The sequence below is a fragment of the Apium graveolens genome, chromosome 3 (genome assembly GCF_009905375.1).
Source record: "Apium graveolens cultivar Ventura chromosome 3, ASM990537v1, whole genome shotgun sequence".
Classification (NCBI taxonomy): Eukaryota; Viridiplantae; Streptophyta; class Magnoliopsida; order Apiales; family Apiaceae; genus Apium; species Apium graveolens.
Window position 1 is genome coordinate 7,117,077 of NC_133649.1, and position 72,089 is coordinate 7,189,165.

Below are 72,089 nucleotides of genomic sequence, written 5' to 3' on the forward strand. Positions count from 1 at the left end.
CACATAAGTCGCTCGAGTACCCTCGGCTCCACCATTTTTATAAAACTAAGCGTTTAACTTTTTAAGGAGACTCTTTCGCGAATACTCTACCAACTGACCAATTAATCTTACATAAATGTTTCATACTCCAATTAGTCATTAAAGGATCTTAATCAAGGTTTCAAAGTTAGGCGAGGGGTAAAGGTTCGTTCGCGAAACACTGTAACTTAAAACGGTCGTTTCTCCTAAACCGTAAATCAGATCTAAGCGAATGACATATCAAAACGAAGCTTGAAACATAACCTATCTAATATTGGAAGTGGTTAATTCATAGCAGTGGGTTCGGGTCCAACAGTTAATCACAAAACAGTTTAAAGAAAATCGAGCATTACGACGGCTATAACCTAACGATTTCCAAAGTTTAAACTACACCAAATCATCACCAATTCAACAACAATCCAACATCCATAAACATCAAACTAAACCCATTCATCTAAGCACCAATATCATCCAAACAAACCAAACTTAAAACTAAGGGTTCAAGAGTTTATACATTCCTTGGAGAGTGGGTAGTCACTAACAAGCCTCTAGGAACCTTGATCTTTTCTTAATCAACCTTAAGCTTTCATGAAAATCAAGAAAATCAAAGTAAGTTACTATTCACTACTATTCATCATCATCTTTGATGAGTACAAAGTAAACCTTGTAAATTTCCATGGCCTAGAGCTTGAGTTTTGAAAATCTATTTCTTCATTTATTGAAAAGGTCGAATGGAAGAAGAAAGAAATGGGGGAGAGCTTTCTCTTACTGGTCTTGCCTTGATATTTATGCAAAGAATGCATGGTTGTGGTTAATTATTGGCTAAATATCTTGTTTTCACTTGCTTATGACATTACTTGCATCACTACTTTGCCACATGTCTCATTCTTGTGGTGTGATGATGTCATCTTGCTACTAACCACATGTTTTAGCTTATTTTAGAAGCTTCCTTATCATGCTACTTGCATGTCCTTGCCCCTCTGACGTTTATTTGTTTTACGGTTCGTTTAACTCTCGTTCTCGTTAATCGTTTAACTCTCGTTCTCGTTAATCGTTTGAGGGATCATATCCGGGATCTTATTACTTGGGTTTCTCTAACACTCTCTTCATATTTTATAGTCCTTTAATGATCCTTACTTATAATCCTTGAATTTAAATCCTTTTAATCATGTTACCTTATACTCAATTCTTTCGGTATCTGGTGGATTTTCGGGAAAAATCAAAGTGTTCGAATTTGGACTCTGACGACCTTTACATACACTCATTTACTTTATAGAATACCAATACGATCTTAAAATTTCCATAACAGTACTCCTATATAGCGTGGTCTGATAATTTTCCTTAATCAGCATCATCAGCAAAAGTTACTCTTCATCAGTGTTTCAAAAATTCCAAAAATTGGGGTTATTATAGTCTCCCCTCCTTAAAAGGATTCCATCCCGGAATCAGATTGAAAACAGTTGGGGATACTTTTCTAGCATTGCGATTTCTAACTCTCAAGTCAATTCTTCTCACATTATGGTTTTACCATAAAACTATGACCAGTTTGATAACCATGTTCCTAAGCACTTGCTTCTTTCAATCCATAACCCTTACTGGTTGCTCCATATAGGTCAAGTCTGGTTGCATGTCTATGCGCTCACATTATCCTATATGTCCCATATTCGGATTAAACTTCGTTAACATTGATACGTAGAACACGATATGAACTTGCTACAGGTTCGGGGTAGGGCTAGTTCATTTGATAACTTCCCAATACGTCTTAATATATCCAAGGGTCCGACAAATCGTGGGCTTAGCTTTTCTTTCTTTCCGAACCTCATCCATCATTCCCAAGGAAATACCTGTAACAACACTAGGTCCCCTACTTCATACTCTTTGTCCTTTCGTGTCAAATCAGCATACTTCTTATGTCCATCTTGGGCTACCACCAGTCGTCCTCTGATTAGATCTATTATATCCTTGGTCCTTTGGACCACTGCTGGTCCGAGCATCATGCGCTCTAATTTAGAGGATCTCCTATGCCTAACCTATAAATCAGAACAAAAAAGTTTTTCAATTGTGCTGGAGAGAACAAAATAGCAAATTCTTAAGCCTCCATTGAATAAGTTTATGACAACATTCATTAGCACTAAAAATTTTCTGGTTTTAAAATTTACAATGTAGCCGCCTCCTAAGCTTTTGCCAAAATTTGAAATATCTGGCCAGATACTTAATTTGGTGATCAGACCCCCAACTCATTCGAAAATATTTTTAAACACTGCAAGTGTGGACAAGTAATTAAATAATTCACATAAACTATGAGATGAACAAGTCTTCCTAAGACTTTTTTTATTTAAATAATTCATATATATTATGAGAAGAACAAGCCTTCGTAAGGCTTCATTTTTTTATTGGCAGTATTTTCAAAAGATAGATATTAAAATGAAAAACAAGCTCCCACTATACGACACTTGGATTCTTCATTTTGTTGCATTTACCTCATCAAAAGTAAACTCCAATTTGGCAAGGGTCTGGCACCGGCAAACAACCTATATATAAACTAGAAAAATCATCTATAAACTTAATCTTACACCCAAAAATATCAATTTGTTTCTTCACAGCTTGCAAAATATTTTTCTTGAACCTTCCACATCAAAATTTGGATAAATAGGCATATAAATAGCCTTAATATTCTTATTTTTTGACTCTCAGTTAATAAAATAAATTAGACAATGTATTTTTCTGAAAGCAGAGTTTTTATTAAACTATATAAGAGCATCTTCAACGCTGTGCACCTGTTAGGTATAATATATACGTGTCACTATATTATACCTAACATATAAAAAATGGAACACTCCAACGGGTTGGCCAATTAGGTATAAATTTAGATAACGAAAGATACGCACGCCACATCTCTTCTATATATAATAGCCCAACAAAGCTATAAAATTACTGAGACATTTTATTCTCAGAGGAATCGAACCTGAGTATTTTCACTAATCAATATATCTTTATACCACTACATCAAAAAATAATTTATGTTTTTCATCATAGATATAATATGTGAGTGTCGTTTAATTTTGAGACATTTTATTTAAATTTAAACATATTTTATCTGGATTATTTGTGGAGTTAGTTTATCAAATTGAATTTAAGTTTAAGTTCAAACATAATACATTAACAAATCATTACCTTATTTATTAATCATTTTTAAGTTTAAAAATAAGTTTTAAACCTTATATATATAAATTAAATTCTACAATTTCTTACATTTTTTAGAATTTACTAAAAATATAATCGCATGTATATATAGGCTATCACGTATTTATATAGGATTTTCATCAATTTCTTTGCTAATTAGAATAATAATTATATTTAAATATAATAAAATCTTTAACAATTAAAATTTGAAAAAATGATTTTAAATTTGATTCCATTGTGAAATAATTTTAAATAAGTGTGATTTTACTGTGATTCTAATACGGAACCACTTTACTATTTCATCAAATTTCGATAATTTTTTAAACAAAAAATTGTGCAACTTTGTTTATAATTTGGTAAGTAAAATTTGTAACTATATATAATGAAAAAATGAAATAAATGATATATTTATATTTTTTAAATAATGATTCTCTGCGGACCTCATTTATTTATTTTTTAAATAAATGATGTACCCAGTTGATTGCGATGTGATTCCTAACCTGTCTGATTAAAAAAAAACCCAGGGGTTGTAAAAAAATAAATATTTATAATTATTATATTAAAAAAGGTTGAAATCATTCATGAAATAATGTCAACAATGATTAAAATAACGCTATATTAATTCCTATATTTGAATACAATCCATATCTAACATATGTCAACCCGGCCAAATTATAGCATATTCAAAAATACATGTATCTAATTTGACATACCTATATTGTTAACTACCCGTCGTTACCATGAATATAACAAACTTGTACCTACAACGAGAGAATTCATATAATAACAATAAGTTTTCTGAATACTGGACTGGAAGGAAATTTGAGAAGGCGACACTTTAATACGAGATCACTGAAGTTGAATATATTGTCGATTCCAAATACAAAAAATTTCAATTACTTTACACCCATAAATATCGGACCTACACAAATTTTAATTAGTATGACATATTTTTAACTCAAAGATTACATATATCCAAAATATTTATTATAACCAGAATCATCAAATCCTAAAAAAAATTGTAAACTCTGCACAAAATTTCATAATTCAACGTTCTGAAACAATCATTGAGTATAAGCTGTTCCGAGTGATATTTTTCGTACACTTCAAATAAATTATGAAGGACTATATATTTTATTTTCTAACAAAACCCGCACAAATTGAAATTAAAAAATTATACTCTATACATTACGAAATATTTCTAGAAAATGGCTCGTGCATCGCACGTGCTATTATGCTAGTTTGTTGATTGTTCAGCCATCATCTATAATACCCCACGTCATCTCCTGCCTATATTAACCCTAATCTAGCCTAAAATTTATTCTAAATTTCATTATTTATATTTTTTTATAACATGTTCAAGGTTTAAATATATAATATTATAATATGAAAATGGTGTATATATCTTCTTAATTATTATATGTATAGATGTGCTGCTTGTATTTTTATTTATAAAAAAATGTTATGTAATATTAAGTGTGATAAAGTTATTTTATTGTTAACTAAATTTATAAAAAAATCTAATATATTAATGTTGGGCTTGCTAAGTAGGCCTAACTCCACATTAATATGATATTGTCCACTTTGGGCTGAGCCCATATGGGTTTATTTTTGGGTCACTCCCAAAAGGCCTCATACTAATAGAGTTATCTGGTTGCTTATATTCTAGTCATCTACCCCTCCCACAAACGATTTGGGACAACTCCTAACAATTCCCTACTTCACACATCGGGCTCGACACCTGTCAAATCTATCACCTGATTGTGTGATCTGCCTCCTAGGTCTATTTTGGAAGCCCAACTAAGATTGTTCTGGACTGTTATAACCTGAAGCTCTAATACCACTTGTTGGGTATACTAAGTAGGCCTAACTCCACATTAGTATGATATTGTCCGCTTTGGGCTGAGCCCGCACGGGTTTATTTTTGGGTCACTCCCAAAAGACCTCATACTAATGGAGTTATCTGGTTGTTTATATTTTAGTTATCTGCCCCTCCCACAAATGATGTGGGACAACTCCTAGCAATTAATATATGTTTTAGTCATTTATTTTATTTTATTTTATATGTAAGTAATGTTTATAATAATTACTCATTTTTATTTTATAATGTTTACTTTAAAATATTGATATAAATACAAAAATTGTTAGATATATTTGATAATGTCATGGCTAATATGTTTTATGTTTAGATTTCAGATCTTATTTGAACAGGACAAATCAGTACTTAACTGATCAGTACTTATACTGGACGTCAAGACTTAAGGGATATCAGTACTTATGTTATCAGGAGATAAACATCAGGAGATAGATATCAGAACTTAAGTGCTGAAGGACGATCAGATAAGGACAGCAGCTGATTAAAGTTAAGAAGATCAAGATAAACATAAGAAGAGATATGCATGAAGAAGGAATTCCATAAAGAATGGAATACTTGGAATAAAAGATATCTGATTGATATATATTAGGAAGCAGAATTATATTCCATATCAATTAGCGATTATCTTGTAACTGTGTAATATATAAACACAGACATAGGGTTTACACTATAAGTGTTATCATAATCGAGAATATTATTTACTGTAACCCTAGCAGCTCTCGTGATATTTTGTTCATCACTGAGAGATAACAGTTCCAGATTGTAACAGAGTTTATTGTTTCAATAAAGTTTGTTTTCTGTTACTTAAGTTCTTGAAGTTCGATTTGATTGTAATAAACACTGTATTCACCCCCTCTACAGTGAAAGTGTGACCTAACAAGTGGTATCAGAGCCTTCTGTAAACACACATACAGTTAAAGATCCAAACACAATCATGTCTGACACAGAAACTCCAACTAAGCCTACCAAAACCGAGGAATCATCAAAGACATCAATTCAGAGTCGATATGAGACTATCAGAGTTCCCATATTGAGACCATCTGAATATCCCATATGGAAGGTAATGATGACCATGTTTCTGGAAGCAACAGATCCAGAATATCTTGATAGAATCAAGGAAGGGCCTCACAAACCTACCAAGCTCGCTGTTGTAGTTGCAGGTGAAGCAGCAATGACTGTACCAAAGGAAAAGAGTGATTACACTGCTGAAGATATAGCATCTATTGCTAAGGATGCCAAGGTACGACACTTACTGCATAGTGCCATTGATAATGTAATGTCAAACAGGGTAATCAACTGCAAGACTGCCAAGGAGATATGGGATACACTGGAGACAAGGTGTCAAGGAACTGAAACAGTTAAGAAGAACAGGAAGACAATACTCACTCAAGAGTATGAACATTTTGACTCAAAATCTAATGAGTCATTGAATGATTTATATGATAGATTTGTTAAACTTTTGAATGATTTGTCATTGGTTGATAAAGAGTATGATCTTGAAGATACCAACCTAAAATTCCTGTTAGCTCTTCCTGAATGCTGGGATTTGAAGGCAACAACAATAAGAGACAACTACAATCTTGATGAAACAACTCTTGATGAAATCTATGGAATGCTCAAGACTCATGAACTTGAGATGGAACAAAGAAGCAAGAGGAAAGGAGGAAAGTCAAGGACAGTTGCTCTCAAGGCTGAAGAGGAATCCCCCAAAGCACCTTCCTCAAAGAAAGACAAGGGTAAAGCTCTTTTCATAAAGTCTGATACTGAGTCATCAAGTTCTGAGAGTGATGATGACTCAGATTCTGAAAGCTTGCCTGAGACTGATGCTGATGAGGAGATGATGAAGCTGTGTGCTCTTATGGTGAAAGGAATCACAAAGATTGCATACAGGAAGTTCAGGAAGGGAAAGAAGTTTTCCAGGAAAGGCATAAGTTCTGATAAGAAGAATTTCAGAAGATCTGAAGGAAGAGGAGGAAAGTCTGACAGAGGAGATTACACCAATGTTAAATGTTATAATTGTGGTGAGAAAGGACACATATCTCCTGATTGCAAGAAGACCAAGAGTGACAAAGGCAAAGCTCTTGTCACAAAGCAGAAAAGCTGGACAGACACCTCAGACTCTGAAAGTGAGGAGAACTATGCATTGATGGCAAATGCTGATAAATCAAGTTCTGAGAGCAGTTCTGAAGCTGCTGAAACAAAGGTACCTCAGACTACTTATGCTTTTCATACTGATGATATTAATGAGCTGAGAAGATATCTTAAAACCATGTTTGTTAGTTATAGAGATCAAACTTTAACATGTGAAAGATTAACTTCTGAAAATCTTGCTTTTAGGAAAAGAAATGATTTCTTAGAAAAAGAGTTAGTCATGTTCCATCAAACTCAGAAGGATAGAGATGATGCTTTTTATGTTAGGGATGAAGTGCTAAAAATGAATGAATCTCTAAAAACTGAGTTAGAAAAGGAGAGAGAGATTATTAGGACTTGGACTAACTCTGGCAAAACAACTCAAAATTTGCTAAGCAGTGGAAACTGGAAAGAGGGCTTAGGTTATGGAGAAAATAAAAATGAAAAAGGAACTGTAGAAATTAAGCTTGTTGATAAGCAAAAGCCGAAGTTAAAACCTGTTAAGTTTGTAACTGAAAAATCTGAAAATGAGAAATCAGAAGTTAAAAAGGAATTAGCTTCTGACAAACTAAAACAGGAAAAGACAGCTGAAGTTAACATAGGCTTAATGACAAAGAAGCAGCTTAAGCATAAGCTGAAAGATGTTAAGAATGCAAACAAGGTAAAATCACCTAGGAAAAACAGGAATGGAAAGGAAGGTGTGAATAAAAGCAATAACTACAAATCTGTTTCTGACGCTCCTAGGAAAGCATGTCATAACTGTGGAAGTTCTAACCATCTGGCTTCTTTTTGCAGGAATAATAAGAATATTAACTCCTTATCTTCAAAATCAGGAGTTAAGAGTCAGTCTGTTAGATACAAACCACAAAATCCTTGTTTTCATTGTGGTAGTTTATGGCATTCCATTTATACTTGTAAGGAATATCATAGTTTGTACTATGATTATTATCAAATAAAACCTTCTTTAAAGAAAGTTTCTGTTGTTCCTTCTAGTGTAAGTTCTGATTCAAAGTCTGGTAGTATAAGTTCTGATAAGAAAACTGTTAACATAAAATCTGATGCTAAATCCGCTGCAAATGTTAACAAACCTAAAAAGGCCAAAGGATCCAAGCAAGTCTGGGTCCTTAAAACTAATAATTAGTGGTCTTTTTGATTGCAGGGCAACAGGAAAAATATTTTAGTTCTGGACAGTGGATGTTCAGGACATATGACTGGAAGTAAGGCCCTGCTATCAGACTTTGTGGAGAAAGCTGGCCCAAGTGTTTCTTATGGAGATGGCAACATTGGAAAAACTTTGGAATATGGCAATATCAATCTTGGGAATGTCATCATTAAAGATGTAGCTCTGGTCTCAGGACTTAAACACAACTTACTGAGTATAAGTCAAATCTGTGACAGAGGTTATCATGTTGATTTCTTTGCAGAACATTGTGAAATAGTTAGTAAATCTAAAGGAAAAGTTGTTCTAAAGGGATTCAGGCGTGGTAACATTTATGAAGCTAAGCTTTCAACAAGTTCTGATGGTTCTGCAATCTGTTTGATGAGTAGAGCCTCAATTGAAGAAAGCTGGAATTGGCACAAGAAACTCTCTCATTTAAACTTCAACAAGATAAATGAACTGGTCAAGAAAGATCTTGTGAGAGGACTGCCAAAATCAGTGTTTGCTCCTGATGGTCTTTGTGACTCATGTCAGAAGGCCAAACAAAGAAAATCTTCTTTCAAGAGCAAGACTGAATCATCAATTCTTGAGCCTTATTATCTACTTCATGTTGATCTATTTGGTCCAGTGAATGTCATGTCTATTGCAAAGAAGAAATATGCGTTGGTCATAGTAGATGAGTTCACCAGATACACATGGGTGTATTTCTTGCACATAAAAAATGAAACTGCATCTATCCTGATTGATCATGTCAAACATCTGGATAAATTGATCAAAGATTCTGTGAAAATTTTGAGGAGTGATAATGGCACTGAATTCAAGAATTTGATAATGGAAGAGTTCTGCAAAAATCATGGAATAAAGCAGGAATTTTCTGCTCCTGGAACTCCACAGCAAAATGGAGTTGTTGAAAGGAAGAATAGAACTCTCATTGAAGCTGCACGAACAATGCTTGAAGAAGCAAAGCTTCCAACCTATTTCTGGGCTGAAGCTGTGCAGACTGCTTGTTTTACTCAAAATGCAACACTCATTAACAAGCAGGGAAAAACACCATATGAGATGGTGAAGAACAAGAAGCCAAATCTGAAATACTTTCATGTATTTGGATGTAAGTGTTTTATTCTCAAGACTCATCCTGAACAGCTATCCAAGTTTGATCTAAAAGCTGATGAGGGAATCTTTGTTGGATATCCACTTTCCACAAAAGCCTTCAGAGTCTATAATTTGAGAACAAAAGTGGTCATGGAATCTATCAATGTCTCTTTTGATGACAAGAAGATCACTGGACTTGAAGATTGCATTGATCATGATCAGCTGAGATTTGAAAATGAAGATTCATATTCTGATACCTTAAGTCCTGACAGTCTAAGTCCTGATACTGTAAACTCTGATGGATTAAACTCTGATGTTATTGAAACTGTGGTGACTACGTCAAAGGAAGATGCACCAATGCAGGGGGAGCATACTCAAGATATTATCACATCTCAAGAAGCATCAGAACACACAACTGGCTCTTCAAGTTCTGATTCGTCAAGTTCTGATAAGCCAAGTACTGACAGTGCTGAAAATCTAAATGCTGAAGGATCCAACTCAGAGAGCATAGTTTCAGGGGGAACATCAGAAAATGAAAACGAAGACAGCATGAATCATGGGGGAGCATCCAGTTCTAGAGAAAACCTTCCATCTGCAAGGAAGTGGACAAAATCACATACACCTGATTTGATAATTGGAAATCCTGATGCAGGTGTCAGAACTAGAACAGGTACTTCTAATGAATGTCTTTACAATTCTTTTCTCTCTCAGTCTGAGCCAAAGAAAGTGGAAGAAGCTCTTCAAGATGCTGATTGGGTGCAAGCAATGCAGGAAGAGTTGAATGAATTTGAAAGAAACAAAATCCGGACCTTAGTGCCAAGACCTAAGAATAGATCTGTTGTTGGTACAAAATGGGTATTCAGAAATAAAACTGATAGTGATGGCATAATTACAAGGAACAAGGCAAGGCTGGTTGTAAAAGGATATTCTCAACAGGAAGGAATTGACTATGATGAAACATTTGCACCAGTTGCTAGGTTAGAAGCCATAAGGATATTCATGGCTTATGCTGCTCACAAAAAGTTTACTGTCTTTCAAATGGATGTGAAAAGTGCTTTTCTCAATGGAGAATTGGAGGAGGAAGTATATGTTGAACAACCTCCAGGCTTTGTAGATTTCAAACATTCAGATTATGTCTACAGGCTTGATAAAGCACTTTATGGACTTAAGCAAGCTCCTAGAACATGGTATGAGACTTTAGCTCAGTTTCTTCTGGAAAGTGGATTCAACAGAGGAACTATTGACAAAACACTGTTCTATCTCAACCATGGCAAGGACTTACTTTTGGTCCAGATTTATGTTGATGATATCATTTTTGGGTCTCCAAATGACAAACTTTGCAACAAGTTTGCCCAACTAATGCAGTCAAAATATCAGATGAGTATGATGGGAGAACTTAGTTATTTTCTGGGCCTTCAAGTCAAGCAGAGTGAAGAAGGCACTTTTATTTGTCAATCTAAGTACACCAGAAACTTGCTGAAGAAATTTGGAATGCAAGACTGTTCAAGTGCATCCACTCCCATGGCCACTGCAACAAAACTGGATAAGGATACTAGTAATTCAGTAGATATTACTGATTACAGAGGTATGATTGGCTCACTTCTCTATCTAACTACTAGTAGACCAGATATCATGTTTGCTACCTGTCTTTGTGCAAGATTTCAAGCAGATCCAAGAGAACCTCACTTAACAGCTGTAAAAAGAATCTTTAAGTATCTTAAAGGAACAGCTGATCTAGGATTATGGTATCCTAGAGAATCAGATTTTAAATTAATAGGTTACTCAGATGCAGATTTTGCAGGTTGCAAAATTGACAGGAAAAGCACAAGTGGAAGCTGCCAATTTCTTGGAGGCAGATTGGTTTCTTGGTATAGCAAGAAACAAAAGTCAATTTTCACATCAACTGCAGAAGCAGAGTATATTGCTGCAGGAAGCTGCTGTGCACAGATTCTTTGGATGAAGAATCAGTTACTGGATTATGGGTTAACATATTTCAAAATCCCTATTTACTGTGATAATCAAAGTGCTATTGCTATGACAGGTAATCCAGTTCAACACTCTATGACAAAGCACATCAGCATCAGGTACCATTTCATCAGGGAACATGTGGATGAAGGTACAGTGGAATTGCATTTTGTTCCCACAGATCAACAAGTAGCAGATATCTTCACAAAACCACTGTGTGAAGCTACCTTTACAAGATTGGTAAATGAACTTGGAATGATTTCAGGTTCTTTCTCTAAATCTGCTTAAACTTGTTCTATGTTATCAGACTTTATGATCAGTATTTACAGAATTAATCTCTTTGTGTATTCTGTGCTTAATTGATAAATGTTTTTAAGTACTGACTGTTGTCTGATATATATCTCTTAACTCTAATAAGTGATATATCTGTTTAAGTAATCATTCAATCCTATGAGGATAATTGTGCTAGATACTAACCTACTAGTCTTCAATAAACAAATGATCCCATGAAAGAAGTAATTATTTCTGTGGAAATCTAATGACACAAGCAAATTCTGATACTTGAGCTTAGTTTAGTTTACTTTATTCATCTTATTACTAAGTCCCAAATTAGAATAATGCTACTCATCTGTTTAAGTTCTGATTCTAGTAAAACTGCTGAATGTACTAAGTGCTGATAAACCTCACTTATCAAAAGAAGAAGAAAAAGGATCAAAGAATAATATCAGGTACTCCTTTGAGATCTAGAGTAAAAATGTGAATGGGACGACCCAAGTGCATAGCTGGTATTAAGTAAATATGCATTAGAAAAGCAAAATATTTTCTTGGTGACTTTTCACACTCTATGATTACTGGAGAAATACTCTGAAAATAGCATAAATTCTGATAAGCAGTCGTAACTCACTTACACTGAGAAGCCACTGTAAAATAGAATTTAAAAAGATGCATAAAATTAGCACAAAAACAGTTGAGGTGGACTCATGCATGAACTCATTTATCAGTAGGTTTCAGGATAATGACAGCTCTTTAGCAAAATTTTAATTATGACTTATTTCTAAGATGTACTGCAGTAAATCAGAATTTACTCTTTATTAGTTATTTAGCTTAATGCACATACAAATCACTCCATATGAATGATGAAATTTTTGTGGTGGTCTATGTTCTTTTAGACAAACAGTCACTGTATCACCTTGCACAAATTCTGAGGACACGTTCTAGTTATATGTTCTGATGATTAAGTTCTGAAGACTATAACTCAGAACTTGTATGAAAACTTACTAAGATAGATATTCCTTGTTCGAGTTAAGACATTATGTTCTGATGACTGTTAAGTTCTGGTATAGGTCTAAGTTCTGATTTTTCAGTCTAACCTTTTACTTGACTTATCTGTGAGTAAAATTTGGTAACAGTCTCAGATTAATTTAGAATATGATGAAGTGGAAGATTAATAGTCTATGGTTAGGACTAATGGCACTCGTCCTTGAACAGTTCACTCTTGTTACATGTGCACATTCCTTTTCCAATGACTGTTATTCTTTTTCAAGTCTAGGGAGACGAGGTAGACTTAACTCTATCTGTCAGCATTAAATATCTTCGCGTCTCCTGGCATTCTCTTGCCTATATAAACAGCCACTTCACATTACCCTTTCCATCCATTTTTCTCACAATCTTAACTTCATATTCTTTTTCAAAAACATCATGGTCCGATTCAACATGTTTTTGAATTACCAAAATTTTCATATGGAGCTAAGCTGTGCCGACTGGCAGCAGGAGTGGCATGTAACTGCCATTCCTGAAGAGATATGGGGCTCTGTCCCACAGGCGGTGCTGAACCGACTTCTGTTCTTCGAGATGGACTACCAGCTTCATCTTGATCGATTGGAGGAGGAAAGGCGGGAAGCTATCCGTCAGCAAGAGCGAATCATTCGACTCGCTATCTTGTTTGTCGAAGATAGGAAGAGGAAGATGACTTAATCTCGTCTTCTTCCTGTTCTTCTTCATCCTCAGCTTTGTCAGGCTTCGTAGCTAGGACTAAGGCTGTTGATGTTAGATTTAGAAGCTTAGGACAAGATTGTAAAAGTTCTGATGTAATTTCAATTTCATCAATGTATTATTTTGATATATTAATGGAATTTGTTTTTGTCTTATGATCTTGTCTCTGAGAAGTTTTGATACGCATTGATAAATCCTGATAAATATTCTGATGATCGTATAAATTGTGTCTGACTTTAAGTTCTGATAATGTTTTATCAGTACTTACTTAACTGATTGATATTACTCATTCTCACACACAGTTTTTTTTCAGAATATTGATATTGCAGAGTAAAATATTTGAATTAGTGGGAACGGTTTCAATTTTACATTAAACTGATTCACCTTGATTAATGGAATCTAGGTAAGTGGAACGGTTTTTTCCTTGAAAAACTGCAAGTGGGTGGTAACTATTCCTTATTTACCGTGCCCATTACTTTTTGCCTTCTCTATGTATAACAGGTGTCAAGGTATTTACCACTACTTTTAAATGCATGTCTGCCATGTGTCATCAACGGTTACTTTTTGTGTATAAGTAAAAGAGAGCAAAGATTGTCAAATCTTTTATTTAACTTTATATTTTATCTCTCTCTTTACTTTTCAACTCTCTCATCTACTGACGATTTTCTTTTAAGAGGCATTTTCTCAAACACATTACAGGTTACCGATTTCTTTCCAAACATAATGGCACCCAAGGACATTCTCTTTAATGGAGCAAAGTTTGTTCCTAATAACTTCTCTGCGATACTTAACACTACAGAGGCACCCTCTGAACTTCATTTCATTCAGGACTTTCTCACTAGTTCTGATATTGGGTTTGCTCTAACTGAGCCTACATCCATTTCTGGAGTTCAAGTACTGGAGTTTTGGAGGAGTGGAGTATATGACAATGGTGGTGCTCAAGGGTCCCCAAGTATAATATTTTCATCAGGGGAAGATGAGTATGTTGTGACTTTGTCTACAGTTAGACAGGCATTACAACTACCTGAGGACTGTATTTATTCTACTGTTGATGACTCAGTTCTTCAACACATGATGGTTAGTCTGGGATATGAAGGAACATTGACCAAGCTTGGACAGTTGAAGAGATCTTTCATAAGGAGGGAATGGAGTTTCTTCTTTGATTGCATTACCAAAGCTTTCGCCAACAAATGTTCAAATTTTGATGCAATTCCCATATTCAGCCAACAAATCGGGTATGCACTTCTAAATCACACTGATTTTGATTATGCATGAGCAGTCTTAGGTTTTATTGGGGATAGGATGACAGAAGATCGCAATACTGTATATTTTGCAAGATTTTGTCAGCTTATTTATAGTTTTTGTTGTAATCAGCCCCAAAATTTTGGTGATCTAATTCCATCTTTCAGAATAGCTAAGAGAGCTTTTACTGATTTATTATCTTCTGATAATAAAAAGGCTGTGTTAAGACCCCTCTTAATACCTTTATCTGTCAAACAAGCCTTAATCACCTATGATCCTGTGAAGTACACTGCACTTTATCCTGATGTTCAAACATCAGAACCTGGTTCATCAGCACCTACCACCTCTACTCAGCCACCTCAAACCTCTCAACCATCTCTCAGAACATATCTCAAGTCCTATGTGAAGCCTACATCTTCTAAGTCAAAGAGAACAAAGACTGTTTCTCCAACACCTCAGAAGAAGAGGAGGATTACTTTGAGAGATGAATCAGATTCTGAGGAACAGATTCTTTCTTCAGAACCTGTGGTAAATGAAGCTGAGAAAGCAACTTCTCAGAAGGATTCTGATATTAGGGGTTCTAAGCTTCTCAAAAGGCTTAGACGAATGACTGTTCCTGAAACTCCAAAAGAATCCAAATCAAACAAGAAATACAAGAAACAGAGGGCACAAAGGCCAGTTTCAGATGATGAGGAGGAAGCAGCTAAGGAAGGGGATCAGGAATCTCTGATCTCACAAGAAAAAGAATGTGCTCCAGTTACTTCTTCTCCATCCACTCCATCTCAGGAAACAGTACCTGACAAGGCTAATTCCCCTTCTGTGTCTCTTGGTAATCAAGGCACAAGTGCTGATAATGCTGATCAACACTTAGTTGTGCCTGGAGTAATTTTCTTAGAAGCTCCAACAGCAACAAATCTTTTGCCAACACCTGTTACTGATGCTATTCAAACTCCGGAATTATCTAAGTCACCTTCTCTGCATCTAGACACTGATGATCAGACTTTAGGTGAGCATCAGGATATGGCTGTTGATCAGAACTTAGCATCAGATCAGCCATTAGAGGATGCTGAAGTCTCCATTGCTACTCACACTGCTATTATATCAGATGATACTGATTCTATAAGTTCTGATGCTGCACATGCTGGAGATACTGGTGATGCTGCTCCAACTGCAGATACTGATGCAGCAGGTCCTTCAGGACATATTCCTCTTTCTAAGTCTGAACAAGTAAAGAAGTTTGTTACAGAGGAACCACCAGTGCCTTGGAGTGAAACTCCTGCAGGTCAGGAGTGGACTAAGGAATGGAACTCAGTTTCATGTATTCCATCTGCGTTACATCTTACTGAGCACTTGACTAAAGCTGATGAAATGTTAAATTCTGATGATTTCAAAACCCAGCTTCGTGTCACTGCATTGAGTACTAAACATCTACAAGGTCTTCATTCAACCACTCATGCAGAAATACACCAGATTCAGGAGAACTTAATCAAGCAGGAACAAGTTTGGAAACTTGATAAGAAAAAGTTCTTTCAACCTTCTATTGACAGGATTGCTTATATTGAGAAGACTCAAGATCGTCAACAAGCACAGATTGATCAAATTCTGCAAAATCAAGCTTCTCAGCAATCACAATTGACTGAAATCCAATCTTCAGTGGAATTGCTTATCTCTCTTCTACTTCCTGCTGATGCCAAAAAGGGGGAGAAAGTAATTAAGTCCAAATGCAAGGATGACAAGACACTGCAAGGAAAGGATGATGAAAAAGATGACCAAGGAAACTCTGGAATGGGTGGAGGTCATAGTCAAGGTAAAAGATTCTCATCAAGAAATGCTGAAATTGCAAGTCACAGGATAAGTTCTGATACTGGGAAGAAATTAAGTTCTGATACTGGTAAAAGAATAAATTCTGATGAACTTCTAGATCTTGATGAAGAAATGTCAAGACAGTTATTTCTTCAAGAAAATCCAGGAATGGACTTGGAAAGTTTAAAGGAAGAAGAAGCTAGACTTAAATCAAAGAAAGCCACATCTAAATCTGAAGCTTCTGGTAAAAAGTCACTTCCAAAACTGAAAGGTATTGTGATTAAAGAAAAGGAACAAACTGAAGCAACATTTTCTAAATCACAACCAAAGATAGATCCAAGATCCAAGGGTAAAGAAAAGGTTGGTGAACCTGTTAAAGTTTATGTACCTCCTGAAGATGAAGAAATTACTGATGACAAAGATAATCTTGCTCTGACTTCAAGAAAAGTTCTTAAAACAACCTCTGACATGGCTCAAGTTGTTCAGAGTCAGGAAATTAAAAGTTCTGATATTCAAAAGAAGCAAGTAACCTCTGACACGGCTCAAGTTAACTTGATATCAGAAGGAAGATCAAAAACACTCCTACCAGGATTCACTAAAGCAAAACAAACTCAACCTTTGAAGACTACTGCAAGTCGTTTTGAAGCTAGAGTAGTTACTGGAAAGGAAGCAAGAGATAAAACTGGATTGGGAAGTGCTGATGAAAGAAGAGTACACAACACTACCAATGATCCAACTTCCTTGAGTGAACCAGGTATTGGAGCAACTCCTGAAAGATTGAATCAACTGGAATCTGTACAAATGGTTTACCATACCTACTTGAAGGAACACATCTTGTTGTATTTCATGACAGATGGTAGGGTATATCATATAAGAAAAAATGCCATTCCATTGAAGTATTTTGAAGAATTGGAGCATGTATTATTCTTACTTCAAGTGGATGACAGATTGACAGGGACTGCTGCAAACTATTTGAAAGAACAGATTCAGAGACAGAAAAGACTTTATTCTGTTAAGTCTGACAACATATATGTTCCAAAGTACAGAAATCACAATGGTGATATTGTTGATATGAAGCCTAATACTGCACAGATCAGAACATATCTTGGTATTAAGGGGCTTGAGTTTAATCTAGAGTCTGACAAAGCCTATGTCATAAGACTAGATCAGGAGTTGAGAAAAGCAAAGATTAATGATCTCAGAGCTGCAATATTTCAAACTGGTGAAGATACTGCAGAGCTTAAAGATGTCAAACGGAGAATGATTGATGAACTCAGATATGCTGAGAAATGTTTGTTGAAGAATTATCTCAGAACAACTCCTGACATCAGAGAGATCAGAAAATGATGAAGCCAAGTCGAAGATCTACAACTGCTTAAATTCTGATATTTATACAGACTAAAGTTGTTATCAGAAGTTGAATTGGTAAAAGCTTTAAGGACTGTAAGTTGTAGTTATCTTGTCTAATTCTCATGCATTTGTACTTAATGTTTTTGACATCATCAAATATCTGTTAAACTTGTATATTTTGCTAATTTACAAGTTGGGGGAGATTGTTATATATATTTGATAATGTCATGGCTAATATGTTTTATGTTTAGATTTCAGATCTTATTTGAACAGGACAAATCAGTACTTAACTGATCAGTACTTATACTGGACGTCAGGACTTAAGGGATATCAGTACTTATGTTATCAGGAGATAAACATCAGGAGATAGATATCAGAACTTAAGTGCTGAAGGACGATCAGATAAGGACAGCAGCTGATTAAAGTTAAGAAGATCAAGATAAACATAAGAAGAGATATGCATGAAGAAGGAATTCCATAAAGAATGGAATACTTGGAATAAAAGATATCTGATTGATATATATTAGGAAGCAGAATTATATTCCATATCAATTAGCGATTATCTTGTAACTGTGTAATATATAAACACAGACATAGGGTTTACACTATAAGTGTTATCATAATCGAGAATATTATTTACTGTAACCCTAGCAGCTCTCGTGATATTTTGTTCATCACTGAGAGATAACAGTTCCAGATTGTAACAGATTTATTGTTTCAATAAAGTTTGTTTTCTGTTACTTAAGTTCTTGAAGTTCGATTTGATTGTAATAAACACTGTATTCACCCCCTCTACAGTGAAAGTGTGACTTAACAAAAATGTTATAATAATATAACAAATATTTTTTTATTAATTATATTATTTTATTTCTACTAATATAAAACATAATTAATTAAACTCCTTTTCAAAAAAAGGAAATTATTAAACTTTTTTATTTATATATTTAAAGTTAATAAAAAGGAATAAAATTATGAATATAGCTAATGATTATTGTTAATGCCATTGGAGCAAAAATGCTTACGGGTTCAATAAAATTTTAACTAACAGTTTTAGATGTTAGAACATCTCCAAGGGTATTAGGTAAACTTGTTAGCTAAAATATAATTAGCTAAAATTTTGTTGAACTTGTAAGGGTTTATACTCCAATGATGTTAGCTATATTGATTAGCTATGTCTATAATATTATTTTATTATTAATTTTAAAGATACAATTAAAATAAATTTAAGCTAATTATATTCAATACAATTGAAAATAAAACATTTATTTAAATTAAAAATATTTAATGACGATATTTTTATTTTTTTTATATTTATGTAAATATTTTAAATTAAATATTATAAAATTAAAAAAAAAATATTACAAGTACAGGTATAATAAAATTAATATATAGAAACATTACATACAAATATATAGAAATTATAAGTGAAGCATAGTTTATTATAATATAATATTATATTTTTTAAAATAAGTATTAAAGTTACATATATTAAATATGAAATAAGAGTTTTAAAATATATGTTTTAAATAATATAAATATATGTATGTATCAACGAGTTTAGGTTTAAATTAGGTAGAGAGATGTTTAAATTAGACACGTGAATCTAGGATCAACAAATATAGAAGACAATATAAAAGATATGTAAAAATATTGCTAACATGTGTGAGGTTTGGACGAGTACTTTTTTAGCTAATATATATATAATACTGTCTTATAGACTAATGTCGTTGAAGATGCTCTTATCCCGGAGATCCTCTGACAGGAAATATTAAAGATCACAATACTCATACGATTATATTAATAACAATGCAGCTCTTTAACTAACTACTGTAAACTGAAGTCGTTTATCTTTTTTAATTTTTTAAATTTCAGTAATTATAATGTAAGATTTATAATATTGGCCAGCAAAAGTGCAAAAAAAATATTTTATTGGCCACAAACATGCAAAATACTCTAAAAATAATAACTCGAACATCCTCGGAATGGTGTCAAGAACTGAACTATATGTAATTGTATTTATTATGAATTAGTGAAGAAATGTTTGTTACAGAATGACAGAAAGGGAAGAAGATACAGATTAACAGACATATGCTCCCAAAGGATACTTTCTAATCCCTAACTAACCGACTTTATACTAATATCCTTTCCCGCCAATTATAACGAACTCAATTGATTCTAATCTCCGGGTCGGGTCATGACAATGCATCCTCCTTATCACAAGCTTGTCCTCAAGCTTGAAATTGTGGAAATTGTTGTTGAATGAAAGATGCATCCTCCCAAAAAGCTTCAAATGACTCCATTCCTTTCCAATGAATTAACCATTGTACTACATTCCTGGAATTTCTGATAATCTGCCTCCTTTGTAGTTCTAACATTGGCTCCAATGCTATCAAATCGTCTTGATTGTATTCCGGCAAATTCCCAACAGTGATTGGAGCAGTTCCAACATGTTTCTTAAGTAAAGAAACATGAAACGCCGGATGAATTTTAGAATGGTCTGGTAGCTTCAACTTGTAGGCTACATTGCCAATTTTCTGCAAAACTTGAAAAGGGCCAAAGAACCTAGCAACCAACTTCAGTGAGCTTCTGATAGCAATAGATTGTTGCTTATAAGGTTGCAATTTTAATTAAACCCAGTTTCCAACCAATAACTCCCTGTCGGATCTTTTTAAGTCAGAAAAATACTTCATTCTCTGCTGGGCCTTCGTCAAATTTTGTTTCAGTGTTTGCAATACCTGAACCCTTTGCTGCAACAGATCTTGAGCTGCATGAATGATCATATCATGAAGTGATCCAAAATTTAGAGGAACCGGTTTAACCCCATATAATGCCTCATAAGGAGTCAATCCTAAACTGGTGTGAAATGATGTATTGTACCAGAATTTGAACATTGGGAGCCACTTCCTCCAACTGTGAGGTCGCTCACTAGTGAAGCATCTTAAGTAAGATTCCAAACACTAATTGAGTCTCTCCGTCTGACCATCAGACTGGGATGGTATGCAGAACTGAAATGCAACTCCACTCCTAGTTTTTGAAACATAGTTGTCCAAAATATGCTCGTGAAAACCTTGTCCCTGTCACTGACTATTGATGCTGGCATCCCATGTAGCTTAAAAATATTATCCAGAAATATGTCAGCTATATCAGCAGCCGTAAAAGGATGTTTGATAGCAATGAAGTGTCCATACTTGGATAATCTATCGATAACCACTAGGACATCATTCATACCTTCAGATTCTGGCATTTGTTCCACAAAATCCATAGAAATATGTCTCCAAGGTTCTGAAGGAATTTCTAAAGGTTGCAAAAGCCCTGGATACTAAACATGCTCATTCATACTTCTCTGACATATCACACATTTTTTAATAATATCAATTACATCTGCTTTCATTTGTGGCCAATAGAAAGCCAATTTAATTCTTTGTAAACAAGCATTCTGACCAGAATGACCCCCCAAGGCTGAACAATGCAATGCTGTGATAATCTGAGTTCTGACTCCTGCATTCTTTCCCACGTAAACTTTCCCTTCCTTCTTAATAAGACCTTGTACAAATTGAGAACCATCACTGTCTGTAGAATTCAGCAACAACTTGCTAATTAAAGACTGACAATCCTCATCACCATCATAACTGTTAATCACCTGTTGAATCCAAGCTGGTTGAACTGATGAAATTGCGGCAACTAATTCAACAGCACTAATGTCAGATCTATCATAAGTTTGCTCTACACATCTGGACAATGCATCTGCAGCAACATTATTAGAACCTTTCTTGTATTGAATTTCATAATCCATACCCAACAACCTCGCATCCATTTATACTGTAATGATGTATGTAATTGTTGTTCCCACAAATATTTAAGTGCCTGATGATATGTTTTAATTACAAAGTGATTTCCCACTAGGTAATGCTTCCATTTGGTTACAGCCATAACTAAAGCCAGTAATTCCTTTTCATACACAGAAAAACCCAAATTTCTAATGTTAAAAGACTTACTCAAATACGCCAATGGTCTAGAGTTCTGCATCAAAACCGTTCCCATACCCTTCATACAAGCATCCGTTTCTAATATAAATGGTTGAGAGAAATCTGGCATAGCTGACACAGGAGCTGAACATAGAGCTTGTTTCAGTTGAGTAAAAGATTCTTCAGCCTCTTTCCCCCAATGAAAACCATCTTTCTTCAACAAATTGGTTAAAGGCCTGGAAATAATTCCATATCCTTTAATGAAACGCCTATAATATCCTGAAAGCCCCAAAAACCCTCTTAACTCCTTCACATTTTTAGGTGTAGGCCAAGATAGGACTCCTTCCACCTTTGCAGGGTCCATAATAACTCCCTCTTTAGAAATCAAATGCCCCAAGTATTCTAATGAAGTGCTAGCAAAAGTACATTTGGATCATTTTGCATATAACTGATTTTCTTTCAGCAGAGACAATACCAATTCCAAGTGATGTTCATGACTCCCTAAATCAGGACTATATACAAGTATATCATCAAAAAAAACTAAAACGAATTTCCTGAGATAAGGCTTAAACACTTGGTTCATTAACGCTTGGAAGGTGGCAGGTGCATTGGTTAAACCAAAGGGTAAGACTATAAACTCAAAATGGCCGTGATGGGTCTGGAATGCAGTCTTAGCTGTATCTTGAGGTTTAACCAATATCTGGTGATAACCAGCTCTTAAATCCAATTTAGAGAAAATCTTTGCTCCAAAAAGTTCATCCAATAATTCATCTATGTTAGGAATGGGAAATCTATCTTTGATTGTGATATTGTTCAAATGCCTATAATCCACACAAAACCTCCAAGTATTGTCTTTCTTTTTAACTAATATCACAGGCGAAGCATATGGACTGTTACTAGGTTTAATAATTCCAGACGTCAACATTTCTTGTACCTGATTTTTCAATTACATTTTTTTGAGAGTGAGGGCATCTATATGGTTTCAACTTAAATGGTTTAGCATCAGACATTAATGGAATCTCATGATCTACAGATCTTGTAGGTGGTAATGATTTAGGTATCTCAAAAACTTTATCAAATCCATCTAACAGTTTCAGAATGTTACCTGGTAATCCATATGTACTGCTGTGACTTGCTTCATTATTAAAACTTGATGTCTTATCAATAGTTGTATTAGCAGTACCCGCAGCAAAAGTTGCAGCCAACTCCCCTTCTCGCAAGAATTTCTTTTTGATGCTTTCCTGATTGAAAGTAGTTAGTTCTTTCCCTCTAACCAATTTAATAGAAGCTCCATCTTTCACCACCCCTTGCAATAACATCTGTTCCTATGAAGAGCCACTAGCATTCAATTTAAGATATAATTTTTTAAAATCAAATAAAATTGGACTGTATTGTTCCGTCCAATCAACTCCAGCAATCATGTCCCAACTTCCAATACCCATTATTCTCATATCACAACAAAACTTATAATTCTGCACTCCCCAGGTCAATCTAGGAGCTACCAAATTACTTGTGATTGTCCTACCATCTGCCAATTTCACACTAATATTTTCCTTAGTAACTCCTTTGATTCCTAATTTTGCAGCTATCCTAGAATCAATTACGGTTATAGAGCTACCAGTATCAACCAAAATTTTAACATATTTTCCCTTAATCTCTCCATCCAAGGTTATGGTTTTTCTCATCATGCTGTCCGAAAGAGCATTGCGAGAGACCTCAGTCACAGTTCCTTCTATCAAATCATTTTCCTCCAACTCACTTACCCATCTACTCATCTCTTTCTCCTTTGCATCATCTATCAACATGAAAGTATATTGTTCATTTTTACAAACATGGCTCTGTCCAAACTTGTGACGGCCTCAACCTCGGGGTCAGGAGTTGACGTCACCAACAACAATACTAATAAACAATATAACCCAAATTATTAATTATACATAATCTCGACCCCCTTTACCAAGACCTTTTCCAGGTTTAAGTATGACTTAGGTTACAACCGCCAAAAAACCAACTTACTAAAGACAATCCAAACAATACTATCTTCATTCAGCAACTCAACAGACCCGCTTGGGTCCAACACAACTACCTCAGAGGAGCCTGACACGGAAGGAACTGGAACTCTGCCCCGACTACCACTGAAGAATCTCCTAGGTATCTACAATACATATATAAAACATTTTACAAGGGTGAGCAATCAATTGCTCAGCAGTACCACTATATGAATAATAATCAAAAACAGTTTATGATAAATAATTACAAGAACAAAAATCATAACTTGCTAGAAAATAAGTAAAACATGTGTGAACTGGATATCAAAACTAGCATGCTCTGTAAAACCAAATCATTAGTTGTGTGTTGTGCATAAATATCAATTTCTATTTTAGCATGCTTCTTTCATTTTAAAATCTTTCGTCCCATCGCAGGACCCATAAACCATTTGTCCCATTACGGGGACCCAAAATCATTTGTTCCGTTACGGGAACCATAAAACTTATCCCATCACAGGATCTATAAAACTCGTCCCATCACAGGACCTATAAAACTTGTCCCATCACAAGACGTATACAATTTGTTCCTCTCCGGGAACCTCAAAATCACTTACTCAGATATAAAAGTATTGGATGATCCCTGGTGAGACAGCTGATCAGGCTATCCTATGAAACTTATTCCGGAACTCAGAGACTAGCTAGGTCTCTGTCACGCTGGGTTGGTGGTTATAATAGGGTGCGCAACCACTTCGCCTCTTACACTAACTTCCAGGCTGTTACGGGCCTTCTGCGCACACTCATCCAATTATCTGATCATTTTTATCCAGTTTTCCAAATCACTTACCTATCTCTTGTCAAAACAATTATAACACAACACATTTTCCCAAAACATTTTCATTTTATTCAAAACTTAGAGATAGGTATTTTCAGAAGTTACTTTTCCCCCAAAACCAAGTTAACAAAATAATTTGAAACCTAGGGGATACGTAACTTAAATCATTTTGTTCCGGTACGTAAATGTAAATCAACAATTATTCATATAGTACTGAACTGTAAAAGATTTGGTCAGGGGTACTTGCTTGCAGAGCTTTACAAATAGTATCGATTGACCTTTAGCTGACACGGACGCTTAGGCTTTAACGTCTAACCACTAGATTACCCTGGATTCGACTTTAACACTCAGGTCCTTCGATTAGAACCTTACTGAGCTCGTCGAGTGTCCACTAGACTATCCGATGCCAACTCTTGGGCCTTCCGACTAGAACCTACAAAGTTGAAATACCCTAATTTAGACCTTCGATAATGCTTGACATATTCTCGCTAACAATCTACCTGAACGTTAATAAAATCTGACTCGTAACATATTCAATATTATAATACACGTATCAATTAGGGTTCACATCTTCGAAAGTCGGTTCGGTGTTCGTTTTCATAAAATAGGCATATTCATCCTTTTATGAAATTAGGGTTATTGATTTCCGCAAAGTATTTCATCACAACAAATAATCAGATTTCGTACAAAATAGTTACATATAATCGATCGACATTCTGATAGCCATTGGGTACGGCCTCGTATTTCCGTAATTAAATTCTCCGGAAATCGGGCAGCACCTCCTTTGATTATCGGCTAACCCGTCGAACATCCCGATGTCAAATCAATCACAACCAATTCAAACCAAACACAATACAATTCCCAACCACCGATTCCAGTCAACACTGTCAATTCTCAAATTCACAAACACCAATGATTCATTATTATCTGCATTTTATGTCTTAACTCGCATTTTATAAATATATTCGAAATTTACATTTTAAATCGTATTTTGTATTTTAAATTGTAGGACTCGGAACAACGTCATCACAGTCCACCGTCGGCTCGCCGAGACTCATCGCCGACGGCAGTAAAATTTGCGGGTATCCGATTAATTTCGGACTTCCATCACAAATTTCACCGATTAATTTCTATAATTTTCCCCGCAATAAAACATTTATTTCATGAATTTAATTATATCGTTTTCTGCAGAAAATAACATAATCAATTCAATAAAATAATTCTCAAAAATCAACGCGTGTAACAACACGCACCACATAAAGAATCGAACAAAACAACGCAGAACGGGTCAAAAAGAGCAGACGGCAAGGCGGCTACACGGCGGTTGCACAACAGCACCCCCGCATACACCCAACGCCCACAACACGGAACACATATAAATTATGTATGTATATACATAATAATCCAACCGAAGCACATAAACACACAGTCTGGCCCACACCCCACCCCCGTCGCCTCGCCGGTGAACCGGCGGCAACAGTCGGCGGGGAAAAGAGGAAGAACAGTAGCAATTACCACGAAAGGAGGAGTACAGGGAGCTGTAGAGAACCGAGCGGAAGAAATAGAGAGATGAGAGTGAGAGTATAGAGAGATTCCGGTGAGAGATGCGGAGTGGGAGAGATTCAGGCGAGAGAGAGGGAGAGTAAGATCGAGAAGAGAGAGAGAGAGAGATAAGAGGGCTGTAGAGATTGACTCAGGAAGGGATAAACATGATCGAATATATCCGGTTTCTTTTGATTTTTATTTAAATTCGACACTGCATTCTTGATTTGAACGATACATTCTGCAGATAAAACAAATCGAAATAATTGCAAATAAATTTCAAAATTCCCAAAATAATTAAAATTAATAATATACAAAATTTTTATAATTTTTAAATAACTTTTGGAACGCACTTCAAACCCGCATTTTGCTAATTAACGAACAGACGTTCGGGTAATTAAAAGGCGAAAAACTTCCAAAATAATTTCAAAATTCTCAAAATATTCCAAACTTAATAAAATATAAATTTCAAAATTTTTGAAGAATTCTAAAATTAAATACGGATTTTACAAATGAAGGCACTCAGAAAATCATACAGGGCTAAATAATTGATGAAATATTGATTTCTAAATTTTATAAAATCCCAAAAATAATTATTATAATTATAAAATCATAAAAACAATTTTAGAGACATTCCAAATATTTATGCAAATAAATTTGCACTAAATTCACTTTTAATAGTGAAAATGATTCAATATGACTCAACAGCTAATTATACAAACAACCTGGTACACCCTAATTCACACAGGGATCATAATAAAACAACACATAGCGATCAAAACTAATACATATATATATTATTTAACTATTTATTTAATAATTACACTTTTAAATAATATAAAAGTATACGAGTCGTTATATCCTTCCCCCCTTAAAAAGATTCTATCCTCAGAATCCGGTCTAACTATACACGAGGATATTTGTCAAGCATATCTGACTCTAACTCCTAAGTGGACTTTTCCACTCGAGGATTCGTTCAAAGCATACTTACTATAGATTTAAATTCATTCCTAAGGATTTGCTCATGATGATCTAGGATTTGGGTCGATCATTCCACGCAGAACAATTTGGATGAGAGCCCATTGGCTCCTACTCAACAACTTGGTTCGAATCAAGAGCATATCACTTTAACAATGACATGCAGAATACATTATAAATTGCTGCAATTGTAATGGCAATGCTAACTCATGAGTACTTCATCTATCTTCCTCGATACCTCCAACAGTTACATATATTTAGGGTTGAACTCGCCCCTTCTAACTAAACCTAACCAATTCCTTTCAAGGTGAAATTTTTATCAATACCCATGATCCTATTTTTATATCCATACTCTTTCAACGCAAATCCATCTTCTTTCTTTGTCCATCCCAAGCTGCGTCAACCCTTTTTCGAATCAACACCACTACGTCCGTGGTGCGCTGAATTTACTCAGGATGTAACAACATTTCTACTCCCACTTTCTCTCAATAAAGGGAAACTCATTCTTATTCATCGTTTTGTTAAACTCCCGGTAATCATTACATACTCTCATAATTTCATTCTTCTTTTTAGCAACATCCCTGGTGTAAACCAAGGGACTATATCCGGTATGCTCATTTTCCTCACTAATATCTTTTACATTTATCGAACTAATTATTTCGCCCCACTGGCCTTCAAAGAGATTCCAAGGCAATTATATATTACTCAACTTCCTTCAGCTTAAGTGTTATCTTCTTCGAATCTTTACACAAGGTGGATCTACTTTATCTCTTTAGCTTATTAAGTACTTTCTTCACACAATTGGAAGAGCTTCTTATCTTGCTCCTTCCTTTAGAAACTCATCCTACTACTGACTTCCATACACTTTACTATTCGCTTCTCCTAAATTAATCTCTGTCTTATGAAAGAACAACCAATTCGTTGCTAAAATCATGTCAAACTCCTCTAGCTCAAAGAGTGTCAGATCAGCTGCACTATGTCCGAATTCTAAACACTTGATCTTTTGGTCACTCTGGAAGTTCTGCCTCTAACTATGCTGGATATTAGCCCTTGGGATGTAATACCTTGAGTAACCGTTCCACAACTCCTTGTAATACGCCCAACCTTCCCACATTTGTAATAAGTAACTCTTGGATTTTCTGGATTGCACTCCGACGAAAAATGACCCTTATGACCACATGTGACACATCGAATGTTCTTTGTTTCCAGGTCTGAAAATCACGTCATAAATTGACTTACTTTAATTGGAACCGACTTCTATCTAACTGAACATTAGTTGGTATAATTAACCAACTCTTTCTTTTAATTGATCAATTAAAGTATCAACAGAAACATCAGTAACATATCATAGCATACGTTGTAGCTTTAAAAGTAGGGTATTTTCCAGAAATTTGGGCAGCATTTCCTCTATATTATTGACTACCAGTCGGACTGAAGCCGAAACCAACCATCAACCAACAACCATATCAACCCATCAACATCAACCAAACCACCAACAAGTATACTAACCCTCTTCCACCTCTCCACTCCACGGTTCACAATACTATGACACATAACATATTAATAACCATATGTATCACTAACCAACTAATAAAACGGGGTTGGTTATTTCCGCCAAAATTACCAACAAACAAACTCGCAAACTAGGTCAACTTAAGGACCTTTGATAGGCCTACTAGTCCAAGTTTCAGCCAACCATTCTTTTAAAGGCGGTTCCCTATCATTTTCCATAGACTCGCGTACAATTGAATTAACTTCTCTAAGACGAAAACCTTCGCCAATGGATTGCCAATCCTTTCTACTGTCGTTATAGCAACCGAATACAGAACTTTTATTTCTCCTAACGGTCAATTCTTCGTTTACTTTCCATAACTAGGACGGTCTGATCATAGTGGTTACCGAAGGAAAGTTATTACCATAAAATACCAAATAAAATTCCGAAATCAAGATGATTCATTCTAAAAGAAATATGAAGGAAATGCGGATATGACTGAGAGCAACCATACAAGTACATAAGATAGCCAATCTTAGTACCATACAGTTTACAACACATAATTCGGTGGCGTCCCACCAGACCCTTTATCACACAGACAAATAGTCACATCATATGTATTGTTTGCCCCAAAATATTTATAGAACCTCGGAGGAAAGAAATATAAGGGTTCAAGGTATAAACCCCAGTACTGATCCATATTCACTATAAGACTCGGCTGTCATGACAGCCACTAACTATTACCCTTCCACCTGAACTTTCACGGTCAGATTCGCTTGCTCGAGAAAAAGAAACTAGAAACCTCAACTAGATCTTACCAATGATCCCTATATATAAGGAAAACTTACTAAAACCTAGGGCAGTTCCAGCCAATCCCCAACAAACATCAGGGTCACGCCTTCGAACCCTTGACTAAACTCACAGACTCACTCCTCTGGTTGAGTTGCTGACTCATATCTATCTTGCATTCTTCTGACTCTATTTCTAACCTAAATCAGGGACTCAAACCTGTAGCTCTGATACCAACTGTGACGGCCTCAACCCCGGGGTCAGGAGTTGACGTCACCAACAACAATACTAATAAACAATATAACCCAAATTATTAATTATACATAATCTCGACCCCCTTTACCAAGACCTTTTCCAGGTTTAAGTATGACTTAGGTTACAACCACCAAAAAACCAACTTACTAAAGACAATCCAAACAATACTATCTTTATTCAGCAACTCAACAGACCCGCTTGGGTCCAACACAACTACCTCAGAGGAGCCTGACACGGAAGGAACTGGAACTCTGCCCCGACTACCACTGAAGAATCTCCTAGGTATCTGCAATACATATATATAACATTTTGCAAGGGTGAGCAATCAATTGCTCAGCAGTACCACTATATGAATAATAATCAAAAACAGTTTATGATAAACAATTATAGGAACAGAAATCATAACTTGCTAGAAAACAAGTAAAACATGTGTGAACTGGATATCAAAACTAGCATGCTCTGTAAAACCAAATCATTAGTTGTGTGCTGTACATAAATATCAATTTCTATTTTAGCATGCTTTTTTCATTTTAAAATCTTTCGTCCCATCGCAGGACCCATAAACCATTTGTCCCATTACGGGGACCCAAATTCATTTGTTCCGTTACGGGAACCATAAAACTTATCCCATCACAGGATCTATAAAACTCGTCCCATCACAGGACCTATAAAACTTGTCCCATCACAGGACTTATACAATTTGTTCCTCTCCGGGAACCTCAAAATCACTTGCTCAGATATAAAAGTATTGGATGATCCCTAGTGAGACAGCTGATCAGGCTATCCTATGAAACTTGTTCCGGAACTCAGAGACTAGCTAGGTCTCTGTCACGCTGGGCTGGTGGTTATAACAGGGTGCGCAACCACTTCGCCTCTTATGCTAACTTCCAGGCCTTTACGGGCCTTCTGCGCACACTCATCCAATTATCTGATCATTTTTATCCAGTTTTCCAAATCACTTACCTATCTCTTGTTAAAACAATTATAACACAACACATTTTCCCAAAACATTTTCATTTTATTCAAAACTTAGAGATAGGTATTTTCAGAAGTTACTTTTCCCCCAAAACCAAGTTAACAAAACAATTTGAAACCTAGGGGATACGTAACTTAAATCATTTTGTTCCAGTACGTAAATGTAAATCAACAATTATTCATATAGTACTGAACTGTAAAAGATTTGTTCAGGGGTACTTGCCTTGCAGAGCTTTACAAATAGTATCGATTGACCTTTAGCTGACACGGACGCTTAGGCTTTAATGTCTAACCACTAGATTACCCTGGATTCGACTTTAACACTCAGGTCCTTCGGTTGGAACCTTACTGAGCTCGTCGAGGGTCCACTAGACTATCCGATGCCAACTCTTGGGCCTTCCGACTAGAACCTACAAAGTTGAAATACCCTAATTTAGACCTTCGATTATGCTTGACATATCCTCGCTAACAATCTACCTGAACGTTAATAAAATCCGACTCGTAACATATTCAATATTATAATACACGTATCAATTAGGGTTCACGTCTTCGAAAGTCGGTTCGGTGTTCGTTTTCAGAAAATAGGCATATTCATCCTTTTAAGAAATTAGGGTTATTGATTTCCGCAAAGTATTTCATCACAACACATAATCAGATTTCGTACAAAATAGTTACATATAATCGATCGACGTTCCGATAGCCATTGGGTACGGCCTCGTATTTCCGTAATTAAATTCTCCGGAAATCAGACAACACCTCCTTTGATTATCGGCTAACCCGTCGAACATCCCGACGTCAAATCAATCACAACCAATTCAAACCAAACACAATACAATTCCCAACCACCGATTCCAGTCAACACTGTCAATTCTCAAATTCACAAACACCAATGATTCATTATTATCTGCATTTTATGTCTTAACTCACATTTTATAACTTTATTCAAAATTTAGATTTTAAATCGTATTTTGTATTTTAAATTGTAGGACTCGGAACAACGTCATCACAGTCCACCGTCGGCTCGCCGAGACTCATCGCCGACGGCAGTAAAATTTGCGGGTATTCGATTAATTTCGGACTTCCATCACAAATTTCACCAATTAATTTCTAGAATTTTCCCCGCAATAAAACATTTATTTCATGAATTTAATTATATCGTTTTCTGCAGAAAATAACATAATCAATTCAATAAAATAATTCTAAAAAATCAACGCGTGTAACAACACGCACCACATAAAGAATCGAACAAAACAACGCAGAACGGGTCAAAAGGAGCAGACGACAAGACGACTACACGGCGGTTGCACAACAACACCCCCGCATACACCCAACGCCCACAACACGAAACACATATAAATTATATATGTATATACATAATAATCCAACCGAAGCACATAAACAGACAGTCAGGCACACACCCCACCACTGTCGCCTCGCCGGTGAACCGGCGGCAACAGTCGGCGGGGAAAAGATGAAGAACAGTAGCAATTACCACGAAAGGAGGAGTACAGGGAGCTGTAGAGAATCGAGCGGAAGAAATAGAGAGACGAGAGTGAGAGTAGAGAGAGATTCCGGTGAGAGATGCGGAGTGGGAGAGATTCAGGCGAGAGAGAGGGAGAGTAAGATCGAGAAGAGAGAGAGAGATAAGAGGGCTGTAGAGATTGACTCAGGAAGGGATAAACATGATCGAAATATCTGGTTTCTTTTGATTTTTATTTAAATCCGACACCGCATTCTTGATTTGAACGATATATTCTGCGGATAAAACAAATCGAAATAATTGCAAATAAATCTCAAAATTCCCAAAATAATTAAAATTAATAATATACGAAATTTTTATAATTTTTAAATAAATTTTGGAACGCACTTCAAACCCGCATTTTGCTAATTAACGAATAGACGTTCGGGTAATTAAAAGGCGAAAAACTTCCGAAATAATTTTAAAATTCTCAAAATATTCCAAACTTAATAAAATATAAATTTCAAAATTTTTTGAAGAATTCTAGAATTAAATACGAATTTTACAAATAAAGGCACTCAGAAAATCATACAAGGCTAAATAATTGATGAAATATTGATTTCTAAATTTTATAAAATCTCAAAAATAATTATTATAATTATAAAACCATAAAAACAATTTTAGAGACATTCCAAATATTTATGCAAATAAATTTGTACTAAATTCACTTTTAAAAGTGAAAACGATTCAATATGACTCAACAGCTAATTATACAAACAACCTGGTACACCCTAATTCACACAGGGATCATAATAAAACAACACATAGCGATCAAAACCAATATATATATTTTATTTAATTATTTATTTAATAATTACACTTTTAAATAATATAAAAGTATACGAGTCGTTATAAAACTTCTCCCCACACTTGTAACACAAGTGATTATTCTTTCCATATTGAAATTCCTCAGGTGATATCCTCTTGAAATTATTACTAACATTAGACTTTTTAGTTTCAACATTACCCCTGCCCTCCATTTTCTTCTCACTTACAGATTTTCCAAAATTACTGATATTATTCTTCTTGAACTCCTGTTTCTTAACCAAAACCTCAAAAGTCTGTTCTTGAAATTGTGCAATCTCTATAGCATCCAACAGAGACTTAGGTTTCATCAATCTCACCATTGGTTTCAATTCATTCTTCAATCCAGAAATGAAACTTGAGATAAAATAATCTTCCCCCAACCTGTTGTTCTTGCACAGTACCAATGCCTTAAGTTCCTCAAATTTTTCGACATATTCAAGTACTGAATTATATTGTACTAGTTTATTGAACTCCTCTTGAACATCTAATCCCCCATTCTTATTAAAACGCTTCATCAAAGATTCGCAAAAAATATCCCAAGAAACTCTACCGTTCACCATCTTAAAACTTTGGTACCAAATATCAGCCTTACCATCTAGATACAATTCTACCATTTCTACTTTGCAAGAATCACTAACCTGATGAAGCACAAAAAATTTATTGCATTTCCTGATCCAACTTCTTGGATCCTCACCCATAAAACAAGGTAACTCCAATCTTGGTGGATGAATCAGAAATGGTTTAGGACCTCTATCCCTTTCCTTACTGGATCCAACATCCTCTTCGACCCTGTTCTTGAACTTTCAGTTGCTCGGAGTTTGTAGCAGCAACGGTGTTCGATCTACCAACATTTCACCATCTCGCCCCACCGTCTTTTCCAGGTTTGCATTCTTGAAAACCCCAGCAATCTTAGTTTTGATCCTTTCCTCCATTGAAACGTTGTAGGCTTCAATCTTCGCATCACACCCAGACACCAACGACATCAATTGCTCCATCTTATCGATTAAGCGATTCTCTATCATCGAATTGCTTTCAGTAATTTTCTTGTGACACGAATTATTGACTTCTTGAATTCGATTATCCAATTCTCGCCATAGATCATCTGAATTCTTCGCTCTTGTGTTACTCGCCATTGCAACGAAAATGATTCCGAGATATCGAGAGCTCTGATACCAATTGTCAAGAACTGAACTATATGGAATTGTATTTATTATGAATTAGTGAAGAAATGTTTGTTACAGAATGACAGAAAGGGAAGAAGATACAGATTAACAGACATATGCTCCCAAAAGATACTTTCTAATCCCTAACTAACCGACTTTATACTAATATCCTTTCCCGCCAATTCTAACGAACTCAATTGATTCTAATCTCCGGGTCGGGTCATGACAAATGGCAAGGACAAATAGGCCCAATCTTACAAGGATCAAACTCCGACCCAATAAGCATCAATGGACCTTGAGAGCCACGTAATCTCACACCATCCTCACCCCCAAATCAAACCACCTTCAACCAACCACCATTCAAAAATCTCTCTCTCTCTCTCTGCATAAAAAACACACACATACATATGCATCTATAAATCTAACCAAAACAAATAACAATTCAATAAAAATGCAATCTCGAATCAGCTTATTAGCACGAACCCTAAAATCAAAACCTAATCAACCATCTCTCTATCTCTATCTCTCTACACTCACATCATCTCGCTCATTCTCCTCATCTCCTTCAATTGAACAATCAAGCTCTCAACGCCAAACCCTAGAATCTCTCCGGCACCGCCTCGCCGCCGAATCGCCGACGCTGACCGACTTTATCAAACTCAATTCCGACGAGGAGTACTCGGTGGAGGTCGGAACGAAGAAGAAGCCGTTGCCGAAGCCGAAATGGATGAAGGAATCGATTCCGGGAGGCGAAAAGTATACGCATATTAAGAAGAAATTGAGGGAATTGAAGTTGCATACGGTCTGCGAAGAGGCGAAGTGTCCGAATTTGGGGGAATGTTGGTCTGGTGGCGAAACTGGGACTGCGACTGCCACGATTATGATTCTCGGTGATACTTGTACTCGTGGATGCAGGCGAGTGATTCTAATATATATTGCATTTATTAGATTTTTTTGATGATACCGTGTTTGAATTATAGATGATGTTTGCGTTGCGGAAATATAGGTTATAGTTTTGATATTAGTGTTTTGTTTCGGTTTGAATTAATGAAAATGATGTGGCAATTAGTGTAAGTATGTTACATTGGCTGAATTATATTAGGATACATTCCACGAGTCTGTTTTAAGCTATACTTAGTAACGGACAGAATTGCAGCATCTGAGAAGCTTACACTAACTAATCCACAACATTATCTAAGGGTGTGACGTTAGCTCCCTTAGTTTCTTAATGAAGCTAAATTATGACTACTATCTATGGTTATCAGTGGGATCAATTGACTAAAATGGTATTTATGGTGAATGGTAATCAGTGGGATCAATTGACTAAAACGAAATAATGGGGCTGGCCTTGCACACATGTCTTCTTGAAATTATCACCATTTGTCATTGGGTTTCTTTGGAACTTGCCGAGTTTGAAGCTATCTGGTGATTCTGGTTCTTGTTACACAGGCAATCGATTCTTGATTAGTCCAGATTGGAGGAGGTCTACCATGAACTTATTTTGGTCAGCCATACACGTAAATTAGGTTAGACCATTTTCCATGACAAGTGTAAAGATGACTAACGTTTATTGGATATTGACTTAGGAAGTTGTTAGGAAACATAATAAATAGAATAAATATTAAGTCAGTTACGAATCTGAATAATTAGTGTGTGCATCAGTTATGGATTTCAAAGGGAGGATTTGGTGGGAATAATAATATTTTAGCTTTAATTTAGGGATTGTGAGTTGAGATTGGGGTTATAAATAGGGAAGCCATTTATATGTTTGAGGGAGGAAGAAATAAGATTGACTTATGTGTGTTTGTGGAGAGTGGTGGTCTCTCGAATACCACCTAGTTGTGTGTGTGTTTATCAATAAAAGAATTCATTTCTTTATATATATATATACAAATATAAGGACTGGATAGGTCCTAACAGTGGTATCAGAGCACCTCTGTTCTTGGGGCAACGACAACTGCAAAATAAGTTGAAAATCGAATCGACGACTTCCAGGGATTTTTTTTTTTTTTTGTAAAGATGCAAGCAAAATTTTTGAAGTTGGATATTGAAAAGTTTCAAATTGACATTTCTTTCCTCAAAGAAGGTATGGTTGCTATACTTGCAAAAATGGACAACTATAGTCGCAAGACTACTGGACCATTTTCGTCTGCTCGTGAGGATTCGCAAGGCTTGGAACAGGCCCAGAAGTCGGTCCACGAAACTGAGAAGAAGCTGAAGGGAGTAAAAGCGAATGATAGAGAACTTAAATCAGATTTTCAAAAAATTGATTTTGGAAAACTTCAAGAAGATGAAAGGTCTCATCAGCAACCACCAGTATTGGAGGTTTTAGGGCAGACTCCATTAAATTCTAATAGTGGCAACAACAAAGAACAAGAGACTTGTTTGTTTGATGTCTCATCGCCTCCAAGCTCATCCATGTACTCTTTGTCACAAAGACTTGAAATATTCGAAGGCTTAAAACTTGAAGGTGGGTCGTTGAAGGCTGAAAGTTATTTTGACAGCTATTTTGAATTAGTAAACCTCTCAACACCAACTAAGAAGGTATGGTCGGCTGTAGTATACTTGAGAAATGATCCTTTGTTCTTGGACTATTGCGGGGAATATCAGCGGCCTTCTTGTAATTGGGAGGAATTTAGAAAATTATTGGCGGAGAGGCAGGGGTTCTGGATTAGAAAGAAAAGGAAAAAGAAAGAATGAGACAATTTTCTCATTTGAACTTTGAGGACAAGGTTCAAGTTTGGGCGGTGGGTAATGTTAGGAAACATAATAAATAGAATAAATATTAAGTCAGTTACGAATCTGAATAATTAGTGTGTGCATCAGTTATGGATTTCAAAGGGAGGATTTGGTGGGAATAATAATATTTTAGCTTTAATTTAGGGATTGTGAGTTGAGATTGGGGTTATAAATAGGGAAGCCATTTATATGTTTGAGGGAGGAAGAAATAAGATTGACTTATGTGTGTTTGTGGAGAGTGGTGGTCTCTCGAATATCACCTAGTTGTGTGTGTGTTTATCAATAAAAGAATTCATTTCTTTATATATATATATACAAATATAAGGACTGGATAGGTCCTAACAGAAGTGTCGTTGCCACAAAGTTTCACCTAGTGTTATTCCAAGAGTTTGGAGTCATGGCCACAAAGATTCACCAAGCTGACATGTCAGTTTGTTGAATCTCTTTAGCCTAAATATTTGTTTATAGCGAAAACGTTTTGTGATGTTTCTCCAATAGTATATCAGGTTTTGTCGTGTAGAAATACATGTTTTTACTATTTTACATGGTAATTCCTTTTTTGACAAGTAACACACACATCTTGTATTTGACAAGATTCGAACCTTTGACCCCTGGTAAGAGGAGCGAGGAAGGAATACCATTAGATCAAAAGGTCATTGGTCTATTTATCATGATACTCATGGAGTCTTATTATAGAGTTGAAGTCTAAATCTGATTTTAAAATTTAATGATTGACTCTAAAAGTTTATTGTGGATAAAAAGTTCGTTAGTAAACACTTTGAGTTATAAGTCATAATCCTGCATCTCACAATCTAATAAAAAAGATGAGGGATAGACTTATCTCTTTTTTTTTGATAGTTAAACACACTCACACACCCATGTTATCTTTGACAAGGTTCGAACCCTCAACATTCCGTAAGGGAAGCGAGGGAGATACCGCTACGCCGTGAGGTGTTGGGTGACTATCTCATTTGTTGCTTTTTATGTGTGGTGAAATTCTCACTAACCTGTTTTCGGGTTATACAATCGATCAAGTTTCTCTTGTCTACAGAGGTCAAGTTGATTATTGCTTGACCAGTATATTTTATACAGACAGGATTGCATCTTGGATGCATGTGTGATTAATCCTAAGTCCTAACTTTCTTGTACCCTACAATGAAAAGGAGTTATTATTCAGTATGTTATTCTGCTCTGTAGGTTTTGCAATGTGAAGACATCACGAACTCCACCACCACCGGATCCTAATGAACCTTCGAATGTGGCTGAGGCAATTGCATCGTGGGGTTTGGATTATGTGGTTATTACTAGTGTGGATCGTGACGATCTGCCCGATCAAGGAAGTGGTCATTTTGCTGAGACAGTTCAGAAGTTGAAGTTATTGAAGCCCAATATGTTGATTGAAGCTTTGGGTAAGAATAATTGCTCGATACTCTGTGATATCTGTTTTAAGTGAAAATACTGAGGTATGGAAGTAGAATCCCTCAGTCACATAATTCTTATGGATAATAACTACTCTATTTTGAATTGTGCAGTTCCTGATTTTCGTGGAGATGCAATCTGTGTAGAGAAAGTTGCAAAATCTGGGTTAGAAGTTTTAGCACATAATATTGAAACAGTTGAAGAGCTACAAAGTTCTGTTCGAGACCACCGTGCTAATTTTAAGCAATCCATTGATGTCCTTATGAAGGCCAAAGAATATGCTCCTGCTGGTACTTTGACTAAAACATCAGTAATGTTGGGGTGTGGTGAAACACCTGAACAAGTAGTAAGAACCATGGAGAAGGTGAGGGCAGCAGGTGTTGATGTGATCACGTTCGGTCAGTACATGAGACCGTCCAAGCGCCACATGCCTGTATCAGAATATATAACTCCTGAGGCTTTTGAGAAGTATCGGATTCTTGGCATGGAAATGGTTTGTCTAAGATTTCTTTGTCTTCGAAATATTTTGTTGATTTTCTTGTCTAATTGCTCTTTGCTTTTTCATCAAATTTTCTTTCTTTTTTCCTTTTTCCTGCATTTTTAATCTTGTTTAATATGTACTGGAATGTATATACGTGTATAATGTAATACATAATTATGTACTAGTATAGAACTTTGAAGTCAAATAAATATAGAGTATCCTAGAGTATTTTAAAGAAAAAAATCTTGTTAGCCAAATGTGAAAACATCCAGTTGACATTAGGCTTCGTAGCTTTTTTGAGTCCGCAGAAATCCCCCTTGGTCCTAGGATGGTGCAAAGAAAGATATCGGATACTATACCTTGCATATATTATTTTTTACATTTATTTCATTTGTTTATTATGCTATTCCATATATATGCTTTACCTGTATTTTTTCAGTGTATTGTGGGTTATATTATGTGCAGTGCTTTTGGTTGGTAAGCATCTTTTACTTGCCTCCCCTCGTCATCATTTTCTTTTGTTTACATGATGCTGTATGCATTTTCTGTTCATCATTAATGTATCTTGTTTGGAATGAGTTGATATATACCAATAGATGTTTAACTTGTATCTTCTAGTTAACGTACTATAATATATCCAACTATCAAGGGGTTACTGGTTCGAGTGTTAACAAAATTACAGGAAGCATGGCATATGGTTATTATTAGTTCATTTGCATCATACATCTTCACTTTCTAAAACTCGAAAAAAAAATTTAGTCTTTGTGTATGTTGTTCTAGCACCTTTTGACAAGTTTGCTCATTTAGATTGTTGATGGTAGCTTATAAAATCATGAATAACATATTCCAGTTCCAGTATTTTTGCAATTTCAATTTAACTCGGTATAATTTGGTCCTTTGTGTTTTGTTGGCTGCCACAATATGGGCGATAACAATAGTATTTTCTCTATGCGGGTGGTTCAAAATTTTGGGTAATCAGTTGGTAGTTCTTGACTTATAATTTAAGTTTTTTGGTGCTATTATTTGTTCATTCCTGGTAGACATTACATTTCCCTGTTCTGAGCTATAGCTGTGGTCTGCTTGCATTATGTTTTTGTCCTTTTGCTTTTCTTGTTAATTTTGTACCATGTCTTTTCTTGTATCAATCTCATTTAAATTTTATGCGATTTCAGTAATTTATTGAATAATGGAGTATATAGCTAACTGCTATTTTCGTTATACATTTTAATCGGGTTTCATTGATTAATACTAATAGTTATGGGCCACTGCCTAGGCCTTCTTCCAGAAAAAGAGCTTAGATGCATGTACAGACCAATCCAATTTCTTGTTAATTAATATTAGAAGTTAGCAACTTCTCATATATATATGTTGCTTATTATAATTCATTTAAACTAATCATATGGATGTTGGTTCATATCTGAGTGTTGGGATAAAGCCTGTCATGCATAATAACTTATAAGGTAAGAGTAAGTCATTGGTTTACTATATTGATTTATGAGACTATAGTTGTAACTTGTAATGATAAAACAGCATAATATTCCCAAGATGACTTATTTAGAAAGCATCATATTTTTTTTTGAGTATTTAGTTAATTAGCTGGTTTTTAATTTGGCCAATCTATCTTAATTTTTAAGTTTGGCCAAAATGGTAAGTTTAATGCCTGTGGTTGCGTTTAATCGTGCTCTGTTTTTTTCAGGGATTCCGATATGTGGCATCTGGACCAATGGTCAGGTCATCGTACAAGGCTGGTGAATACTACATTAAGTCCATGATAGAAGCAGATCGTGCTGCATCGGCATCATAGCGGTCAGTCAGAAAGGATCCATTAATCCACTGCTAATGTCTTTTGTAAAGAATAATTATTGATTTGTTCTGCACGTGGTCGAGATAAAGTCATTTTCTTTTTGTGGTAAATTAAATGGCAAGTGTCCCCTTTCAATACGAAAAATAGAATCAATGTATGTTTGTTAAATTCAAGGTGAATTATTTGTAATTCAAGATGCTACAAAGTTGCGAAAAAGGTTAATTTGTAAGAAACAATTCTTGATCAAGTAACTGGAATGAAATGTATATCAGGGGATTAATGTCATGTGTATACACTTTGAGTTACTTGGCCCCCCAGTCTTGCTAATTGGTTTGTACTTTATTGCGTCTGTGTGTGTTTGTTTGTGTGTGTGTTCTGAGTTGTTCTGACTTTGGTCGAGCAATTATTTGTTATGCATATTTATATGTAAATAATAACATTATATGGGGCGTATCATTACATAAATGATGTTTAATTGGATAGACCTACATATGTTGCATGTGACAATCTTTGCCTCTTTGCTGGCAGTGGCATACAGTAGCTTAACTGATCCATACAAATACCTGTTTGCTGTTTAGCTTCGTTGGAATAATGTTGGATCATGATATCTGTAGTTTTCAACATGGTATCATGGGCAAATACCTTCGAAGCAGTGTTTGTGGGGACCATGGAGCCCCTAATTTATTAAAAGGAGAGACAAAGCAGGCACCCCATCATGCTCTCTTGAACTTTCTTAGGGAGTAAAGCTCTTTAAGACACATAATTAATTCTACTGTTCTACAGATTAAGAGATCAAAACTGTAGGGGGTTTTAAAACATATTTTCACAGTCATCTTTCCTTATAAATTTAATATCTTCATGTTTGATTCCTTACTGTCTGACACTTCATAAAAAAAAGTATCAGACTCATTTGATGGAGATCCTCATTTTCTGAGCTCATTAGTATAATTAAGATTTCTACCTTGGCTTTTAGTTTGTGTTTTTTTCGGAACAGAAGCAATGGCTTTTAGTTGAATAGATATTACTCTCTTTTTGCTAATTTAAATTTTAAGGGTTGCAAGTATTAGTGGAGAAACTAGTATGGAGTGTTTAAGAGTTGAGACCATTACCATTTATTAAAGAGCAAGAGAATAATTTACTGTTAGGAAGTAATATAATTCATATGAATGTTAAAATCCATAGTGCAGTAAGTTATACTATTTATTAATGAATGTTTAATGTTTAAATTTTTTATGTGGAGTAAGAGGCTATAGAAATACATTATTAATATCATATAAATATGCTGAATTTTCCATTATTTAAAATTAGATTAACTAATTTATAAGCCACTTATGACTTATAAATTTGTAACAACTTATCTATGAGTGTTTGTCGACCTAAATTATAAGTTGAATTTATAACTTATAAGCTGATAAGTTGAATGTTAGTAACGATATTTTTTTTTTCAACTTATTTTGATTTTCGCTGATTTATTAACCTCAATTTTAAATGTTAAGCTAACTTAAAATTGTAAAATTAAGATAATTATTTTTAATAATTATTTTTTAAAAAATATTAATTGCTAAATTGCGCAGGGGCCAATATTAATAATTATTTATTTAAGTTCAATTAAGAAAAAAATTCTGACATATAAGTAATAAAATTAGCCAAAAACTTATTTAACTTGTAAGTGTTCTTTGACTTATCACTTATAATTTATTTAATCATTTTAAATTATAAGTTACTTATTTTCAGATTTTCGAAACGTGACACTTTATGGATTTGGCATGTCAAATCTACACTTCAAATCTACACTGTTAAGTGAGCTCACTGGAGTAGAAATAGGTGTAGTCAAAATTAGGAATGGTTGGTAAATAAACACACTGTTAGCACCTTCATTTTAAAATTTTGCTTGCTTTGAGATTGTAATAAAGAGCATTGATTAAAGCGGATCCAAGCTTAAAAGAATAGACCCGTACATAATACAGATACTTTAGATTCCTTTTCTTTATCCTGCTCCTGCATAAAGCCTCATCTCTCCTCCCACATTTTTTATGTTATAGCCGCCCAAAAGCACCCTCCAACCTGAATGGGTTGCTGTCTGAGCACAACCGTCGCAACCACACCCACCACGTCTCCGGATGAAGATGCAGGTATCCGCAGGCTGCCGGAGTCTGCTGTCAACCCTACTGCTTTAGCACTCGATGACGAAGAAACAGTAAAAGAAGTACTCTCTGAAACACAAACACCCATCTCCATGGCACCTTCCACTTCTGTACACAAGGCTAAAATACCTATTCAACGCACCCCAACCCTTAGAAATAGTAAGTTGACTAGCACAGTAGATACCATCGAAGAACAAGAAGAGATTAGCGTTGTCTCTGAAATGTATAGCATCAGTGGCAGCTTTTCTGCAAATACGGTGAACGGTGGGGAAGAAGATGGTGAAGTTAATCAAAGAGTGGTTCATAGATCACCGGCTAAGAAACGTTCTAATAATTCTCGCGTGAACGCTGGAGCCAAATATGGAGGAGTCAGGTCCCTGGAGTCTACTAATTCTCGTGAAATTAATAGAAACCTTAGATCTCATGGGCTTTCGAGTCAGGGGGAGTCTAGGCCGAGGCCAGCTCAAGGAAGAACAGGAATAGTCCAGCGACGCAATGTGGGTCGCAGGGATAGAGATTATCAGACACCTGCTGCAGCTAGTGAAGTGATCAGACACCGAAAAACAGCAGTGTCGGGTGTGGCCGGACATCCAGGTGAACGGTCACGGGTGCGAAAATTAGAGGAGAGTAAAAAGATGGAGAATCATAATGGTGCCGTTTGTAGAGAGTCACTTGACAATCCTCGTGTCTCACTTGAATGCTTTATTTTCTTGTAGAGGCTCCCCGAAATGCCATTTTACTACATTTAGGTTTATGAGGGCCGTTCTTTGTTTTCTCTTTTTCTTTTCTTTATCATTATCATGCAATTCTGTAAATAGGAAACTGTCTTACTATAAGCTTGAATTAGTATACGATATGTTTTTTTTTAATACAATCGGTGTACAGGGAGGGAGGGAAATTTGTAATGGTGAAATCGGCTTCTATTGATAAGTGTGTAAAGCGTAATGGTATCCGGTGGCGGATCCAGCTTCGAATATAAGGGCCTTGCCTCTTAGAGGGTCCGCCTCCGGTAGTATCAGGGTCGAGTAGTGTACACTAGTACAACACTACAACTCTAGAGGAGAAAAAGAATGGGGATAGTTGACTGGGCATCTATTTCCTCCCATTCCGCAAACAAAGGTTGATATACAAAATAGCATTAGTATAACTAGAATATAAAGCCGAGTTAAGGGGTGACATAAAAAATCATTTCTAAAATTTGATATTTGATAATTTTCGAGCGAACACAATATTTAGTTCTAAATTTTGATATTTGATAATTTTTCAGCAAGATTAATCATTTGAAAGTTTATGTCATAAATTTAAAATTATGTGTTATATCTTATATAAATGTTAAGCTCATCACCTTTAAAACAACTCATAATTAGTTACATTTTCACTATACTTAATTAATAATAAGAATACTAGCCTATAACCCGTGCGATGCACGGACTGATTATAATATTTATAATTTTATTATTTCGTAAAACTAAATTATAAAAATAATGGTTATAATATTATTGAAATAATAAAATTAAAATATTTATGTATTAATTTTTTATATATTATATATTATTGAAATATTCAAAATTTCAATAGTTAAAATTTTAAAAAATCTTTTCTTATTCTGCAATCTATATGGCGGGTGTAGGGCCTATACGAAAGTGAGAGTCTTATAATATAAATGTATATGGATGACTTGCTATTATTTTTTAAATTTTCCTTGATTTAATAAATATTTTATTATATTATAATTTGAATTAATAAAATTAATTTTGGAACAAGAAAGAAGTTGAGTGATCTTAGATATAAGGTGGATTATAATTGATAGAGTTTGTAGTTATATGAGATACATGATTTATTTATTTTAATTAAATAATATTTGTTTAAACTTTTTTTGGAAGGTGTTAACATATTTGTTAGGAAGATGGTAATCAATCGACCAAACGAAACCATGTTTCGCTATAGTATAGATATGGGGATTGGGATGCAGTTTGTATTTGTTTTAGTGGATTATTCATCAAAATGCCTCCCAAACACCCAATACATGTGTCATTAACCATACAATTATGTTAAATTTGAGATTACAAAACTTGCCACAATTTTAGTGGGTTAAATATGAAGTAGGTCACTAACTTTGTAATTTATATAAGTAAGTCACTGATTACAAAATTGACTCAAATTAGTCACTCATTTGAAAATTTGTATCAAAAATATTCCTCTATCGTTAGTCGAAATTCTTAAAATTATTATATATTGAGTTTCGCACATTTTTTTATGAAATATTACATTCAAATGAAAGATTCTGAGTTATAGTATTTTAGATAATATTTTTAAATTTTTAAAAATTTAAAAATTATTTATTTTTAATTAAAATCAAATAAAACAATCAAAAAATTAAAAATAAATAGTTGATAAAATTTTAAAAATCTAACAATATTATCTTAATAATTAAATTCGGAACCTTTCATTTAGATATAATATCATTCATAAAAAATGTACGAAACTCAATATATAAAACTTTTAAGAATTTGAAGTAAAGATAGAGTGATTTTTTTGATACAAATTTTTAAAAGAGTGACTCATTTGAGTCAGTTTTGTAATTAATGACTCACTTGATACATTTGAATGCAGTAATTGACCTCTTCGATAATTAACCCCAATTTTAATCGTCTCTTTCAGAAAAGTACTACTCCAAAAGTCAAACCACCAAAAACATATCTCTAACAATTACACATCATTAATCAGGAGCCATATTACTGTAAAACTTTTGGGTGGTGCATGCATTCAGTATAGTAAGTAAACCTTGATCACTTGTGCACCTTGGAGTCTTGAACTGGCTCAATGCTCCTCCATTTCCTATAAAATGCTCCAAAATTTTCATAAAAGTGCCCCTCTCCAGAATACAGAGCTCCAAAGGTCCAATTGAATTGGTTCTTCTGGATACAACGTAGCCGTGATCTACAAATGATGCATCCATTTCTCGACAGCACTCTTCAAACACGCTTCTGTCAACATTGCCTTTGATTTCCCAGTAAATTACGTAGTGGCCAGGTTGAATTTCTATGTTAGCATGGCTAGTGAAATCAACTAATTCAGCCTTTGCCTTCCTCATTAGCAGTTGTGCACCCTTGTCTACCACTAGTTGAAGGTCCTGTTCCGTATTTTTGTCGATATTTATTGTCAAAATTAGCTTCCTCCTGCAAACAAAATTTAGTTTTGGAGTTCCCTTGTGAAAACCAGCCACTTCCACCACATCTCCTAATCTGTACCTATAAAGTCCTGTCAACAGATTAATTTGAACAATTAATTAACCAACTCATTTAAAATCTTAAGGTGCAAAGGACCGGAGATCTTATGCTATTCAATAAAATGCATAGGGACTTAACTTTAATAAGTGAAATGAGACATGTTTTTAGTGTCATATCATATGACTTCAATATAGCATCACCAGGTACAGAATTTCAAGTTAAAAAATGAATGTACACTAGAAGATATGCATATTCTTAAGGAAACTAAAAGATTCCCATTCATATTGCAAGATCCAGTTGGCTTCAAATTATTACAACAATACAACAAGTTATGTGTTCATGATATGACATGTCATTAAGATTGTAACAACTTTGTGTTTGTTTCTGCTACTGCTACTGATCAATTATTGTACTACATGTGTGATCAGCAAATGCTTAAGATCAAGATTAATTAATTAAAATTCTGGTTACTTACCTGTAAAAGTAGTTAGAACAATCTCATATTGTTGGCCAGCTTTGACTCTAGAAAGAGGTACAGGTTCTTCTTCTATGTAGCCATTATCAGTAGCTGAAGTACTATAGCAGCAATCCTCTCGGTTGTATCTATGAAGCGGTATAAATTCATAATATGAAAATGTTGGAATGACAGCAAACGTGACATTCTCCGGTGCAGCAGAAGGATTGATGTTTACCCCAATCCAACTCTCCGTAGATCCATAATCTGCGCTCACTAAAGGCAAATCTCTAGCGTAATGCAGTAATTTCTTGTGGTATGGTTGCATTGAGCCAGTCATAATAGAGTACACATACTTGGCATTTGGCCATAGCTTTGGAATTAGGCCATACCACTCTACTTGTTCTAATTCCTCACAAATAGCTTCAATTCGAGACCCTAGACAAGGGTTAGGAAAAATGATATCCAGAACTGATTTTCGTGTTTTTGGTATAGTAACAATTCTTGAATTGAGATTCCCATGTTTGATGTCAATGCACAAATCTCGCCAGTGCTCTTCGAGTGATGTGAAAGCCTGGACTATGCTATACGCGAACGTGGAGGCAATGAACTCTACTTGGTTAGAGTAGAAGAGACCAAGAAGGAGGTGACAATAAGTAGATTGTTTGTAGTCTCCACTGGTTATAACTGCTTCCGGACTGCATGTATAACACTTGGTTTTTTCTTGTCTAGTTTTGAACTCTTTGCTTGCAAAATAATGAGTTGTGGCTGTCCCGGATTTTAAACCTCCCTCTGTTTGCTTCTGTTTGCTGCTGTATATGAACTCTAGGATTCTCCCTCCCTCCTTTATTGGATAAACCCTAGCATCATAATTTTCGCAATATAAATATGAAAGCTATAACATTAAGACTTATTGTATCACTAGATTCTAAAGGCAGTGTTTGAAAAGACTAATTTGGATCATGTGATTCCAACCCGGTTAACGGGACGGGAATGGGAATGAGCTTTTAAACCGCCCCTAAAGTTCATGTTTAGAGTGAGGAGAAGGAAGAAGGTACGTACCTTGATCTATATGCTGCGGCTAACCTAAAAATCTGAAGAGTGGTCCTGGAGCTATGGCGAGTAAAGGGTACATATTTCTGACGTCCATCTGTCGTTCCAGAACTGCATCGAAGCAGTGAGTTAAAGAGGCAAGTAATTCAGAATCTTAGTCAAACACAAGTCTTTGTATATATTCAAATTTATATAAAAACGTGCGCATTTGTGTATGCAAAGTTACATAATTCACAGACACACAATGTATACTTGATAGTTTCATAATTTGAAGTAAATAAAACCAAGTTAATTAAGGCGCATGGTAGGTATTTGATATCTAAGCCCCGATTAGGTAGCATCGCCCTCTTGTGCTCAGGGCAGGGCAGATCCTGAGATTCGAGGGTCCTAATCGAAATCAGTTTATGGGATCATAATATACATATGTCATGGAAATTCATATATATTTACTTGAAGAAGTTAGAAATTTTTGGGGCCCTAGTGTCGGGGGCCTCAGACGCAAGTTTTGCTCGCTTATAACCAGAGTCACCCCAGCTTAGGGCGGCTCTGAATAAGTTTAATATTGAAACTAGGTGCAGATCTGCAGATAAAGTAGTACCTTAAGGAGAGAGTAGTGATGGGTTGTTGAGTGAGGAGCGGAGATTTGTCCCCATTGGCAATTCTCTGAATATAACTCTCCAAATCAGCATGGGTTGCTAAAGGCACTAAGGTAGTATACAATGTTTCCAAAGCACAACCATCCACATTTTCAACATCAATATCACCTAACCATTTCCTCAAGTACTCTGCCCCGTAGTTAAGTTTGAGAATCCGGCAAAGCGTCTCTGTCTGAACTCTCCCAGCATTTTCCGCCACGCCATTGAACCAGTCGATGACTTTGTTATCGTCTCCGTCGAAACCTCCGTCCATGATTTTGCCAATATCTGCATTATGAATTTCCGGTTCCATTGGAGGTACTGTAGTAATGATTAATTGTACTGATAAATAGTACTGTTTTACATGTTGAGTGAGCTAGCTATGAGATGTGGGTATAATATATAGGTAGCAAAGTAATAAAAAGGAGGGGATGCCCTGAAAAGCTCTCACATGTCAGAGGCTAGTCTAGTCGAAATCAATTTACGAGATCCTAATAAACATATATCATGCAAATTCATATATATATATATATATATATTTAAATTAAAGTAATTGAAATTTTTGGGACATGTACTAAACGCAAGTATTTTTTTTTTTTTTTTTTGCTAAATGACTAAACGCAAGTATTGCTCGCATATAGTAAGAGTGGTCTCTTTGTGACCCACAACATGCAATTAGTTGCCCTGCAGAGTGAATTGTCATTTTTAACGAAAGAAACCTCTATAAATATCTACTAGTACATTAAAGCATAGACAGGTATGAGTCGTTTTACACCACAAAACTCTTTAGGTTTATTGGTGTATATACACGAGACAGTCTGTATGTATGTGCAGGGTGACTCGAAGATTCTTTTAACCATGCATGGACAAGAACGTTAGAAATGGAAACTTAACCATTCAAGGGTTTCACCTTGAGAAAAAATATTCTGTATTCTTAACACGATAGATAATAGATATGAATCATATGATGACAATTGATGATAATATATATATAGCTGGGACCAAATTGGGGTGGATAAATGACTATACTTACAGGGGCATATCTGGTAGAATGCACAAAAAACAAAATATATAAGAAAATAAGTTCACCCTTTACCATACGAATTATGGTTAATGAAATGTAAGTTCCTTTCAAGTTTAGGACCATCTATTTTCTTGTTTGTATTCATATTTTAGATTCATTGAATCCTATATGAAAATGATAATAATACAATAACAATAAAGTAACTAACATAGTTACTTGTTGACGGTGTGTATTTAGAACAAAGAAATACAATAATATGGGTTACTTCTTATTGCTTAATTTTAAATGTTGTAAAATAATTATTTGATTAATATATATTTAAATACTAATTTAAAATTAAAGTGCTCTCAATATGTAAACATACTACTACTACTAGGTTTAAGGATGGTTTGGTTGCTCGAAACTTTCATTTCACAAGTATTACGTTTACTCCTCTCCCATTCAAAGTTATCGAAAGTAATAAAATTTTATAATATAAAAATTAACTGCACCCCGCTACATCCACTTTATGCATAAAATATTGATTGATCCCACCATTTTACCATGTATTTTTCTTATTTTTCCCACTAAATTACAATTTTTATTAATCTCCATCCCCAAATCAATAGGACGGAGAAAGTAGTAATTATATTTACAAATAATATAAAGCAAAAGTTAATAATACTCTTAAATTGTACATTTTATTGGATTTGAAAAAAAGAAAAAATGTGGAGTTGATGCGTAAAATTTGTTGGATAAAAACTTATTTATTGAAAAAAATTAAAATGATATAAAATTTAAAATTTCATGGGAAAAGTACAATAATAGTTAAAATAATAAATGTTAATGTAACAAAATAAGCATAATGAAGTTTGCATATGTTATTTTTCAATTTTTCAAAATATAATTTAATCTAATATAAAAACTCATTATTAATAATTATAAAGCATTTTTACCATTTATGAATATTATTTTGGATTTTTTTAATAAAACTAAACAAAACTCGGTAATAATATAAACAAACTCATAATAATAGGGAATTTATGAAAATATACAATTTTTTTATAAAGTTATTTGCGATTTTACCAATTCTTAAAAATATTTGCAAAAATAATATTTTATGAAAATACTTGCAAAAACAGAATGTTGCATAATACGTAGCATTTATTTTGAGTTGTGCAATTGTTTTAGATTGCATTGTATGTTGTATTTTCGGTTATTGCAAATATGATTACAAGTTTACAAAATGTATTTTCATAAATATTTTTTTTAAAATTTCATGTGCAAAATGGTTTCAAAGTTGCATAACTTAATTTTACAAATATTTTTAAAAATTGATAGTATTTTTACAAAAAAAAATAATTAAAATTTGAATATGTATGAAAAATTCCCTAAATAATATTTAAAAGGTATAAGCTTAAACCTAGTATTTACTAATACCAACGTGTGTATAAAGCGTATATATGTATAAATAAAATATGTAGTGCTATTATCAAGGATAGTTTGGCACATGATTAATGATTTCAACATGCTTTTCAATTTTAAATATATTAAATTTTAAATATATTAAGATAACATTATTAAACTAGACAAAAATCGTCTTGTTTTTACCACATAAAGTGGATTGTTTGATGCTCAATAGTCAATAACAACAAAATAGACTCGGGTGGAGGCACACGGGCCATAAGTTAAATATACTATATATGGATATTAATTTAATGTTTATCGGAAAATGTTATTCCCTTCGTCCCTCCCAATTATCGTGTATTCGGTACGTATTTTAAGATGAATAAAAAATGAAGTTGTATAATTTTTAAAAAAAATTCTGAATAAAAATTTAAATATTTTATTTTCAGTAAAAAAATTAAAAATAAATTATAAAATTATATTTTATATTTATTTTAAAATACGTGTATTTTAGAAAAATAATAATTGAGGGGGAATGTGATGTATGTACCAAGACCAGAGAAACTATTACCAGAAAGTTGGTGCTCTAAATGTGATTCTTTAAGAACCCAAGTCATGTAATACAAGATGGACCATGTTATCGAAAACTATCAACAAAAGCCAGCAATGCTATGGACAAGTTGGTATCAGTAATATATCAAATGTTTTTAATTTGAATGGATCCTAAACACCTAGGTAACAAGTTTTGATTTTTAGCTGGTCATATGAAAATAACCGATGCAAACCATGCTAAATACAACACATAGCTTAATATTCTACTTAGTCTGGAATCCTCTTTAATATTTTATATTTTATATATTTAATCGAATTAAACTTGAATCAAATCGATCGTATTTCAAATTTTTATTAATATTTGATAAAATAGATTGGAGCTTGCGAGCTGAGTTCGATTCTATCAAAATTTTCACAAAACATACTTCGATTGAAAATAAAATTTCAGTTGAATTCAATCTCAACCTCGAGCCCAAATTTTTCAATCTAGTTTTAACAGTGTCAAGAATCTATCATAAGTGTTAATAAGACTTTCATTAGTTTTGGATTCAAAGTATTCATATTTCTGAATCATAATAACTCTCATGTTCTTCTTGATAATCATTGTTCCTTGACATTGACTCTTCAAATCATCCCAAATTCTTTGACAGTTTTGCAAGAAATCACCATGTTAGACATCACAAAATTTAAACTGTTTTAAGCACTTTTACATTATCTTCAAGAGTTCATTATTTTTTGGCCTTAATAGATTAGTACTCAGGAACAATGAGAGTCACAGTTATTAATTTTGTTGGCACATATGGTCCATCATTGATTACATCCTGATAATCAGAATCAGCAGCCTCCAGATATATCAGCATGTTTATTTCCATGTTGGATATTTAGGTTTTTTCAGGATCGGAATCTTAATGCTCTCATATTTGTTTCCAGACGTTTTGATAGTTTTCAATTAGTATGACTATAACTTTGTTCTGATATCAATTGTTTCCCAGTAATAAACAATTATAGAAGGGGGATAAATACAATTGTATACATTTTTCGAATTTGACAGACAAATATGATAATCAAAATAGCTTTTACTAATACTCAAAAATTGTTACAATACTCTCTAAATATATTCTGATATTTTTGAGAACTGTTAGGTTACATTACAATGATACTCAAGATTGACAACTCTAATGAGTAACCTCCTCGGTGTTTATATATTTTACACAGTTCTATGATTTATAAGATATATTATAACAGTTATAAACATATTTATATACATATCTTAACCGATAACTATAATCCTACTTATCAACAACCGACATATCATTCTTAGCTATTTTCCTGGAATAGAAGATATCAGCAAATAATGGTACCTCATCAAATCTTGATCAATTGTATATCCTGACAGATCATCAAATATACTGATAATGTCAGCAACCAAATTCTGACCAGTTCCTGATCATGATCATCATTGAGTCATTACTTACAACAGTCTTTTTTTTAATAAATAAAATTGTCAAGAGAATAAATGCCACATGACCTTGTATTTCTCAAAAACACCTCTTCAAGATATGTTTTAGTGTGCCAAAAAAGTCATATTTTCAATATGTGTTGTTTGAGACCTTATTTAATCAAAATGTGCCAGAGAATTCCAATACACTTAGTTCATTAACTTATTATTATTTGTTCAACAAAGTTATCATTTCAACATTTAGGCATTTAGCTATAAAGCTAATATTTCCTAATGTTGTGATCTATATATAAGTATATATGATGTTAAATGAGTAACAAAAAATAGATTTTTATTTCGAATAATCAATATTTATATATAAACTAACATCATATTCAAACTAGAAATTGTTAGAACAATATTAATAATAGTTTTATAATCTTGTATTTAATTTAATTATTTAGCCGATATAATGTTTATATATCTTGTTTTGGTGATCTCAACAAAAAAAAATATCGTGTCAATATTGAACAAACACGTATTATAGATATTCTTTTTCCTAAAAGTATATACATGGTCATTAAATATAAATAATTATATATTATATGTAATAAACATCATATCAATAAGGAGTAAACTCCTATTATAAACTTCTTTTTTTCGTATATACATTCTCATTAGTTTGTAATATTCATTTCCTATATGTAATATCATAGTTTTATTGTAACTTCTTTAAAAAGTATTATATCATTATTTAAATTGATATTCTAGATTAATTCATTTGTGTTTTTCATAAAATAGTTATTTTACACGTTTATTTTGATTTTTGGATATATCTTCTTATTCTATCAACATGTACCTTAGAGTCTACATCTCACACGGGAACGTCAAGAAAAAAGATCCGGAAATAGAAAGGTCTTGCAACAGAAGTGCATACTTAACGCGTTGGGCTTTGAGGTCCTTTAATGTTACTTGACACTTTATTTGAAGAGACGACATGTCCTCCTTGTCTCAACCTAAATGAGTCTATAAAAAGGATAATGAGAAATAGTGTTTGAGAAAAATTTCTGTTGGTCATTATTCGGCAGCGGTTAAGATTTTGACATCATCTGGAGTTGCACTATACCCCTCAATATAGGGCTTGTTTGGGTACCATGATATAAGTAACTTATCGACTTATAAGTCCATAAGTACTTATCAACGAGTGTTTGTCGACCTAACTTATAAGTGAAATTTTCAACTTATAAGCTGATAAGTTGAATGTTAGTAACGACATACTTTTTCTCAACTTATTTTAATTTTTTGCATTTTTATTAACTTTAGGGCATGTTTGGAAAAACACTTATAAGCTGCTTATTGACTTATAAGCTGCTTATTGACTTATAAGCTCGTAAGTACTTACTGACGAGTGTTTTTTGACCCAACTTATAAGTCGAATGTACAACTTATAAGCTGATAAGTTGAATGTTAGTAGCGACGTACTTTTTTTAACTTATTTTAATTTTTTCACTTTTTAATAAATTCTGTTCTAAAATATATATTTGTAAATGTTTTTCTAATTTAAAATTCACGAATTAAGATAATTGAATTTAAAAATAATTTATTTTATTTCATTTAAATAAAAAAAATTCTGATTTTTTAAGTAAAATTATCAAACACTTATCTATACTATACTATTATAAGCGAAACATGATTTCGTTTGGTCGGTCGGTTAACACCTTCCTAAAATGTATGTTAACACCTTCCAAAATAAAATTTAAACAAATATAATTTAGTTAAAAAAGTTAAATCATGTATCTGATATCACTATCAACTCTATGAATTATTATCCAACAAATATTATTTACTTAAAAAAGTTAAATCATGTATCTGATATAACTTCCAACTCTATGAATTATTATCCAACTTGATTTTTAATCGCACTCAACTTCTTTCTTATCTCTTTTGTAGGGAAACTTAAGATTTTACTTATTTAAATTTTGAATCATTCAATAATATAATACAAACAAAACAATATGTAAATATTTTAACTTCATTACTCTTAATAATAAATAAATATTATATTTTATTAAATAAAAAAATTATAAATATATAATTAGTCCGTGCATCGCACGGGTTATAGGCTAGTATAACTTATATGTGTTTATCTACTTACCATTTATAAGTCAATTATTAATTTTAAGTTATAAGTTACTTATTTTAAGATTTCCCAAACGGGCACTTAGTTTCAAAAAATATATTTTTAAATGTTAATATAATTTAAAATTCACGAATTAAGATAATTATATTTAAAAATTATTTATTTTAGTAAAAAAAATTATAACTTATAAGTAAGATTATCCAAACACTTATATAACTTATAAGAATTCATCTACTTATCACTTGTAAGTCATTTATTTACTTTAAGTCATAAGTTACTTATTTTAAGATTTCTCAAACGGATACATAGACTTTTACTTGAAGAGAAGCACTCATATACATCTGCTCCGACATTGCCTACTTCTCCGGGTACCGAAGATCCTCTTTTGATTAATGATGAAATTGTTTTTGGTTGTATTAAATCTAATCTGAAAGGGACTTCTTGCGGACGAGATGGTTTGAAGGCTCAACATCTACTTGATTCTTTTTGTGTTTTCGATTTCGTCATGGCTAAAGAGCCAATCCTAACACCGGTTGTAAACTTATGGTTAAATGGTAAATGTCCTGCATCTTTAGCAGAGTTTATTGCGAGCGCACCCTTGACGCCGCTTCTCAAGCCGGGTAGTGAAGTCAGACCAATTGCAGTAGGTACCATATGGAGATGTTTAGTTTCCAAAGTGGCTATGAATAAGGTGGGTAAGGAGATGGCTGCTTATTTGAGGGATTTTTAGGAGGAGCTTAGGCTATTTTGCACCAGTTAGTCGCTTTGCTAAGGTACATACGTCAAATCATAATGTATCTATGCTTTTGGTGGACGTCAAGAATGCATTTAATATGATTGATAGGGAAAAAAATCTTGAAAAAGTTAGAGCTAGTGTCTGACAATATCTTATTGGGTGGAATTTTTTTATGGGCCGACTAAGTTATTTCTGGGGTCCGGATTTATATGGTTAGCTAGTGGTATACATCAAGGGAATCCATTGGGACCTCTCCTCTTTGCATTGGCTTTACATCCGTTAATTCATATGTGAGGTATGTACAATTTCTCTTCAAGCGTGATATTTGGATGATGGTACTATGATTGCGGATTCTGTTGAGATTTCTAAGGCCTTGACTATTATTCAATTGGATCGTCCAGGTTTGGATTTGGAGCTTAATATAGGAAATACAAAAGTTTTTTGGTATATTTCCAACCCACATATTTTTTGAGATGGACTCTTTCTTCCTGATATAGGTAGACCTCAAGCAAGGATCAAACTTCTTGGTGGTTCTATAAGCAAGGACGGAGCGTTTGTAGAGGAATTTTCTAAAAATGAAATGGCAAAGCGTGTATAGCTTAGGGGTTCTTTGGAGAAACTTAATCATCCTCAATATAAACTCTATTATGCTTTGTGCACCCGTCCACCATATAATTTTTTGAAGAAGCTTCTGGTCAGTTTACCGTATTAACGAAGACACTGGGATAATATTGTAACGTCGGAAGAGCTTGGATTTGGTGACCTTCAATGGAGGTTGATGACTTTGCCTATTATTTGCATTTATAACTTCTCGCATCTAATCTATTGGCTTGCATGATCATATTTTACGAGGATGTAGGGTGATTCCAATCATAGATCATTTTATTTCAGCACAAGAATTGCTGCAAACTTTGTTTTATGGTGTAAAATTGGTTAAATTATCCACTAAAGGGTCTGTCCCCCAAAAATCAATACATTATTTGGAAAACCTTTACTTTAGAGGTATTTGAGAGAATCTACCTAATAAATTAATTTTTTAAAAGGACAAATAGAACTTTTCCGGTGCTTGGGAGCCACACGCACTCTCGGGATTTTCTATTAGCCACCTCCACAGAGGGATTATGACAACGTATGACACCAATGGAGTATCAGATGATAGAACGGTACAAGCTCATGATTCTTTTATTTTCAAGTGGAGCTCAGTGTCCCTTGTGCACATGTCATATGGATGTATTTGGATAACACATTATTCATTGTCAAAATAACCAGGGTTTAAATATCGACATGACTTGGTAATAGATGTGCTATATAATGTATTATGGAGAGCTGCGATTTCAACTAAAAAAGAAGCACATGTTAACTTTCTTACTTCTCCCGGTGAAGTCAGATCAACTCTAAGGTTAGCTGATATGTTAGTTTAGAGTTGAAATGTAGAGAAGCATACTTGTATTCATCTTACGGGGGAAATAGACTGTTTGTAGTTGGCCAAGAGGGTACAAAATCAACCGAGGCAAATGTGTGTAAACATGATCAGGCATGCAAAGATAATAAACATGTGTTCGTGCCTTTTGCTTTTGACACATCTGGAATCCTGACATCTTATGTTGTTGAGTTTTTTTATTGAGTGCAGAAGGTCATGAATAAAAATGTTATGACTGGGGGCTCGGCTAAATATGTTTTTCGTATGATAGGATTTGCTATTCAACGAGATATTATGGAGCAATCTATTACTCGCTTATCTCTTACACTTCTATAGATTTTCTTTATTCAGATTTCTTAGAATTACAATAAAAAAGAAAAATATGATTAAAAAGGCGATTTTTTCAAAAAAAATACTCAAGTTGCATTTTTCTCCAAAAATATGGTTCTGCCTTATATGCAACATTTGCAAGCTCATATACCACCGTGCAACATCCGCACCTCATATGCAACTTTCACTGTATTTTTAAAAACAAATTTAAAAATATGGGTATTTTTGATAAGTTCCCTTAAAAAATTATTCGGGAGTATTTTTGATAAATTTCCTTAAAAAAATTATTCTATACCTCTCATGTGACAAATACATATTGAATGCATGATTTAGAACAATGACATACTAGCCCGATGGTATTGAAGTGTGTTGGTTAGTATCTAGACTTATGTTCAAATTCACTAAATAATTCTAAAATTCCCAAAAAAAATTCCAAGAGTTGTCTCTTTTTTATTGGTTGTATTTTCAGAAATTTAATGAAACTCGCATATGTTAATATGAATTCTTTAATTAAAATATGTCATGTTTCATTTCAAGAACTATTTTGAGATTTTATTGATATCCTCGCACCACTCAATTTTATATAGGCATGTTGTGCAACTATATATAGAAAAGATAAAAACTGAGAAAAGATAAAAATTGTTTGAGTAATCGAGAGTTCCTAAATTTTTTCTCAAAAAATAAGTCGTATCTTTTTTATTGTTATATTTTCATGGCAATTATTCACAGCCTACTTGGCTGGGATACACCGGTCGCGATGAAATATTGTGGCTGCCGTAATGTTTCATTGTGGCAAGTGAGTGCTACCGTAATGAAATATTGCGGCTGGTGTATCCCATCTGACGATGGCTGGTGTTAGTATCTAATTTATTGAAGTGTGTCACTAAAACAGTTCTCAAAATGTATGATAGGATTTGTTATTTGAACAATTTGTCGATTGCTTACCTCGTACACTTGTATAGATTTTCTTTCTCCTGATTTCTTAGAAGTGCAATAAAAAAATGATTAAAAAGGTGGTTTTTTCAAAAACAAAATACTCAAGTTGCAATTTTTTCCAAAAATACGGTTCATCCTTATATGCAACACTTACAAGCTCATATGTCAACAACGGCTGGACTCTCATATGTAACTTTCACCGTAGTTTCAAAAATAAATTTGGAAATATGGGTATTTTTGTTAATTTCCCTTAAAAAATGATTCATGAGTATTTTTGATAAATTCTCGTAAAAAATTATTATATACCTCTCATGTGACAAATATATATTGAATGCATGATTTAGAACAAATGACATACTAGCTGGGTGGTATTGAAGTGGGTTGGTTAGTATTTAGACTCAGGTTCAATTTCACTAAATAATTCTAAAATCCCCAAAAAGAATTGTTAAAATTTTCTCAAAAAATGAGTTGTCTCTTTTGTATTGGTTGTATTTTCAGAAATTTAATGGAACTCGCATATCTTAATCTGAATTCTTTAATTCGAGAACTATATTTAGATTTTATTGGTACCCTAGCATCACTCAATTTTATATAGACATGTTGTGCAAATATATATAGAAGAGATAGAAATTGAGAAAAGATAAAAACCTTCCTAAATTTTTTTCTCAAAAAATAAGTCGTCTCTTTTTTATTATTTTATTTTTGTGATAAATTATTCACAGCTTACTTGGCTGGATACACCAGCCACAATAAAATATTGTGGTTGTTGTAATGTTTCATTGTGGCAAGTGAGTGCTGCCGTTATTAAACATTGCGGCCATCCGACGATGGCTGGTGTATCTCATCCGACGATGACCCATGTTAGTATCTATATTATTGAAGTGTACCTTGTTATAATATAGATCTGGTTGGATGTTACTGTAACATCTTAATGTTTAAATGAACTGTTTACTTAACATGACATCAGAACTCAGTTAGCGGGAGGACACAGGTTCAATCTCAGCCACCTCCAATATTTCTGACAATTTATAGTGGCACGAAAAGAAAATTAATACCCCTGGATGCATGTGATCCACTATTCGACCCAGAAATAGGCTCTCGAGTGAGGAGAGTGTTAAAATATAGATCTGGTTGTGCCTTTATCTAACGTATTAAGATTTTAAATGATCTGGTTATTTAACATGTCTCTAAAATAGTGCTCAAAATTGGATTATTATGCATACCAATGATAGGAATCGAGAAAAAAATATGAAAATAAGTAAGTTTTTTTTTGTCTCTGGTTATATAACTTACTAGCCTATAACTCGTGCAATGCACGGATTGCTTTTAACATTCGATAATTTTTAATAATATATTGTATAATATAATTTTTAATAGTTGAAAAATAAATTGAAGAATATAATAAGTTATTATATATGTTTTATAATAATTTGAGACTTGACTAAAAATAAATAATATAATATAATATGTTGTTCACGGGACTCGAACCCTGAACATGTAGAAATTGTTAAAATAAAGAATATAAAAATTTAAATATGATAAGCTTTTGACGGGGTTCTAACCCTGAATTCATGAGAACAGTTTAAATATTAATATAATAATATTTCATTATTACATCCAACGGTTCTCATCTTTCTGATTTTAGATCTCACGGTTGTTATTTGTCGTACCAAACAACTGTACCGAGCAACCGATTACCAAATATAGAGTATTGTGCTTAGTATAGTATAGTATAGTATAGATAAGGAGGCAGTCTGAAATAGTGCTCCATTATTGAATTTTATTTTCTTCTTATTGGGCCTGTTTTGGTCCATATAACGAGAATCTTCCATTGGTCCAGACCAAATTAAGACAGTGGGCCAGACCAATTTAAGACAGCGGGCCAGACCATTTTACTTACCTTTTACCTTAGATTACCTTTTAGCAATGCACTGAGTGCTTTAAAAATAATTTTTAAGAGTTTATTTCGGATATAATAAATATTTTTATTTTTATTTTAAAATATTTATAAATTCATGTTTAGAAATATTAGAAAATAACTTTTCTTAGTCCCCATTAAATTGTTGTTACATATTATAATAAAAAAATGAGCATCTCCAACTATACTGTAAAAATAAGTGTAGATATTGATATAATATAGTATCAAAAAATAGTTTTTGGTGTTAAAATAGCATCATGACTTTAATATTTATTTTTATATTTTATTCTAAATTTTATCAACTTTTCAAGTTCCCCACTATTTTGAATATCAGATTAATTTTTCTAATTAACTTTTTATTTTTTGATGATGTGGGATGGGGTTGGATGAGATGTGAATTAAAACTTCATTATATTTATCCAAATTTAGCACGAGACATACAACACCATTAAATTGATAAATTTAAATTTTTGTTTTATAGTTTAGGTATAGAACAAAAATTAACACATCATTGAACTAGTTCTAATACATAATAATAATTTTGTTTTTATTTAATACAGTATAAAATTATATTTGTTAATAATAAACTTATACATGCTTAAATGTTATTTGCTATTTTGTAGGGTTTTATGCTACCTACTTATTTTCCTCCTTGGCACGTTTTTTTACCCACAACATAGCATAGTAGTAAGTTTTACCCTACACCGTCAAATCAGTAAAAATTCTTTAAACCAATAATATATAAAATATAATAATTAAAAAAAAAATCATATCCGACATGACTGGGATACACGTGCCGCAGCAGATGAAAGCTACCGTGAATAAATTGCCTTAAGAAAATGGGACTTGAAGGCTCTAAGTCTTAAGAAAATTCTAAGAAAATGGGAGTTTAAGAACTTTATAAAAACTCATAATTTTCTAATTATCATTTGTAGTTCCATAATAAGGTAAACAAAGTTATCTATTTGGCAGTCATGTTTTAACGTTTTGGTACATGTTAATTGAACAAGTCCATGCTAAACTAAACCCTGAAGAAACTAAAAGTAGAGTAGAACCATGTACTATTTTATGAAATTTCAGTTTACTAGCGACAACCTAATTTTGTGAAGTCCAAAAGATAGGCCTACCACGGCCTAATTATTTTCTTCTTCATAGCATGGAAATTCCGGTCCTGGTCGAATACAACTTCACTCTTCGTAAAAAAAATTGACGAAAAATCGAAACATTCATTAAAATATTAAAATTCAGTGGAAACTAACTTCCGAACTGTAAAATACAATTTGATTGTAAAATAAAAAATAAGCTAAACAAATAGTCATTTTGTTTTCAGATTGCTTAACACATAGAATATACAAATTTTTCAATCTAAAAAATATTACAATGACATCTCTGTTAATTCAAGTGTTTATGATGATAAGAGTTCTTAGCAACAGAATGAAGACTTCAGATTGGAATCATCCGAGATCTCAGCAATGTTTATCAGAATGCAGTTGGTTCAATCTTCCTGGAAGTCTATCCCGCAGGTTTAGTATTAGGTTGTTAGGGTTTGTGTAAATCTTGTTTATCTGGATAAACCTTATCTCAAACAAACTCACCACCTTATCTTATAAATCAAGTTTAAATCTCTCAAGCCTTATCTTTACTTGATTTATCTTTTTCAAACGTACTAACAGATTAGTTTCAAAATTTTATTCAAATATTTTCAAACAAACTTATCTTCCAACCTTATCTTGTGTTTGAAAATAAATCTGTTAGAACTTTACTTATAAATACAACTCTTCATTTCAGATTTGTAGCTAACACTTTCACGAGAATCTTTCATCATCTGAAATCTTATTTTCTTGTTTCATACCCGAGATATTCATATCCAGAAAAACAAGAAACCTAGTTTGAGTTGTAATCAATTTGTTTATTCTTGTACTTGTGTATTCATATCAACTTTGTGCCGGGTTGTGGCAAGCTTGATTTCAAAGTATAGCAAGGTAGCTAGAAGGCTAAGGAATAGCAGTGGGCTAGGTAGCAAGGTAGCTTGGGAAAGGGTTTCTTTCAGGTGCTATATTTGTAATCAAGGAAAAGACTGTAAGTTCTTTTATTAAAGTTGATATAATACATTCTCTATGCTAGTTGGCATGGGGACTTGGATGTAGGCCATAGACTAGGTGTAGGGGCCGAACCAAGTGAAAACTCTTGGTGTTCTGCATTGTTTAATTTCTTTATTACTGCATTTATATTTCAGTAATTTACTTTCTGCAGTTAAAAGAGACTGTCCCATACCCTGTCTCATTTGTAAAGGGACTGTCCCATTTGCATAAGAGACTGTCTCATTTGCCTTGACAGTTAGAATATTATTTTATCTATCGAGCCATCGAATTTCATTTGGTATCAGAGCAGGTGCATTTAATTCTCTTTTTTAGTGTTTATTTTGCTAGCGATCCATGGCTCAACCAGATAGGTATTCAAACAATTATCCACCACTGCTTCATGGTGCTGAAAACTACAATGACTGGAAGTTTCGGATGAAATTCTTTCTCCAGCGTGATGCATTTGAATGGGATGCTGTAGAAAATGGTTTCACAATTCCTATGAAAGAAGGGAAGCCAAAATCTCTCAAGGATCTTTCTCCTGAAGAAGTGAATGCAATGAACTCCAATGCTAAAGCGATGAACTCACTTCTCAATGGCATGGTAGCTACAGAATTAAGAAAAGTTTCAGCATGTACTACTGCCAAGCAGATTTGGGATACTATCAAAGTCAGCCACGAAGGCACGTCTAAGGTACGCGAAGTAAAATTAAGTATGCTAATGAGTGACTATGAAGGTTTCAGGTTGGAAAGAGATGAAAGCGTGCGAGATGCTCAAGGGAGGTTTCTGACATTGATGAACTCCATCTCACTTCTGGAAAGGATCATTCCTCAATCTGAGATTAATAGGAAAATTCTCAGAGCAATGCCAAAGAAGTTTGCTCCAAAGGTTACCATTCTGCAGGATTCAACACTGCTTTCGACTATGGATACTCTAACACTGTTCAGTGAATTGGAAGAATTTGAAAACCAGCTACGCATATATGATGAAGAAGATGAGGCTCCTCGTAAGAAAACTCTTGCACTTAATGCAGATGTAGATGAGTCTCCTGATGATTCTGATGAAGAGATTGCTCTTCTAACAAAGAAGTTTCATAAATTTCTTGCCAAACGGAATGTTTCCAAATGACCTATGAAGTCACAGTTTCCGAAGAAGGACTTCAAATTTAATCCGAGCAAGGAGGTTAAAGTGAATCAAAGCAAGGATACTTGTTTTGAGTGTGGAAAGAAAGGGCACTTCAAAAAGGACTGCTACAAGCTGAAGAACAAAAAGAAGGCATTAATTACCTGGAGTGATGATGAATCTGATGTGGAGATCGATTCAGATGATGAAGTTGCTCAACTTTGCTTTGCTGGACTAGAGGACAACTCCAGTGATAATGATGAGGTACAGAATATTAAGTATAATTCAAATATATCTTCGTCTATTTTAAATTTGCAGGTCCAGGTTAAGAAGTTGAAAGAAAAGAATGCTTATTTAAAGCAAGCTTTAAGTGAAGTTCTTAGTGAAATGGATGATCCCATGAAGGAAGAAGCCCTAGTTGCTGAGAACAAATCATTGCTTGAAAGGGTTTCAAAACTTACTGAAGAAAATCAATATCTCAAAAATGAGATTGAGATGAAGGATGTATGCCTTGAAGCCTTGAAGCCTTGAAGAAAGAGTCAATATCTGTTGATTCAGAAACCGTTAAAGAAGACAGTGCTCATGATCCCTTAGTTCCTGAATTAAAGCAGAAAGTCGAACAGCTTGAAAAAGATTTAGCTAAATGTTTTCATGGAGAAGGAACTTTGAATGCTCTTCTTGGTGAACAAAAATCTTCTCTTGATAAAGGAGGTTTAGGATGTGAGTCAATCAAGAAACGTGCATTTCAAGGCGGTTATAAGCGAGCTCCTATGAAATATAAGATGCCTTATGAGAAATGTCGAGATTGTGCCAAAGCTGGCCACCCTACATCTGAATCTAGATTATGTGGTATCAAGGGCCACTTCTCTAACTCATCTTATAAATCGTCTACTAGATATAAATCTGCTAATACTTCTGTTAATATTGTTCAGATATGGATTAAGAAATCAGATAGACATTTATATAAGATTTGTGATACTAACCAACCAGGACCCAAGGTTAGGTGGGTACCTAAGAGATAAACCAATTCTTGCAGGTTTGTTTGAAGGTCCATGTTCCGCGAAATAAATGGATCATCGACAGTGGTTGTTCTCATCACATGACAGGTGATAAATCCAAATTTCTATCTCTAGTTGCCAAGGAAGGTGGCTTAGTTACTCTTGGAGATTCAAACACCGTCAGAATTATTGGAAAAGGCACCATTGGTAATGACAGGTTTGCCATTTCTAATGTTCGTTTAGTTGATGGTTTGAAATATAATCTCATTAGTGTAAGTCAACTTACTGATACTGGTCATAAGGTTAAGTTTGATAAAGATGTATGTTATATTGGTACTCATACTAACGAGTTTGCTTTAATTGCCAAAAGGAAAGGAAATATTTTTGTGTTAGATTTTGATGAGCAGCAAGAAGAAATTTGTCTAGCTACCGTTCAAGAACAACAAGATCTGTGGCATAGGCGTCTTGGTCATGTTCATATGGATCTTCTTCGGAAGATATCTTCTCATGAGTTAGTTCGAGGTTTACCAAAGCTGAAGTACAAGAAAATAGAACCTTGTTCAGCTTGCCAACTTGGAAAACAGGTGAAAACTTCCTTTACTGCTAAGAATAAAGTATCAACTTCTGTTCCTTTGCAGCTCCTTCATCTAGATCTTTTTGGTCCAGAAAGGTATGTAAGCTTAGGAGGTAAGAATTATGCTTTTGTTATAGTTGATGATTATTCTAGTTTTACTTGGGTATTATTTTTACGATCTAAGGATGAAGCTTTTGTTGAGTTTAAGGATCTTATTACTAACCTTGAGACTAAGTATTCATTTAAGCTCAAGACTATTCGTAGTGATCATGGAGGTGAATTCGAGAAGGATTTCATAACCTTCTGTAAATCAAGAGGAATCACTCATGAATTCTCAGCTCCTCGAACTCCTCAGCAGAACGGAGTAGTAGAACGCAAGAACAGAACTCTACAGGAAACTGCCAGAACTCTACTGCATGAGAGTAAGCTTCCAAGAAAATTTTGGGCTGAAGCGGTACACACTTCCTGTTATGTTTTAAATAGAGTACTTATTCGTCCTATTTTGCTTAAAACTCCGTATGAATTGCTTAAGAAAAGGACTCCTAACATTAGTTATTTTCGAGTATTTGGTTCCAAGTATTTTATTTTAGATACTCAAAATAATCGAGGCAAGTTCGATGCGAAATCTACGGAAGGAATCTTCTTGGGATATTCTACAACAAGCAAAGCTTATCGTGTTTATAATTCTGTCAAGAACAAAGTAGAAGAATCCATCAATATTACATTCAATGAATCCTCAAGGAATATATCTCAAATTGATGAAGACACTGCGGATCTATCGTCTCATTCCCAAATGAGACAGTCTCATTCCGAAAAGAGTCAGTCTCATTCTGACAAATCAAACAGTCAAGACTCTCCAGGTCCATCTCAATCTTCTGATAATTCTTCAGGATCTACTCAAGCTTCAGTTGAATCTTCTGGTTCTCCAAAGACTCCCGATAGTGTTTCAAATGTGAATTCTGTTACTCCTCTGGATAAATCCTCACAAGCGGAAATGAGGCAGTCTCTTTTGAATGAGACAACTCCTATTCATTTCCAGGCAGATAATTCTAATGAGGAAGAAATGAGTAATATTCAACTTCCTAAGTCTTCTAGGACTGTGAAGAATCATCCACCAGATAATCTTCTCACTGATTTAGATCAAGGGATTTCTACTCGAAGCAGACTTCATAATCTATGTGCGTTCTGTGCTTTTGTTGCTGAATTCGAACCAAAGAATGCTCAAGAAGCAGTTGCAGACGAACACTGGTCTGTTGCAATGCAGGAGGAATTGAACCAGTTCGAGCGTTGTGATGTTTGGGAACTCGTCCCACCTCCTCAGGATGCCAAGATCATTGGTACTCGTTGGGTTTTCAAGAATAAGAAAGATGAAGATGGAAATATCATTCGAAATAAAGCTCGTTTGGTTGCTCAGGGATACAACCAGCAGGAAGGAATCGATTACGACGAGACATATGCTCCAGTAGCTCGTTTAGAAGCTATTCGAATCTTAATGGCTTTTGCAGCTCACAAGAAGTTCAAGCTCTATCAGATGGACGTCAAAAGCGCATTTCTAAATGGCTATCTCAAGGAAGAAGTCTATGTGAAGCAGCCTCCAGGTTTCATTCACGAGAAGTACCCTAACTATGTTTACAAGCTCAAGAAATCTGTCTATGGATTGAGACAGTCCCCTCGTTGTTGGTACGAGCGTCTCAGTCAATTTCTTGTGAACAATGGTTTCATTCGCGGTACACTCGATCCAACTCTCTTTATTTTTCATAAACGTGATAACTTTCTTTTAGTTCAAGTTTATGTTGATGATATAGTTTTTGGATCTTCTAACGAATCTTTGTGTAAGTGGTTTTCTGATTGCATGCATAAGGAATTCGATATGAGTTTGATGGGTGAATTGCAGTACTTTCTAGGTTTGCAAATTAATCAGTCTAATGCAGGAATATTTATTCACCAAGACAAGTACATAAAGGATCTACTCAAAAGATTTGCACTTGATCATGTCACACCTAAATCAACTCCGATGAGTACTTCAGTTAAGCTTACAAAGGATGAACAAGGTACACCTGTAGATGTCACTAAATTTCGAGGTATGATTGGTTCATTATTATTTAACTGCCTCACGACCTGACATTATGTATAGTGTATGCTTGTGTGCTCGTTTTCAATCTCAACCTAAAGAATCTCATTTGAATGTCGTTAAACGTATTTTTAAATATTTGAAAGGTACGAGTGACTTGGGATTATTTTATCCAAACTCTTCTTCCTTTGACTTAATCGGTTTTTCAGATGTTGACTATGCAGGGTCACAGGTTGATAGAAAAAGCACAAGCGGTGCTTGTGAATTTTTAGGAGATTGTTTAGTTGCATGGCATAGTAAAAAGCAAACTTCAGTAGCTCTTTCTACCGCTGAAGGAGAGTACATTGCAGCTGGAAGTTGCTGTGCTCAAATTTTGTGGATGCAACAAACATTGCAGGATTTTGGTATTTCTTACTCAAATATTCCTATTTATTGTGATAATACCTCTGCAATTAATATCTCTAAAAATCCTGTTATGCATTCTCGAACTAAGCATATTGATGTTCGTCACCATTTTCTACGAGATAATGTTTCTAAAGGTAATATTGAGCTTATTTATATTTCTACTGAGAAACAGCGTGCATATATCTTCACTAAGCCTTTAGCTGAAGATAGATTTTGTTTAATGCGTCGTGAATTAGGTATGTGTTCTCTGTAATTTATTACGTGATTTTATGTAATTTATATGTTTAAATATGAATTATGTCATAATACTTAAATATATGTTGTGTATTTATTATTTGAGTAATTAGGTTCCTGTTTATGAATTTTTTTTTATTTTATTTGTCCGTGTGTTTATGCGTGTATATAGCATTAGATTTTGTAAATCTTTTGATTAGACTTTTCATATCCTTGAAACTCGTGCATGTATTACTCTTTCAGTACATAACTTCTGTCTTGCATCTCTTCGACTTCTTTTCAATCTCTATCTCTTCAATTCTCACTTTTTATTTAAACTCATCTTCTTAACCCTTTCAGTTTCCTATTCACCTTCTCTCTCTTAAACTCAATCAAAAACCTTTCTCAATTTCTTTTCTACTTTCTCACCTCTATCCATGGCACGCAAATCTACCCCTTTCACCCGTTCTCGATCTACCGCTCAATGTACCCCAACTGATGCGGCTTCATGTTCCAAGCGTCAACGGGTCGGTAATTTTGAACCGGAAGTATCAAGCGGAATGTCTGATAGTTCTTTTGAGCGACATGCAAAGGAGACTACTTCGACGAAAGTGATGTCAAAGTTGATTCTGAAGGAACGCCTGTGTGATCTGGATCTTCTGAAGAAAATCGGTATTGTGGGCTTGTTTGATTCAGTTGGTTGTTCGTCATTGTTGTCGCCCCCGGAGATTATTTATCCCGAGTTAGTGAAAGAATTCTACGCCAAGCTACGTATTTTGGATGGAAATATTGTGTTCTCAGAAGTCCAAGGAAATCCTGTTTGTTTTAAAGCGGATCTTCTGGCACGGCTTACTGGTGTTTCTGACAAGGGAGTTTGTCCATCGACAACTCATCAAGCGTTTCAAGACATTCCTGGTCTCCAGTACGAGGAACAGCTCAAGGTCATTCTTGGTGACAATTTTGTTTCGGTGTCAGTCAAACCTTCGGTAAATGATTTAACCCCAGTTTCTCTTGTTTTGTTTCGCTTATTTCATACGAATGTTATGCCTCGTAAATCCGGTCGTGATAGAGTCACTTTCCAAGATTGTATTCTTATGTCTGTTTTTGTTAAAAAGATTCAGTGCAATGTTGCTTCCTTGATTATATCCAATATGGGTCACTGTGCCAAGCATGGTTCTATGCACTTACCATACCCTGGCCTTTTGTCTCGAGTATTTGAATATTTTTGTGCCTTGACCCCTGCTTCTGTGTCTGATAAGATTTTCGTAGTTTTTGACTTGTCAGTATTAACATTAAATGGTTTAGTTGTTTCTGAGTCCAATGATTTAGTTTTTGATGATGCTTCTAGGAATGTTGGTGGTATTCCTAAGTCTCCTAATTATGCCTCAGACCCCTTTGATCAGCCTACCAATACTCTTCTTAATTCTCTGTTGATCAAATTAAATGAAAATTCTGTTGCTTTGGCTAATCTTAATCAGCATTTTGCTTCTGTCAAAACTCTTGGATCACTAACTTCTGAAGTTAGTATTCTAAATGCTTCTTTTGAGTTGTTTAGGAAGTATGTCTGTTCATCTTTGAATGATATCAATGCCAAACTCTCTGTATTGCATACTTCTGATGTCAAGTTGTCTAAGACCATAGATTTTGAGTTTGGGACTCTGCAAGAAGGGATGGTTTCCTCTGCTAAGGCATGGGAAAAGGAGTTTGTTAAGTTGTTTTTTAAGCTTAGGTCAGAGACTAAATTTCTATCTCAGCAGTTGTCAGCCATGCAAGATAAGAGCAAGATGTATTGGCACAAGAAACGAGACTGGATTGGAGATTGTACTTTAGAAGAAATCACTGCTCCTCTGCCACTCCCTGCCATTCCTCCACCTTCAATTTTTGGTATGACCAGAGAAGAATACAAGGCAAAGATTTTTGACTGGCTTCGTGAAAGGGATGGAAAGGCACCGGCTCAAGAAGCTTTTGACAAGCTATTTTCAGAGTACGGCGCAGCTCCAGTGTTTCCTTCATCCCAGAACAAGGCTTCTGGTTCAGGCAAACGCAAAGCTCCAGTTAACGTTGATGACGATTCCGATTAAGGACCCTTTTATGATGAAGGGGGAGAAATTATGATGTTTTTAAGACGTTTGTTTCATTTTGGTTTTTCAGACTATGTTTCTTTGATGGGTGTTTCGTTTTTAAGTCTATGTGTTGGTGTTGGTGTTTGAACTTAATTTTTTGATGGATGATTTTATGTGTTTAACTGATATTCTGGATTCGTTTATGTGATTAGATATCAATTACAACTGAACATCCTGGTTTATGGATGGGTTGTTTTATGTTTTAAGTGTTTAATGTTTGAGACTGTTTCTTTTATGCATATTGATCTTGTGTCTCATTCATTCTTTAGTTGTCTCATTCTCATATTGATTGCATGTATTATAAACTGCAATATATTCTGTTGGTTCTAACTTTGTTTTACAGGCCTTTAGTATTTTTGATAGGGGGAGCATTTATGCTTTCTTTGTCATCATCATAAAATGGGGAGAATGTTAATTCAAGTGTTTATGATGATAAGAGTTCTTAGCAACAGAATGAAGACTTCAGATTGGAATCATCCGAGATCTCAGCAATGTTTATCAGAATGCAGTTGGTTCAATCTTCCTGGAAGTCTATCCCGCAGGTTTAGTATTAGGTTGTTAGGGTTTGTGTAAATCTTGTTTATCTGGATAAACCTTATCTCAAACAAACTCACCACCTTATCTTATAAATCAAGTTTAAATCTCTCAAGCCTTATCTTTACTTGATTTATCTTTTTCAAACGTACTAACAGATTAGTTTCAACGTTTTATTCAAATATTTTCAAACAAACTTATCTTCCAACCTTATCTTGTGTTTGAAAATAAATCTGTTAGAACTTTGCTTATAAATACAACTCTTCATTTCAGATTTGTAGCTAACACTTTCACGAGAATCTTTCATCATCTGAAATCTTATTTTCTTGTTTCATACCCGAGATATTCATATCCAGAAAAACAAGAAACCTAGTTTGAGTTGTAATCAATTTGTTTATTCTTGTACTTGTGTATTCATATCAACTTTGTGCCGGGTTGTGGCAAGCTTGATTTCAAAGTATAGCAAGGTAGCTAGAAGGCTAAGGAATAGCAGTGGGCTAGGTAGCAAGGTAACTTGGGAAAGGGTTTCTTTCAGGTGCTATATTTGTAATCAAGGAAAAGACTGTAAGTTCTTTTATTAAAGTTGATATAATACATTCTCTATGCTAGTTGGCATGGGGACTTGGATGTAGGCCATAAACTAGGTGTAGGGGCCGAACCAAGTGAAAACTCTTGGTGTTCTGCATTGTTTAATTTCTTTATTACTGCATTTATATTTCAGTAATTTACTTTCTGCAGTTAAAAGAGACTGTCCCATACCCTGTCTCATTTGTAAAGGGACTGTCCCATTTGCATAAGAGACTGTCCCATTTGCCTTGACAGTTAGAATATTATTTTATCTATCGAGCCATCGAATTTCAATCTCGAGCCATCCAAATTACACAAGTTATGAAACTAATAGCATCGCAATTGATTTTCATACAAGTATCGTCTGTAACCCAATATTTAGAATTATCAGTTAAATTAACTGATATTGGGAGTAACAAATACCTCCAAAATATGAACGATTTTTTGTTGTGAAAAATGAGTTCTTGCGATATTCAGCACCGTCCCAGATTCAATGTGATTCTTACGGATCTCCCAAAATACTATATAAATCCTTATGAGAAAAACTATCCAAAACAAGACACACAAAAATATCAAAATAGAACAGACTAATATCCCAAAAAATGGGTACGAATAACAATTTTAATAACAATGTATTCAATAAGATTTCATTCAAAAAGAATTAAATCATGACTTTATTGAAAAACTGATGAAGAGGGAAATGAAGGAGAAAGGGGAGGAAGGATAGTGGCGACTAGAACCTTAGCGGGAGTCGACTTTCATCAATCACACTCTCCGTAAATTTTAGAAAACAAAATTGCAGTTTTTTTTCAAAAATACCTGTGTTCCCCGGATGAAAACAACAATTATGAGAAAAAAATATGAGCGTGTGAAATTATTTTAAAATTATTATAAACAAAACATTATGCAAAAAACATATTATAACTAATATAAACCTATTTTGTTCCGATAATTTAATTAGAAATTCGACATCCTAAACTGATACTTGTGTGATTTCATTAAGATGTTTAGAAAAATATTATGCTAATAACATTTTCAAGACGTTTCAACTCGATTAATGGAAATGATAAATTGGTAATAAGATTTTACTACAAAAATATATTAAAATCTCATGGTAGTTAGTGGTCATTTCCATATACCGGATTAAAATGGCACATTCAAACAATACCTTAATGTTATCACTTTTTTCTCTTAACACCCAAAAGTTGGTCTAGAGATACATAAAGTACCAAACTAATTATTATTTTTTTTTGCCTAACAATAAATTGAAAGAAGTATAAGAAATGAGATATTGACATTGGTTATGTCATTTCAATTAAGTGTGAGAAAAATATATTAATTTGTTTAGCGATATTTTAGGATACAAATTAAAAATATGTGCCCCACGGCCCACAATTTATTTTGTGCCTGTATTTTTTAATTTTTTTAATCTTTTCAATAACCCATTTGA

At 34.2% G+C, this 72,089-nt stretch overlaps 4 protein-coding genes across 4 annotated transcripts; 1 reads left to right on the top strand and 3 right to left on the bottom strand.

The window, feature by feature from the left end:
* Nucleotides 1-20,038: 20,038 nt before the first annotated feature.
* LOC141713803 (uncharacterized) lies at nucleotides 20,039-21,072 on the bottom strand. Its single transcript, XM_074517376.1, has 3 exons — nucleotides 20,799-21,072; nucleotides 20,546-20,658; nucleotides 20,039-20,344 (listed from the first exon to the last, which is right to left on the bottom strand). The coding sequence occupies exons 1-3, from the start codon at nucleotides 21,070-21,072 to the stop codon at nucleotides 20,039-20,041; spliced, it is 693 nt and encodes a 230-aa protein (XP_074373477.1).
* Nucleotides 21,073-21,687: 615 nt separating this feature from the next.
* Nucleotides 21,688-22,139, bottom strand: LOC141713804 (putative mitochondrial protein AtMg00860). The gene is made up of 2 exons (XM_074517377.1): nucleotides 21,806-22,139; nucleotides 21,688-21,758 (listed from the first exon to the last, which is right to left on the bottom strand). The coding sequence occupies exons 1-2, from the start codon at nucleotides 22,137-22,139 to the stop codon at nucleotides 21,688-21,690; spliced, it is 405 nt and encodes a 134-aa protein (XP_074373478.1).
* A 12,288-nt stretch (nucleotides 22,140-34,427) lies between these two features.
* On the top strand, nucleotides 34,428-40,846 carry LOC141711542 (lipoyl synthase 2, mitochondrial). Its single transcript, XM_074514075.1, has 4 exons — nucleotides 34,428-35,027; nucleotides 38,049-38,260; nucleotides 38,384-38,763; nucleotides 40,448-40,846. Exons 1-4 carry the CDS (start codon nucleotides 34,564-34,566, stop codon nucleotides 40,553-40,555), a joined length of 1,164 nt encoding a protein of 387 aa, XP_074370176.1. The 5' UTR covers nucleotides 34,428-34,563; the 3' UTR covers nucleotides 40,556-40,846.
* Nucleotides 40,847-45,156: 4,310 nt separating this feature from the next.
* On the bottom strand, nucleotides 45,157-48,534 carry LOC141711543 (indole-3-acetic acid-amido synthetase GH3.10). Its single transcript, XM_074514076.1, has 4 exons — nucleotides 48,035-48,534; nucleotides 47,446-47,547; nucleotides 46,405-47,243; nucleotides 45,157-45,960 (listed from the first exon to the last, which is right to left on the bottom strand). Exons 1-4 carry the CDS (start codon nucleotides 48,382-48,384, stop codon nucleotides 45,419-45,421), a joined length of 1,833 nt encoding a protein of 610 aa, XP_074370177.1. The 5' UTR covers nucleotides 48,385-48,534; the 3' UTR covers nucleotides 45,157-45,418.
* Nucleotides 48,535-72,089: the final 23,555 nt, after the last annotated feature.

Excerpts from the sequence above, each read along its gene's own strand:
- LOC141713804 (XM_074517377.1), bottom strand. The coding sequence starts at position 22,139 with ATGGACCCTGCAAAGGTGGAAGGAGTCCTATCTTGGCCTACACCTAAA. Across the intron at positions 21,759-21,805 it reads TAGACCATTGGCGTATTTGA|GAATTACTGGCTTTAGTTAT; the intron begins GTAAGTCTTTTA and ends GTGTATGAAAAG.
- LOC141713803 (XM_074517376.1), bottom strand. The coding sequence starts at position 21,072 with ATGGATTTTGTGGAACAAATGCCAGAATCTGAAGGTATGAATGATGTC. Across the intron at positions 20,659-20,798 it reads CAGTTCTGCATACCATCCCA|GATTGACTCCTTATGAGGCA; the intron begins GTCTGATGGTCA and ends ACACCAGTTTAG. Across the intron at positions 20,345-20,545 it reads TGTTGCAGCAAAGGGTTCAG|AAAATTGGCAATGTAGCCTA; the intron begins GTATTGCAAACA and ends CAAGTTTTGCAG.
- LOC141711543 (XM_074514076.1), bottom strand. The coding sequence starts at position 48,384 with ATGGAACCGGAAATTCATAATGCAGATATTGGCAAAATCATGGACGGA. Across the intron at positions 47,548-48,034 it reads ATCACTACTCTCTCCTTAAG|TTCTGGAACGACAGATGGAC; the intron begins GTACTACTTTAT and ends GCTTCGATGCAG. Across the intron at positions 45,961-46,404 it reads TGTTCTAACTACTTTTACAG|GACTTTATAGGTACAGATTA; the intron begins GTAAGTAACCAG and ends ATCTGTTGACAG.
- LOC141711542 (XM_074514075.1), top strand. The coding sequence starts at position 34,564 with ATGCAATCTCGAATCAGCTTATTAGCACGAACCCTAAAATCAAAACCT. Across the intron at positions 35,028-38,048 it reads ACTTGTACTCGTGGATGCAG|GTTTTGCAATGTGAAGACAT; the intron begins GCGAGTGATTCT and ends TCTGCTCTGTAG. Across the intron at positions 38,764-40,447 it reads GGATTCTTGGCATGGAAATG|GGATTCCGATATGTGGCATC; the intron begins GTTTGTCTAAGA and ends TGTTTTTTTCAG.